Raw genomic sequence first — 61,847 nt, forward strand, 5'->3', positions numbered from 1 at the left:
ATTACTCAAAAGTTTATTGGGCTTGAGCGGAGGGGCACTGCAAGCTCTCCATCTAACAATGTATCTCGATATACATTTATTACATCCTTACATTAATGCAAATGATATTTGGGATGGGACGCATACTACCACATGCATAATTTGCCATATTTTTAAAGTCAACACAAAGGGATAAATGATAGAGGGTCAAATGGTTTAATTGATAGTTCAACGAAAAAAGTTATTAGTCAAATTAACGAATATGAATATAAATATAATGATCGAAATGTAACAAATTTTGATGTTCAATGACCGACTTGTAACAATAATTTAACATCAATGACCAACTTGAAACAAAAATAAAGTTTAATCATCAACAAGAAGCGTCGTTAAAATACAATAATATCAAGTGTTTGAATTGGTTAGATTAGACAGAATTAGAAAGACTTACAAGATAAACATTACATAATTATTCAAAAGTCCAACTCAACCTAGGGGTACGAAATGGGGAGAGTCACTTGAAGGCTCGCGCCCAAGGCAAGCCGTGAATGCGAGTCGGGTAGCAAAACATTCATTGAGCCACTCTTCGGCTCGCATGAATTGGCATGCCATGGGACGAATTGAGCCATTTAAGCAAGTCAGCTCATACTCGACTCATTCCAAACATGCACGAGTCGACTCACATGGTGGACAAGTCCAACCATCCATTTAACACTCCTAACTCAATCCAACTTATTACTTTACAAAGTGGAACTAAGGGTCCGTTTGATTGCAAATATAAAATTTGGGTGGAAAGAAAATGAATTATAGATAATTGAATTGCCTAAAAATTATTTTATAGGAAATTATCAATTATTGTATTTGATTGATATAATTTTTCACATAGAAAATGTTAAAATAAATGTGTTTTTTAGTGTTTGTTTGACTTTATTTTATATGAAAATTATCAATTAAAGGGATAAAATTTACTGGTATTGCGGATAAAATTTATTTCCATTGCCAAAAAAAAGTCAAGAAAATCATCTATCTTTTGATGTTCGTCTGGCTTTGTTGAAATTTTCAATTAAAGGAAAAAAAAATTTACAATTAGGGATAGAATTTGTTTTCATTGTAAAAATAAAATAAAAAAATCAGCAGATCAGCCTAGACCTTGAAAATCAAGAAAATGTCCACTTTTTAAGAAAACCAATTCCATGGAAAAAATATACTATCAAACTGTTAAAAAGCAAAAGTTGGAATTTGAATTTCATTTTTCATGAAAAATAATGGCCAATCAAACGTGGCCTAATATCCAAAAAAACAAAAAATGAGAGTAATAAATAGGGTAAGAAAAAGTTGAATGTTTGATTGCAATAGTACACAGTTCTTTCCGTAGAAAAACGGTTTGGTAACTGGTATACAGTTATTACACGTTCCATTAATGCATACTTGCAATTATAGAGGACCACAATAAATGCCATATGGGACCTCCATTGATTTGCACTGGCTAGAGCATCAATTACAAACCTGAGTTATACAGTTGGATGGTTGATATAGTCATCCAACTGACGTACAATATCTTAAATAACATAAGATTTTTATCTTTCACAATCTAGTGAATTGTTGAGTGACAACATGGAGTGTGGTAAATTCGATAAGTATATCCTTACAATTATGTCGACTCGTTTATTTTGTGTTCAGTATTAGACGCTAAATATACAAGGTTTTTATCTTTCACAATCTTGTTCACTAGCTTGTTTATAGAGTAGTAAAATTGTGAATGAATTTTCATCTTGCACAATCTTGTCCATTACTGTCTTGTCCCGTATAACAAGTCGACCATGTCATTTTTTATTTTTATAACGGGAAAACCCGCAATCACTACCCTTTTGGTGTGCACTGAGTAAATTTTCGGGTTGACGCAATAGCTTGCAAATCATACCAGTCTGGTAAACCACACTAGGCAAGTCCGGTGCGACAGACTCGACCGAAAAAGTGTTGGTAGGTGGAATCGAACTCGTGATCAAAGGTCTCCGTGCTCACCCACTCCACCAACTCGACCACCCTATGAGGGGCAAGTCGATCATGTCATTTTTGCTTTGTCCGTGGCTGGATTTCATGGATTCTCAATGACATACTTTGCTTTTGGTGACCAACTTCTCTTGAAAGGGGATTGGGTGAAAATAGTGTCATTTGATCAACTGCTCTTTGCAAGTAGTAAAATATTTGAAATTTGTTTGTTTCTTTTTGGTTTCTTTTGACGGTGGATTGTGCAATTTGATTATTTTGTCTAGTGTGATGAAAAATTTAAACGAAGTGCCTTAACAAGAAGTGTCAAAAAATTTTAGGCTGTCCACATCTGATTATTTGAAATGGCCCGTGCCTTCAATGCAAAGGAGAAAAGCAGAATCATCTGAATAGAAGTTATGATAGATGAAGTGAAAGCCAAAAACTTTTATTTTCTAAGATAGTGTTACAGATAACAACAGATAGGCAATGACTTTATGGTCTGGAAAATAACTTTTATTTTCATTACAAAATAGGAATCACCCAAGCCTAATACTGTAACTCATGAAGATACATTTGATATGAAATTGAAGTGTTGAATGTTAATGTTAGTATGATTGATGCAGGACGAATTAAAAAAATAAAAAGAATAAGCAAGAAAGAGGGAAGAACCGAAGAGAATGGGAGGAGAAACCGGAGAAGAAGCAGAAATTGATGGGGGAGAGGGGAAGGGAGAGGAAGGAGAAGCCATAGGCAACAAACCACCAAAATATTCTTCAATTCATCAAAACTAATGAAATTACATCGCAATTAGGTTTAAATAGTAAAGACTAAAATCCTAAGTAGAATGGACTTGGGCCAACACAAGCCCAATTACATAAATAAAGTCTAAAATATAAATAAAGTCCAATTAAAAATAAATAAAAAGTAGATGTCCTCATCAATGATTCTTAATTTCAAAGAATCTGAGCTGAACAAACAGAAGATGTCATTTCCATTGTTCTTGGGTCATTGTTCTCTAAGCATACGCCATGAGGATCTTCTCTGATTAGCAGGGCGAGAACGTTGAGTGAACTCCATGTTTTTATCACATTGTTGCTTGAAGCCCCAAGGGTGACAGCAAAGACTGCATCAAATCCACCTGCACCAGGCACACCAGCCAACAGAACTCCTTCCATGCTCATCGTGGTGTCCAGAAGCTGGGTTTGTGATTCCGGCTCTATCTGCAAATGGCAGTCACGGTACAGAAAATGGTAAGGGAGGTAGCACAGGAAACTAATAAACAGAACTTTTTAGTGCATGTTTGGTATGCAATGTGGAAAGAACTATGCAGTATAATGAACAAGATTTTTTTTCTTCCTTAATATTGTTTAGTGCTATCTAATTTTCTCTACTAAACACGCCCTTGTGATTATCGTTGTAAAGTATTATATCATTAGAAAGATGTGGCTGTGATTTACAATTACAAATCTTGTATTTTTCTAAGGGAAGGCCCTATGGGATTGGACCCAGGGGAATAATTCAAACCTTGCACAATTCACATACCTGCCCTCTCTCTTACAATGAGTGGGGATTGGAACGAGGAGGACGTTGAGAAACAAAATGCAGGCAAACTCGTAGAATAAGGATTATGGTTTAATAGATATAAGCTTTAACATTTTGCCCCCACGAAACCAGGAAACAGCATCATGACTCCCAAAAGGCATTAAATTGAAGTATCAGTTTCTTCTTCCACAGAAAACAGCTATTAAGTAGAATTAGTTGTCTTAAATTATCAACGGATGGACAGGTTCACCACAGAACATCAGATTTCAATTTTTTTACAAAAATATTCAACACATAAGTGCAGAAGTTTCAAACGGGTCAAATCTATGCACCAATGCAAAAGGACAATTAACTTAAACCAGAGAAAAATAGAGACATGGGCACCCAAAAAAAGTTCCACTTGAATAAAAGAGAACTTACAGGAATTCCAGCAGCTTCTCCCATCTTGCGCATGCTATAGCGGATCACAAGCATCGCATCTCTAGCTCCCAACAATGCTCTAACAACTTCTACTTGGCTTGGCTCACTGGCCCTCTCATTCCACTGTTAATCACCAAAAGTACCACTTAAAAATCCAAAATATACATGAGGATATTTGTGCCAAAATCAGAATGAAAAGGTCAAAAGTTTTGCAGTGTGAGTGTGAGTGTGCGTGCGCTTGAGTGCACATGCGTGCGTGCGTGCGAGTGTGTGTGTGTGAGAGAGAGAGAGAGAGAGATAAGAACAGTGAGAGATTTCATGTGATAAGCCCATCATCATAACTTGATTAGCTAATTCACAAGGGATGTAGTTCTATAGTTCATTGCATTAGATACGCTTATGAGATGCAAATTCACACCCTACAAAAGTTTCTGGGTTGAGACATCCAAAAATTGTCAAGTGGTGCGGAATAATATCCAAGCAGCAGTTGAGATGGGCTGTCTTAAGCCCAGGTGCATAATCTCTGTTACTGGGAAATTAGTGTGCTTTAACCTTCAGACAACATTTTCAGATGTGTCTAGTTAGAAAAGTGCTGATAGAAATTAAGAACCTTTCATTTGCAAGGGGTATGCCCCTATTGGATGCATTTTATACTAAGGGATATGCCCCCATTATGTTCTACAGTGTTTCTTAGTTTCTGTTAAGAAAATCTGAATGCTTAGTTAAATACTTGCCCAACCAAAGAAAAGAAAGGAATAAATAAAAAAGAAGGAAAAATAATCCTATCAAAATTTTCAGTTTGCTAGTATTAGTTGTTTCAAAGTATTGTTCAATTCTACATGACTAGCAATCTTCTATTTGCACAAATTCCCTGTACTCAATCTTGACTCTTCCTGTATCCTTTAAAAGACAGAGATTCTCTAACATTATCCTTCAAATAAATAAAAAATCCAAATAAGTTGAGCTTTCCTGGATGCTGTATCTAATAAGGATCATATCAGATACTACTAGAGGATTTCAAGCATTGTAGGTTTAATTAGCAAGATACTTATATATGTAGGTAGATGAAGAATCAAGAAGAAAGTTCTGTTACAATATCTCATTGATCATAGATGTTTTTATAGCAAGTGTTCCTTGAGGGTTTTGTTTACATAGCAGAAAATGTACATTACATAAACACATACCTAAGTAGCAAGTGTTCCCAGAATAGCTAACAAATAAAGAAGTGTAGAAATTACTATAGCAGCTTCTGCCTCATAGCTTTCATAAATGAACTTATGATACCTTCTCGGGGGTAAGATTGCTGCAGCTATTGATGACATTTGTATAAACATCACTAATTTTCTCTGCTAATTTACATAAGGTGTTGAGGTGCATTTCAAGTGCAGAATTTGCTTCTGACAACTTCTTCCATGTTTCTAGAGAATTTTCAGGATCAGATTTTTGCCACTTCTTTACAGCACCAACCATTGATGGCGTTGATGACCCTCCAGTCCCCGGTTCACCAAGTAACTGCATGTATATCATGATTAATTGAACGCACCTTTAAATGAGAAAATGAACAAAGATTAAAAAAATGCATACTTCAGTTCCTTGTAGTACGAGCAAGTGTTTGTGTTTTCCAACTATTAAAATATGATGTAAGACGTGGCGTTTGGAGGGGCACTTCATCACATTCAGGGTAATTGGGGGACACAAGATCAATAAAATTTGGAAGTTAAAAAACTTTAGTACTATTTGGTGCAAAAGTTCCACTTTTAAGCTGATCACTTCTAAATAACTTTCAGTCCTATCTTATCCCAGTTGGGGCAGAAGGGACGTTCCTGCAGAAGGCTCATAATCCTAGCTAACTCTAAGTATGGATATGGAATGAGCCAACTGCATTCACCACCTAACTGATGCAAAAACAAGAAGCATACCTGGTCATTAAATTACGGGATGTTTATTTTCATATTGTGTCCGTGTCCAGTGTCAATTTCCTATATAGATTAGGCTTTTGGAGATGTACGGAGGACATTACTGTTTCTAGATCCACAGCCACCCATGTTATTTTTTAATCCGATTGAATAATTATTTTGACTCTATTCCTGTTCTTCTCTTTGCCCCCATTTGACCTCCTGTATGCAAGTACATTCACTTTACTCTTACGGAATCACAGCGACTAATTCTATGGACTTTCTGCAGGTGTTCCAATATTCCAATTTCCTATCTTGATTCTATTACACTGGACTATTCTTTTTTCCCTGCTTCCGTCCATTAAATTGCGGGATGTCCAATTCGTTTTATGTGTGATGTCCAACTTCATCTCTCTAGCTTATTCTTTTGCGGATAATTAAGAAGCGCATTATTGAGGCTAGATCCACTGTTGGATAATAGTTCAGAGCTATGGCTCACAACACATGACTAAATTTGTTTAAAGAAAATTTTACAGGAAATCGGGTTTGAGCATTCTCAGGGAACAGAGGGTCAGAGGTAACATGGAAAACTGGTAGTATCCTACGTATCCTTTAACCCTGTGTTCTGAGAGGATGAAGCATATTGAATTGATTATCAATTGAACAAGAAATCTGGTTTGAGCATTCTTAGGGAACAGAGGGTCAGAGATAACATGGAAAACTGGCAGTATCCCACGTATCCTTTAATCCTGTGTTCTGAGAGGATGAAGCATATTGAATTGATTATCAGTTGAAAAAGAAAACATTTTATATAGATAACTTATTGATCCTATGTTAAGTAGGAAGATGAACAAGCTTATATATTTATCTTGGCTTTGGGTGGCTCAAGAGGTTCATTAAAATGTATAACGAGTTGAAAGCATATAATATCATTAAAATATATAACGAGTTGAAAGCATATAATATACATGCTTCAAGTTTGAGGGAGAATAATATAGCCTGCTTCATATTTATTTACAATACTAGGTCAAAGGGGGTATTGTAAGACCAACAAGTTCTTCCAAATCAATTATTATATAATTATATCGGATGCAGGTAATATTTAAATGATATAAACGTGGCCCTATCTTTCAGTTTAAGTTTTCAGATCAAGTAGTTCAACATGGTATCAAAGCAGGCAAAGATCATGGGTTCAAGTCTTGCTGCCACCCATTTAAATTAAATTATCCTCTTGTTAGGTCTTCATGGGAAAAAAAATCTCACACGTGAGGGGGCATTTTGAAGAAAATATTTACATGATATAAAGTGTCATATCTAATAGCTTACACTTTTAAGTCAAGTGGTTCACATTTAATGCAACCAACTATACATATCTAACTAAAAGGAGGAAGTGCATATAGTAATTGCGACTGCTGACCTTTAACATAGCATGACACAACATTTCATCACGAAGGTTCATCACTGTTACTTGTTACAAAAATCAAAACTTTCTACAAAAGAATATCCCAACCAGCAAATAGAAATATATGATCAGAGATCAAATCTTGAAGTCAATGTTCAGGTAGTTTATATAAGTGGTAGCAACAAAGGTCATGGTTGATGACAGACGTTCATATTTGTGCTTCATGTGCATACCAAAAAATGAAACTGATAGACATAGAAATGGTATTATACTACAAATATAAAAGTAACTTGTAAAACAAAAATAATTGTGAGCATCTCAAACCAGACATTTTAAAATAGCATTACATGGCATGTTTGCGGGACTTACAAGAGTCATCATGGGAGGCAGTGAAAATTTAGTTCTCTCATGATTCCAGTTGGCTTTTAGGACATTGTTGATGGCCTCTTCCATTATCATCCCTCCCTGAAACAATGATAAAAACAAGAGCTAAGAAAGTTCATGAATTTTTTTGGATTTCATTTTACAGTCGAGTATGTTATTATCATGACTAAATGGACTCCAGCTTTATCTCAGTGAAAAATCTGAACATGAATAGGCACCCCTTTATCTATCAATAAGCCGTAGCCCCTGAATGCATGATACCATCACTAGTTATTCCCTACGGGGGTGGTATGATAAAAAAAAAACTAACAATGACCCTTTTGGAATAAGCTTGAATTGATATCAGCAAAGAAACGACATAATGCGTTTGCAAAATTAAATCCAATTGGCATTTTTTTAAGTGCCCTTTGTCAGGACTCAACAAAATGATCTTCCTTGTCATGTGCTGTATAGAATCCATAACAAAAATAAATTAAAACTGTTTTACGAGTCAGGATGCTAATGAAGAAACTGTTTATCAATTGCTAGCATTATTTTTCAAATGCGGTCATTTCATGTGAAATTAACCTTTTTTGTGAAAGCCAAAAGTGGCTCTTTGATGGACCACAGATATGATGCATCTTAGTACAACAATGGGCATGACCCAATTTCATAATCTTCCCCTTGAGGTACTGGTCACTTGACTTTTCTTTTTCAATCGTAGTCGTCAAATTCAAAGATTTTTTCTCCCTCACACTGGTTAACTACAATCCATCACACCCTAGCAATTTGTATTATGCTTATTCAACTCAATGGTCTGTTGATTCTCACTCTTATCACTTCTTTTTAATTGCTCAGAAAATGTCAGCATTACAGCATAGGTAAAGATACAAAGCACTTAGTGCAGTTGCACAAATGTTGAAGTCTTCTTCGGTGGAATCAACCACCGAATTATAGAAAAAACCTGTGAACTCTTAGTCTTTCCATGTGATTGGGAGTCCTTTTCATCTCCTTGACCGCGTCAAACACTACTAACTTGTTAGGCTCTCATAAAGTATAACCTTATAATCTTTGCACAGCCAACTTCCGGGTAATGATTGTTATCTATTCAACTGACCTTTGGGTACCCTAAAAGTTATCAAGTGAGAAAATCTCATTTTCGAATTAACATCAAACCATAAGTCATCCCAAAATTGAAAATAAAGTTACTTCTTCATCCCAATGTCCAGATCTAGAACTTCCAAATATATTTCCAATTCAAGATAGAGGATGTATTTATTATTTTATTCTAGCAAGTGCATAACCAGTGAGATAGACAGGAAGCTGCAGTAGGATACCTGAGCTGACGAAATCACTTCCGAAGAAAACCGAACATACCGCTGACTGCCGTAAACGGCAGAACTAACATCAAAACCACTGCCAACTTTACCCTGTGCAATACAGTGAGCAGTTTGAGAAATCACATGCACAATATCCAGTTCCCTAGCATCTTTATCTTCTGCAAGTTGACCTTTAGCCGAGGAAAGGTTGACAACTCCAAGGTAATGAAGTAAAGCAGCAACAACTGCAGTTGTCATGGCAGCTGAAGATCCCAAGCCAGTTTTTGCAACTTCAGGCTTACTGTTTTGTCCACTGGATTCTTCTGCATTGAAGGTAATTGAAGCAAAGAGTGGAAGGGAAGCCAATGATTCTGGTGTCAATGGAAGTCCACGTGCTTCAATCTGTAAAACAGAGTCGTTATATTCTCATGATACATCATCTAGAAATAATGTGAATCCGCTAACGTACAGGTCAAAGTGTCTGTATGCAAGTCTTCATAAGTATATAAACATCAAGATGTGTGTGAGACACATGCACATATGTACACCTATCAAATATGGATTTTATGGGAATGATTTTTCAAGCTTATAAGTTGGTCAAACATATTTTTATCCACACATCCAATAAGACCCAATGCGTATAATCTAAAAAAAAGCTTTAACAAACATTCACTAGCATGGAGACAGCTCCTAAAACCTGAATAGCATAACTAGACAAGTAAGTGAAAATCTCAATATACATCTATATGTACATATATCATGTTCGGATCATATTTAGCATGCATACAAGCATATGACTATGAAAAAGAATCTTGTTCTTCTCTCATAACAAGTAACTTGAATATTATGAAACTTCTGCCGACATTTACTTTTCTTTTTTGTGCAATCCTTCCAATACTAGAATACTTCACCATCAGACCAATACGTTGTCCTTAGTAACAGAATAATTGCAACAGTTCAAAGTCCATTTTCCTGTTTGGAAATTACCCAGTATATATCACAATCTTAGAAAATAACATTCTGAAGTAGAGAAAAACACACCTGTAACTTAAATACAATATTAAATTGTGTAGTTACTTGTCCACATAAAGTGGAGAGGAACACAATGCATCAAAATTAACCCTCCAACACTCCAAATTAAGGGAAAAAGAAAAATGAGAACTGAAAGGTGGCATATCCAATATTGTGCTGAATTTGGTTATGCAAGGTGACGAGTCAGTATGTGAAACGAGGAAAATGTCATTTTGCTAAAGAGTAACGTTCCGGACAATTACATCAACATCAATAGAGTCAGTGTGATAAGTTGGTGCGATATATGGCATACACAGAAGTATACTGCTTTTTGCACCATTTTTCCAATTGTAGTTTCCTCTTTTTGTGTGCTGCAGAGCTCAGGTTGTGCAAAATATGTTTTCACAAATGATTTCTCAGGGTCTAAGGCCACATCACGAAGCCATCTTGCCAAAATAGTCTGTAGTGCTAGAAAAAGAAATAGAGGAAACAGATATCCGCAGATATATGATAATTGTTACTCTGCAACAAGGTGACATTTTTTGTACGCAATTTTTGCCCAAGTTCAAATACGATTAAAGGCCACTCTTAACCCATCCATTGAAAAACAAGATGCAAGCAAACTTCACTTCATATCAAACTGTTTAGAATTAGAAATATGGAAGGATTAGAAATCACGAGAAAAACTAGAAAGGTGAAATAGCAAAACTGCCTATTATTACAGTTGAAATTTCAAACTTTGAAAAGAACGAGTGATTGTCCCACACATATTTGTGTGGAAGATAAGTATGCTAAACCATATTCATTTGCCTATTAAGAAAGCAAAGAAATCTACAAACAAGCTCAGAAGGATATAAAAAATGAACCATGATCGAGAGAGTTGTAAGGGAGAATGGTGATTGATGAGAAAATTCCTGTGGATCTTTTCATAATAAAGTGCTGCAATATATTTTGGCCAACTACAGCCCCTGTCCAGTAATATGTACGAGATCTTGCACAAGGAGAAGTAAAATCTATATTTGCCTAACTTTTGGAATATTCAAAGCAACGTGTAACTAAACATAAACTAAGGAGGCTGACAAAATTGAAAGAGCAGATAAAATTTTCCAGTGCGCATCTGCGGATAAAATAATTTTTTTAGAAGAATACAACAGAGGTTTAATACCTGATTCCGATATGAATAAAATTCGTTGCAACCTAATATTGTAATGTCAAGACCTGCATGACTAATCCAGTTCAGACATTAGAATTTTTTAAATTTGTTTATTTACAGAGAGAATTATAGACACATGAAATATCAGACATTACCTTGCATAAGAAGTTTTTGCAATGTATCCTGCTTATTTTTGTCAAATGTAGAATATGCTGCTGCTGTTGAGTATTGCGCTGCATATTCTACAAATGGATTCCTCGATGCACTGAAATCAGATACCAGCATCAGAACTTCACATCAAAAACTAATTGCAAAATGTATTTTTTTATATTCATTTGATTAAAAGAATGTTAAGCTGTTAGCATAATTTGAGTATGTTTGATGCTCAATTACAAGCTTGATCAGAGAAGTGAAGCTCGTGAGGAAGGAAGATAATGTATGTACAAATTTGTTCTTACCTTGAAGAAACACACTCGAGAGTTAAATGCTTAAGTGACATTCTGTACATAGTTTCTCTTTCCATTTGAGGGGAAGTTAGTTTCACATCTGCCCATGCCTGAAATGTGATGAAGAAATCTGTCACATAATACACTATGAAAGGATATAATTATCTCGTAAAGATTCATCAAGAGAATATCAAGCACCGAAGTATCTCGGATATTTAATCAAATCAACAGAAAGTGATCTCTGATCATATTCACTTAAACTTCTACGAAAACATATTTAAGGATCAAACAAATAATTTGCCCTACTAAACCTTGTAGTATCTTGCACTTAAGTTTGAACTTCTTTCACTCCTTAAAAATATAATGGCAAGGCTTCTGATTTGTTCATGAGACCCCCAAAAATAACAAAGATGGATAAAGGAGTATATACTCAAATTAGTTCAAAGTTATTTTTCTAGATTCCACAGGAAGCCATAAGTTCAAACATAGCTAGTAATACAAAAATTTGCTTGAAAGCGACGAGCTGACATGCATTGTTAAAATAAGATATGTGTTCACACGAGAGGGAGGGCATCATAAATAAATTTCACTTACCCAAATACACAAGTAAACCTTAGCACACATTACTCCTTAAGCAATTAAAGAAAACAAAACTGCATCAGTAAATAAATCCAGCCATCATATCCTCCATATAATCATGACAATATCCAAAAATTCATTCAGCTCAATACAAAAATGATTATTCGACAAATTTCCAGCCTAAGACAGCCCTGTATAACAATGCAAGAGGAAAAATATCATCCCATCGCAACATGACCAGAATCCGACACTGGTCCTATTTTCGCAATCAACTCTGGTTGGTTTTATGAATTTCCACTTGATGTCAAATCAAAAAGAGAACGTTCCAAAAATTTTATTAATTAAATAGAGATGTAGATAAAAAAACAAAAGAAATATTTCAAACGAATCCAAATTTTATTCATAAAAGGAAAGATAAATATGTGTGTATTAAGCCATACGCACCCATGCCCAACTTTCAGGTTTGATTTCCTCGTAAAGTGGCTTCACAATTGCATAAAATCGAGCATTTGTACTAAGTACAATTCCAGCATTAGGCCTCTCCAAAACAAGATAACCCCCAGTCATCAAAACCTTTCCAGGAGCAGAAGTAACCCTAACAACCATCAAAAGTAATTATTTAGCATAAATTTCCCACTGTCCAGCAATGTCATAGATTTGGAAATAGAAACAAAACAAAAAATTAACTTACACAGCCATTTCTCTATGATTTTAAATCTGATGCTGCTGCAATAATGCGTTCAAGTTCAACTGAATAGAACTGAAATTAAATGTCAATAGATATCACTGTGAATAAAAACTCATGTCGATTTATAAATTCAACTGAACTGGAATAACTGTACAAACTGTGAATCGATCAGACAGATAAATGATAATAAAATCTGGTACATATTGAATGGAACTGAATTTGCAGAATACAAACAATCTTAAGCAAAAACAGTCGTGTTTGTATATATATGTAGGTATAGATTAGAGAGAGAGAGAGAGGGGGTTTTACCAGGCTGATGATGCATATGATTCGCATAGTTGAATCCAAGAGAAGGCGACAACAACAATGCACCAGGTGAGTGGGTAGGCGAGTCAGTCAGTCTTTCTTTCCGTGCGAATTTGACCTTCAGACTTCAAACTTGTACCACTACGGCCGGTCCCATTTCACTTGCAAAATTGCAATTGATGGCAACAAAGGAAGAGTTAGAGATCCGTTCAAAATAGACCGTTTAATTTGTTGTTCATCCAAATTATGCATTGACACGTTATTTTAAATTTATATTTTTTTATTTTATATTAATATTTTTTTTTTATCAGCGTCACTTGTGCTTTAAAATAGGTATAAATGATGTGTCAATAAATTATTGATAGATAGCAAATTGGAGACAATTTTGGACAACAAATCTCAAACTCACAGATGAATACTTGGTCATTGTTTGGTGAATTTAAAAGTTGATAAAAATTTAGAATCATACATTTCTAAGAATTCATAAATTATATCAATTGTTTAATAATGTATTTCATCAATTTCTATTAAATTCTAACATGGCTTATTGTTCATTTTGTATGCTTAAAAAAATTTATAAAAATTGATGTTAAAGTCAAAAATTAAACTTAATCAATAATTATTATTAATCATGTATCTAAATTCACAACTTTTTTTTTAATTTTTCAATCACATTTTTAATCAAAATTAGCTAAGTTTTTTTTTTTTTTTTTTTTTTTAAAGCTTTATCAAACAACTTCTTGTAAACATGTTTGGTCGTGATTTAAAGGATATTTTAATGATTTTTTAGGCACCATGTGAACTCACTTTAAGTATAACTAGTTAAAGTTGGACGTGCATTGCATGTTGTTCTAATATGCTTTATAAGTAATGTAAAAGTAATATTTGATGCTAATTTGTTGGAGGATTTGATGAGTCTCAAATGAATTAAAGAAGATAAAATTTAGCATAGAAATTTAAGAGAAAAAATTGTACTTAAATTATACTCTCAAAACTCAATTTCTATGATTCAAATTGTTTGTAATGATGAAATACAATAAATGAGCAATTTTTTTATATTACATTTGATAATAAAAAATAATTGACAATAAAACACCAAGGTAATTGTTCCTTCACATACAGTTAACCCACCTTGTACAAACCACCAACAGAACTAAGCAGCTCATATAATCACAAGCCCAATCCCAATAGATAAAACGATCCAACAGGCCCAACACTACCAAAATAGACATACTGTACACCATAATCTATCATAACCGACTCACCTACAGTGCTACAGTTGATGTTCCATCTCTACCACGTCTACAAGCCTCGGCACTCGAACTTGCCACTAATCACTTATTCATCCAACTCCATTTATATATTCCATAAAATTTGAAACCAACCAACAAATAACTCACCTCACTCACTCACTCACCACAACCCAAATTGCCAATCACTCCTCATAGCATCGGCTCCACAAAATCACTACTGTCTTGAGTTTCCACCAAATTTTCTCATCTTCGCTGCTGTCTTCACTCACAATCACTGCCTACCGTAATCTTTTTATATCGATCACTGCTACTACCAATTCCATGTTGGTTACCCATACTCAATTGCTCAAACCACCACGGTCAACGTCCCACCCATTCTCTTCTACAAACTACAGCTTCAAAATTGCGACTTTAAACTCGCAAACTCAAATGCCCAAGCTCTTAGCATTGGCAGCCTCTTCACACCACTACAACTGCTGGCACCTCACCTCTTCTCTTCCCCAATTTCTCTACAAATGAAGCAGACACATGTTTGGACTGATTTTTTACGTAAGACAGATGTAGGGAAGTAGTTTTCGATTTGGTCTCTGCCCTAGCTTGTGTTTTGGTATTGAGCAATGATTTATGTACAATGAATTTGACAACATTGTTGACAACATATCAGACAACATTGTTGACAACATGCCACATGTGACATGTTGTCAACAATGTTGTCAAATTCATTGTACATGAATTATTGCTCCCCAATAATTAATCTATTTGTATAATGATCTTGCACAACATTGTTGACAATGATGAATGTAGCAAAAAATTGTCGATTTAAAAGATGGGTTGTTATTTAAATTGTCCAACGACAACATGTCATGTAGCATGTTGTTAAATTCATTGTACATGAATCATTGCTCCCCAACAATTAATCTATTTGTACAATAATTTTGCACAACATTGTTGACAATTATGGATATGGCAAAAAATTGTTGATTTCAAATGAGCAATGATTCATGTACAATGAATATGACAACATGTCACATGACATATTGTCATTGGACAGTTTAAATAACAACCCATATTTTAAATCAACACTATTTTGCCACGTCCATCATTGTCAACAATGTTGTGCAAAATCATTGTACAAATAGATTAATTGATAGAGGAAAATATTAAAATAAGCATACTTAGAGGGAAAAAGGGTTTGGGTCAAACCCATTATACAAGCCCAACTAAAACCAATAAAGTATAAATAAAGATAGCCTAAAAGTAGGAGCTCAAAGTAGGTGATGTTCTCATTAACTCTTCTGAGATAGGAGAAGAAATCGACTCTACGAGTGGACAAATCATGAATGGTTGTAGTCAAGTTCCCAATCATTCGCAAAAGTGACTGAACTCATGCTACAGGGTACGATCTTTCTTAAGAAACACATATTGAAATTCCATTATTGATAGCAATGAAAACCATAGTTATTTCCAAGCATATGATCAACTAAGGGGGAAAATCTCTTTCTAATCAAGTACAAATACTGGACTCTAAATAATAAATATTTATGCAACTTATCTTTAAAATCTTCATTTAATTGCAGAAGACCTACTCGTAGAGAAAAATGATGCAACATCAAAAGCTCAAATGAGCCACGATTAGGAAAGTGAGATGGTCAGTCAAATTAAAATCTTTATGTGATTGATCCAAAAACTTTTTCTTCACGTTCTTAGGAAAACGGACTAGAGGAACGTGCAATAAAGTACAGTAATTTTCAATAGACCCTGATTTATATTGCACATGGAAAGCAAGTTCAAAAAATTCATGATTGAAAATGATTTGACCTTTTAATTTGGCATGAAATTTAGGAACATTGTCAACAGCATGTCGATAATTAGTGAACAACATCCTAATGTCAATAGGAAGATGGTGCAATCGAGTAATGGTCTTAGAGAACAATGTGGCAACCCATGGAATCACATGTAATTGAGGAAGATCTAAAACAAAGTCAACATAAAAGTCATGTAACGTAGTAGGCACAAGATCTAGGATATTTGAAATGTATGACTTGGATAGCATTATTTTGGGTAATTTCTCAATTATGTCAACGTTAAGCGTATCGATTGCAGATGTGGTCACGATAGAGGACACAATACACAGTTTGCAACTCTCAACTTCTATAAAAATGGAGAAAAGAACTACACTATAATCATCTAAACAAACCCCTAAATTTTTTATAGCTTGTGAAAATTAATGTTTGATCATGTCAACACACTTTTCAAGAAGTCTTTCCACCACATTAAACGCAATATAGCAATAGAATGAACCTCATTATGTTTATTTTGAATACTATCCAAAAGAAGGATAATCAAATCTAGATGAATATTGTCACTTTCTTCCAATGTAAGGGTCATGAAAGTCTCTATGGATGTGAAGATATTTTCTAAATGAGTACTTTTTAGAGCTACAATAAAATATTGGAACATGTCAATTATCAGCTGTTCACAATCTAGGTCCAACATGATAAAGAAGTACTCCACATTAGCCATAGTATCTAGTATCCTAACCTCCGTAGCATACGAGTTGATGGATGTGCCTATGAAAGATGCTAATGATGGTATGATCACGGAAAATATATCTTGCATTATTTCATCATAAAAGAGAAAGGAATCATGTGCTATAATCCGAAATATTCCACTAAGGCAAGAAACAATAATTACTTGTATAGCAAAATTAGGATGTCTTAATAGCTTATTTGAAACAAATGCTGTGTTAAGTGTATTAATAGATGTGAGCATTGAAACAGCATGCAATTCGTCCACTTGTGAAAAGCAAATATTTAGAGTGTTCAAGCAACGATAGGAGCTCATTAAAAGACAATGAAGATTGAAGAAGTTTTCTTCCATCTGTTAACAAGTGGACTCCTAATATTTGATATCCACGCCATAACAATTTTTTTTAGTGGACAAGCTAAAACACTAAAAAGAAAAACACTTATTCAATATAATAAAATTGTTACTTTATAAGACTCAAAAGAGTCAAACACTTCTCCAATCACAATTTTCAAATTGACATGACTATAGTGGCAAAAGCTGTCAATCAACATAAATAAAAGATCACCTATAAATAGTGTTAGAAATTTCTCTTCTTTTATTTTTTCACTTTTCTGCTTCTTTATTTTATCTCCTCTTTTCTTTTCTTTTCTTTCTTTTTTCTTTTTAATAAAAAATCAGTTACCTACTAAATAAATAACAAAATTGGGGTACAAACTGAGGCCAGACACAAGCTAGGGCACAGACCAAATAAAGAACAAAGCCAGGGCACAAACTAATGCACAATGACAACATGTCATGTGGCATATATTGTAAACAATGTTGTCAAATTCATTGTCCATGAATCATTGCTCCCCAACAATTAATCTACTTGTATAATGATTTTGCACAACATTGTTGATAATGATGGATGTAGCAAAAAAGTGTTGATTTAAAAGATGAGTTGTTATTTAAATTGTCCAATGATAACATGTCATGTGACATGTTGTCCAATTCATTGTGCCTGAATCATTGCTCCCCAACAATTAATCTATTTATACAAGAGTAATGATTCATGTACAATAAATTTGACAACATTACTGACAACATGCCACATGACATGTTGTCATTGAACAGTTTAAATAACAACCCATATTTTAAATCAACACTTTTTGCTACATCCATCATGGTCAACAATGTTGTGCAAAATCATTGTACAAATAAATTAATTGATTTAAAAGATGAGTTGTTATTTAAACTGTCCAATGACAACATGTCATGTGGCATATTGTCAAATTCATTATCTATGAATCATTGCTCTTCCTCTATATACGTCTAGTGATGTAAACTTGAAAGCTCATACAAGGATGAATTAAATGAATTGTGCTTGGCTTGTTGCTTAAGCTTTCTCCTTTCCCTTGATATCTTCTTCTTCGGGTTTCTCCCTCGTTCTCTCTAGTTCTCTCCCCTTTCTTGCTACCTTCTTCCCTGCTTCTTCTTCTTGGTGGTTATCTCTTCCTCTCTTGCTTATCTTCTTCTCTACTGCTGCTTATAAGTTCTCTGCTTGAATACCAACTATATTCTACATCATGGCGTCTATAATATAAATACCAAATAATTACAATTAGACTATCACTTACAAAGTTTTATAATTTGGAGAGTCAAACCCAATCTCTATAATTAAATGCATTTAAATTATTGCAATATTTTAATGTAGGAAAATAATAAAATAATTTGGAGAAAAACTAGTTAAAATAAAAGGTAGAGAAAAATAATAAATATTTTTTGGGAATAGTAAAATTAAGTGCTAAATATAAAGAATTTGTTGGAATATTTAAATTTTGAATTTAAATATTTCAATCCTCTTAATTATATTTCGAGTGGAGTGTATTAACCTAACTTGTAAGGCTATTTGGTTTAAGAAGAGATGAGAGATAAACACGCAACGATGCCTTTCATGGCAAAATCACTTTCTTCATTAGTGTGTGTTTAATTAGTAAATCTTTTCCCTTGAGGTGCTTTCATTCTCATTACAAGACATCTTTTCTTTTCTAGTTAACAACACACAGGCAACAACTCTTTCAAAATCGACAATAGATATTTCCTGTAGTCTTACAAAAAATTTCGATTATATCTTCGTATTTGTATTTTTCTCCCTATTCTAAAAATTATTTTTCTCCCTATTCTAAAAATTTCGATTATATCTTCGTATTTTGAAATTTTAAAATGGAGCTTGAGGCTCAAGTTATTGTATGTGTATTATTATGTTAAGAAGCTCCTCACCAAGAAAATAATTTGATGATTTCTCCATTTTGAATTGTACGCGATAGACTCTTCCAACATTGTAAAAATAAATAAAATTCATGATAACTATATTCTAATTAATATTTAGTGTTCAATGAATAAAGATTAAAAACACAATTCAAATAATTTTTGATATTAGTTATTACTTTGTAGCTAAAAATTAATTTCTTATTTTTTTAATTTCAATTAATTACGAAACTTAAAATTTTGTTAATAACATATTTATTCGAATCTATAGGGGAAGGATTTATTTATTTATTTATTATTACGATTATTAGTATTTTAGTCTAATTATGCTGTTGTTTGAGCCTCATTTTAGGGAAATAATATATTTTGAAGTAGTAGATTGATTGAGAATGTGTAACTTCGCAAAATTTATATACCTAGATTTGGAAATATTATCATTTAATTTCCTCTTAAAACCATAAAAGCTAAAACTAATTATAAATTTCTCTTTAACATAAAAATATTAGCAACCTTTAATTAAAGAATAAATTTTAGAAAACTTTTATATATAATAAAAATATAAGATGGATCAAATTAAAGGTTAAACTTATTTCAATTTGAGTCAACATTAACGGCTTGTTCGGTAGTGATTATGAGAATTGATTTTTTGACCGTTAGAGAAAAAAGTGGGTCCCACCTATAAGTGTAAAGTAAAAAATGATGGCTGAAATAATGAAATAACAGTAAAACAATTTATTTTTTGGGATGAAAAATTGCTAACAAACGGGGGCTAAAAATGAAACGTAACTTTTAATTATAGCAGTAAACAAAGAGAGCTTATTTTTCGAGGAGTCGGCATGGTTATAATGCATTCCATTTCCATTAGTCTCATCTTAACCCATGCAACAAAGCTATGTCATTCAAGACTTGAAATATAAAGTGAAGGAAGAGAAAATTAATATGTGCACGAACTTTACCTCTACTCAATTCATGACTGAATTTAAAATTTAAAGTTTTAGATATGGACTTTTGAATATTTGTATTAGTATAAAATGATAGAGAAGAAAAGTATGCGAGGAAGAGAGAATCATTAAAATATTTATCTACTTGACATGGTTAAGTTTCGAAAATTAAATGAATCGAAATTCAGTAATATTGTTTGGATATCATTGTGCACATATTAATATGATAGAGAGAGAAATAAATAAATAAAGAAAATTTAGTTAATATTAAGTAGCATTACTTTTCTTGGGGGGGTTTCCTCATTTTTTGAAAGAAACTGAACTGAAAAGACTTAAAATTTGTTCTTCCCATGTTTGGCTCTTTGATTATATTTAACTTTAAGAAAGAGAACAAAATGTTTCAGGTCGGATAATTTATTAAATACCCAAATGCAAATTCCAAAAAAGGTTATCATTGCTTTTCACTTGCTGCAATTGATACACATGAGCACTTAATTTGATGTTTGTGATTGACAGATTTTGATGAATACTGTAGTACCAGAGGCTTCCATGTTTAAACCTGAATTTTGTCCTCAAGGTTTATTCTCCCACCATTGGTTATTTCTTAATTTTTGTATTTTTATTTATTTGAAAGTTCTTATAGAAGTTAAGTTTGCCAATCTTGTACAACAACATTCCGAAAATTGTTCCTTGTACTCCTGCTTCTCCCCCTTTGCATATATTTACAATATATGAAACCACCATTTATTTACTTTGATCTTTTTTTGTACAAACCACCAACAGAACTAAGCAGCTCATATAATCACAAGCCCAATCCCAATAGATAAAACGATCCAACAGGCCCAGCACTACCAAAATAGACATACTGTACACCATAATCTATCATAACCGACTCACCTACAGTGCTACAGTTGATGTTCCATATCTACCACGTCTACAAGCCTCAGCACTCGAACTTGCCACTAATCACTTATTCATCCAACTCCATTTATATATTCCATAAAATTTGAAACCAACCAACAAATAACTCACCTCACTCACTCACCACAACCCAAATTGCCAATCACTCCTCATAGCATCGGCTCCACAAAATCACTACTGTCTTGAGTTTCCACCAAATTTTCTCATCTTCGCTGCTGTCTTCACTCACAATCACTGCCTACCGTAATCTTTTTATATCGATCACTGCTACTACCAATTCCATGTTGGTTACCCATACTCAATTGCTCAAACCACCACGGTCAACGTCCCACCCATTCTCTTCTACAAACTACAGCTTCAAAATTGCGACTTTAAACTCGCAAACTCAAATGCCCAAGCTCTTAGCATTGGCAGCCTCTTCACACCACTACAACTGCTGGCACCTCACCTCTTCTCTTCCCCAATTTCTCTACAAATGAAGCAGACACATGTTTGGACTGATTTTTTACGTAAGACAGATGTAGGGAAGTAGTTTTCGATTTGGTCTCTGCCCTAGCTTGTGTTTTGGTATTGAGCAATGATTTATGTACAATGAATTTGACAACATTGTTAACAACATATCAGACAACATTGTTGACAACATGCCACATGTGACATGTTGTCAACAATGTTGTCAAATTCATTGTACATGAATTATTGCTCCCCAATAATTAATCTATTTGTATAATGATTTTGCACAGTATTGTTGACAATGATGAATGTGGCAAAAAACTGTCGATTTAAAAGATGGGTTGTTATTTAAATTGTCCAACGACAACATGTCATGTAGCATGTTGTTAAATTCATTGTACATGAATCATTGCTCCCCAACAATTAATCTATTTGTACAATAATTTTGCACAACATTGTTGACAATTATGGATATGGCAAAAAATTGTTGATTTCAAATGAGCAATGATTCATGTACAATGAATATGACAACATGTCACATGACATATTGTCATTGGACAGTTTAAATAACAACCCATATTTTAAATCAACACTATTTTGCCACGTCCATCATTGTCAACAATGTTGTGCAAAATCATTGTACAAATAGATTAATTGATAGAGGAAAATATTAAAATAAGCATACTTAGAGGGAAAAAGGGTTTGGGTCAAACCCATTATACAAGCCCAACTAAAACCAATAAAGTATAAATAAAGATAGCCTAAAAGTAGGAGCTCAAAGTAGGTGATGTTCTCATTAACTCTTCTGAGATAGGAGAAGAAATCGACTCTACGAGTGGACAAATCATGAATGGTTGTAGTCAAGTTCCCAATCATTCGCAAAAGTGACTGAACTCATGCTACAGGGTACGATCTTTCTTAAGAAACACATATTGAAATTCCATTATTGATAGCAATGAAAACCACAGTTATTTCCAAGCATATGATCGACTAAGGGGGAAAATCTCTTTCTAATCAAGTACAAATACTGGACTCTAAATAATAAATATTTATGCAACTTATCTTTAAAATCTTCATTTAATTGCAGAAGACCTACTCGTAGAGAAAAATGATGCAACATCAAAAGCTCAAATGAGCCACGATTAGGAAAGTGAGATGGTCAGTCAAATTAAAATCTTTATGTGATTGATCCAAAAACTTTTTCTTCACGTTCTTAGGAAAACGGACTAGAGGAACGTGCAATAAAGTACAGTAATTTTCAATAGACCCTGATTTATATTGCACATGGAAAGCAAGTTCAAAAAATTCATGATTGAAAATGATTTGACCTTTTAATTTGGCATGAAATTTAGGAACATTGTCAACAGCATGTCGATAATTAGTGAACAACATCCTAATGTCAATAGGAAGATGGTGCAATCGAGTAATGGTCTTAGAGAACAATGTGGCAACCCATGGAATCACATGTAATTGAGGAAGATCTAAAACAAAGTCAACATAAAAGTCATGTAACGTAGTAGGCACAAGATCTAGGATATTTGAAATGTATGACTTGGATAGCATTATTTTGGGTAATTTCTCAATTATGTCAACGTTAAGCGTATCGATTGCAGATGTGGTCACGATAGAGGACACAATACACAGTTTGCAACTCTCAACTTCTATAAAAATGGAGAAAAGAACTACACTATAATCATCTAAACAAACCCCTAAATTTTTTATAGCTTGTGAAAATTAATGTTTGATCATGTCAACACACTTTTCAAGAAGTCTTTCCACCACATTAAACGCAATACAGCAATAGAATGAACCTCATTATGTTTATTTTGAATACTATCCAAAAGAAGGATAATCAAATCTAGATGAATATTGTCACTTTCTTCCAATGTAAGGGTCATGAAAGTCTCTATGGATGTGAAGATATTTTCTAAATGAGTACTTTTTAGAGCTACAATAAAATATTGGAACATGTCAATTATCAGCTGTTCACAATCTAGGTCCAACATGATAAAGAAGTACTCCACATTAGCCATAGTATCTAGTATCCTAACCTCCGTAGCATACGAGTTGATGGATGTGCCTATGAAAGATGCTAATGATGGTATGATCACGGAAAATATATCTTGCATTATTTCATCATAAAAGAGAAAGGAATCATGTGCTATAATCCGAAATATTCCACTAAGGCAAGAAACAATAATTACTTGTATAGCAAAATTAGGATGTCTTAATAGCTTATTTGAAACAAATGCTGTGTTAAGTGTATTAATAGATGTGAGCATTGAAACAGCATGCAATTCGTCCACTTGTGAAAAGCAAATATTTAGAGTGTTCAAGCAAGGATAGGAGCTCATTAAAAGACAATGAAGATTGAAGAAGTTTTCTTCCATCTGTTAACAAGTGGACTCCTAATGTTTGATATCCACGCCATAACAATTTTTTTTAGTGGACAAGCTAAAACACTAAAAAGAAAAACACTTATTCAATATAATAAAATTGTTACTTTATAAGACTCAAAAGAGTCAAACACTTCTCCAATCACAATTTTCAAATTGACATGACTATAGTGGCAAAAGCTGTCAATCAACATAAATAAAAGATCACCTATAAATAGTGTTAGAAATTTCTCTTCTTTTATTTTTTCACTTTTCTGCTTCTTTATTTTATCTCCTCTTTTCTTTTCTTTTCTTTCTTTTTTCTTTTTAATAAAAAATCAGTTACCTACTAAATAAATAACAAAATTGGGGTACAAACTGAGGCCAGACACAAGCTAGGGCACAGACCAAATAAAGAACAAAGCCAGGGCACAAACTAATGCACAATGACAACATGTCATGTGGCATATGTTGTCAACAATGTTGTCAAATTCATTGTACATGAATCATTGCTCCCCAAAAATTAATCTACTTGTATAATGATTTTGCACAACATTGTTGATAATGATGGATGTAGCAAAAAAGTGTTGATTTAAAAGATGAGTTGTTATTTAAATTGTCCAATGATAACATGTCATGTGACATGTTGTCCAATTCATTGTGCCTGAATCATTGCTCCCCAACAATTAATCTATTTATACAAGAGTAATGATTCATGTACAATAAATTTGACAACATTACTGACAACATGCCACATGACATGTTGTCATTGAACAGTTTAAATAACAACCCATATTTTAAATCAACACTTTTTGCTACATCCATCATGGTCAACAATGTTGTGCAAAATCATTGTACAAATAAATTAATTGATTTAAAAGATGAGTTGTTATTTAAACTGTCCAATGACAACATGTCATGTGGCATATTGTCAAATTCATTATCTATGAATCATTGCTCTTCCTCTATATACGTCTAGTGATGTAAACTTGAAAGCTCATACAAGGATGAATTAAATGAATTGTGCTTGGCTTGTTGCTTAAGCTTTCTCCTTTCCCTTGATATCTTCTTCTTCGGGTTTCTCCCTCGTTCTCTCTAGTTCTCTCCCCTTTCTTGCTACCTTCTTCCCTGCTTCTTCTTCTTGGTGGTTATCTCTTCCTCTCTTGCTTATCTTCTTCTCTACTGCTGCTTATAAGTTCTCTGCTTGAATACCAACTATATTCTACATCATGGCGTCTATAATATAAATACCAAATAATTACAATTAGACTATCACTTACAAAGTTTTATAATTTGGAGAGTCAAACCCAATCTCTATAATTAAATGCATTTAAATTATTGCAATATTTTAATGTAGGAAAATAATAAAATAATTTGGAGAAAAACTAGTTAAAATAAAAGGTAGAGAAAAATAATAAATATTTTTTGGGAATAGTAAAATTAAGTGCTAAATATAAAGAATTTGTTGGAATATTTAAATTTTGAATTTAAATATTTCAATCCTCTTAATTATATTTCGAGTGGAGTGTATTAACCTAACTTGTAAGGCTATTTGGTTTAAGAAGAGATGAGAGATAAACACGCAACGATGCCTTTCATGGCAAAATCACTTTCTTCATTAGTGTGTGTTTAATTAGTAAATCTTTTCCCTTGAGGTGCTTTCATTCTCATTACAAGACATCTTTTCTTTTCTAGTTAACAACACACAGGCAACAACTCTTTCAAAATCGACAATAGATATTTCCTGTAGTCTTACAAAAAATTTCGATTATATCTTCGTATTTGTATTTTTCTCCCTATTCTAAAAATTATTTTTCTCCCTATTCTAAAAATTTCGATTATATCTTCGTATTTTGAAATTTTAAAATGGAGCTTGAGGCTCAAGTTATTGTATGTGTATTATTATGTTAAGAAGCTCCTCACCAAGAAAATAATTTGATGATTTCTCCATTTTGAATTGTACGCGATAGACTCTTCCAACATTGTAAAAATAAATAAAATTCATGATAACTATATTCTAATTAATATTTAGTGTTCAATGAATAAAGATTAAAAACACAATTCAAATAATTTTTGATATTAGTTATTACTTTGTAGCTAAAAATTAATTTCTTATTTTTTTAATTTCAATTAATTACGAAACTTAAAATTTTGTTAATAACATATTTATTCGAATCTATAGGGGAAGGATTTATTTATTTATTTATTATTACGATTATTAGTATTTTAGTCTAATTATGCTGTTGTTTGAGCCTCATTTTAGGGAAATAATATATTTTGAAGTAGTAGATTGATTGAGAATGTGTAACTTCGCAAAATTTATATACCTAGATTTGGAAATATTATCATTTAATTTCCTCTTAAAACCATAAAAGCTAAAACTAATTATAAATTTCTCTTTAACATAAAAATATTAGCAACCTTTAATTAAAGAATAAATTTTAGAAAACTTTTATATATAATAAAAATATAAGATGGATCAAATTAAAGGTTAAACTTATTTCAATTTGAGTCAACATTAACGGCTTGTTCGGTAGTGATTATGAGAATTGATTTTTTGACCGTTAGAGAAAAAAGTGGGTCCCACCTATAAGTGTAAAGTAAAAAATGATGGCTGAAATAATGAAATAACAGTAAAACAATTTATTTTTTGGGATGAAAAATTGCTAACAAACGGGGGCTAAAAATGAAACGTAACTTTTAATTATAGCAGTAAACAAAGAGAGCTTATTTTTCGAGGAGTCGGCATGGTTATAATGCATTCCATTTCCATTAGTCTCATCTTAACCCATGCAACAAAGCTATGTCATTCAAGACTTGAAATATAAAGTGAAGGAAGAGAAAATTAATATGTGCACGAACTTTACCTCTACTCAATTCATGACTGAATTTAAAATTTAAAGTTTTAGATATGGACTTTTGAATATTTGTATTAGTATAAAATGATAGAGAAGAAAAGTATGCGAGGAAGAGAGAATCATTAAAATATTTATCTACTTGACATGGTTAAGTTTCGAAAATTAAATGAATCGAAATTCAGTAATATTGTTTGGATATCATTGTGCACATATTAATATGATTTTTCATTTCTTTAAAAATTTAAGATTGATGACATGAGCTGACTTGGCGTATTGTCTAGCCAATCAGAATGCAGTGAACATTTATTTTTGGAATCCGATCGAGTCCTACCGATAATACTACAAATGATTAACATTAATATTATTAGTGAACTTTGAACATTAGTCATGTCCACCGATCCCCACGCTTCATTTCTCATTCACATCTTTTATGGTATAGACATACACCTCATGATAAAAACATTCAGGATACATATCTTTTTAAAACAGTAATTGACTCATGACATTTAAAAGCTTTTATTCCTTGAAACTCATGTATGCTTATGGATGTATTGACGTGTATAAATATATCATGAGAAGCATTAATAACATAAAATGTAATAATCAAATATCAAGATCACATAATAACAAATTTAGGCAACACATTTACATTTAATAATGTAGCGCACATATGCAGACAATGGGAGATTTATTTACTTGGAGTTCTAGGAATTTATTTTTCTTGAATAGCAAGTGGAGATGTTCCTAACCTTCCTTGAAGTCAATGTGCCAAACTCCTATTTCATTATCATTTATTTAGTAACTTCGACAAATTTACAATGTAAATATAATCTAAAGCATCGCTCTATTAATTAACTGATTTATATTATTGTTGTAAAAACCTATGTGTAAATAGATTGTTAATATTCCTATAAATTTTAAAGTTAAAATCACTCATCATTTAAATAGGTACTAATTTGTTAAATAACTATAAAAATAATAGCTCAACGACTGTTAAAATAATAAATCCCTATATAAAACCATTAAAATAGGAAATCTATTTTCCTACAAATTTTATTTAACTACACACAATCAGTGCATACGAATACAAAATTATAGACACATACCTATACGTACATATAGGTATATCTATGTATAGACAAATATACATACAAAAAAAAACATATATATACACATATAACTATGCATACAGCTTGTATTAAATAAGTACACATATAATGTGCATACACTCGTTTATACATATACATAAAACATATACATACATAGTCAATGGCACACTCATTTCATATATAAAGTGAATTAAAAACACTATTTTTAATACTAGTCAATTAAAATGTCATGATTGCTTTTGAATTCAAAATTAAACAATTGAGTAAAATAATAATTAAAATTTCATACCTTATCCCTAGTCTCATTTTCCATAATGTAAAATACCAATTCAGTAAAGAATGTGATGGAGCCGATTTTTACATGGAAGGCGATGAAGAAAAATAGGTAAACTCTTATTTTCTAACTTAATGACAATTAATTGGCATAATTTATGGAAACATATTTTAACACTCCTTATTTATCTTATTAACTTATTTGAATATTTTAATTAGTTTATTGATTAAAAACCCATTTTGTTGTTCAAATATTATTTTTATATTAAATTATTCAAAAAAGCACTAATTGAAAAAGAGGAAATACATCTAAGTTCAATACAAAAACAAAATGAGTTAAAATCACATAACAAACCCAATGCATTATTTAATTTGATCATAATAAACTTAAGTTAATAGGCGCATTGATCGTTCAAGGCATCTGGAACACATTTCATTGTAAAAACAATATAATTAGTCACAATGACTATAGTTATATTAATTAAAAAATAAATTAAAAACATTAATAATAATCTAGATAGACATGATAAATATGAAAAACAAGCATGTGATGCTACAAAATCCTACCCCTTAAAAATAAATTTCGAGGCTAGAAATTTATTTAAAGGGGTAAATGCATGTACCTGGCATGTATCTCATAGAAGTCCATAAACAGAGCCTTTACCTTTATTTCTTTCCAATCTCGTCATTTTTTCATTTTTTTTATAAGGTAAATTCATACAAATTTTGCTAATCTAAAGCAGAAGACACAAGATTCTTATATATATATAATCTTAAGTTTGTGTGGTGTAACAATTTCTTTAAGGTGGTAAACTGAGAATATCAACTATTGATGCATCTTAATACTCTTGAATAAGTGAGGCTTGCTCAATGAGGAGACTTGTCCTTAGTAACAAAAACTTATTTTAACAAATGACGAGTCCTTGTGGCTATATAATAGAGATGGAAAGTTTGACTAATAGATACACGAGTGGCTATGTTGTTATAGGGTCCATATTATCCTAGTGATATTGTTCGATCGTGAATTAAGAAAGTCAACTGCATCATCTACTTCTCCTTTTGACATAATTAAAGGCATCTCTACTATAATGCATTACAACATTACTAGATTTATGTTGCTACTACATCAATTACATATCAATCAACGAAAATCACTTCCAGCAAAATAAAAAATAAGCCTTGCTGGATGATTGTGAGATGACCTCTTATGGCGAGATTCGTAAATTTTTCTTTAATAAAATTTTAGTTAACATTCTTTTTTAAGAGTCTACGAAATCAATCTTACAACTCTTGGCTCTAATACCAAACTATAACACTCTCAAATCTAGATACATATATTCAAAAGTATTATCATTTAATTTCATCTTATAATCATAAATGCGAAAAACTCATTATAAATTTTTCTTTAACATAGAAGTATTAATGACTTTCATTTAAGGAAATGATTTTAGAAAACTTTTATATTTAATAAAAATATAAGATTAACAACTTAAATGTTAAACTTATTTAAACTTTAGTCAATATTAAATGTACTAGTACTAGTCCGTCTCACCATAAGTAGTCGTCTCGAATCATTCTGTCTTCATTATTTAAAAGTAGGGAGGGATAATGTGGAATGAGCATTGAACATTTATTATTTGGCTCACTTGGTATATCGTCTAACTAATCAGAATGTAGTAAACATTTATTATTTGGAATCCTGTCGAGTCCTATAGGTAGTACCGCAAACGATTAACATTAACATTATCATTAAACTTTGAACATTGAATATTGGTCGGGTGTACAAATCCCCCCACGCCCAATTCTCATTCATGCATTTCATGACATAGATATATATCTCGTCATAAAAACATTCGAGATACATATCTTTCTAAAAGATTAATTGACTTATGACATTGGAAAGCTTTTATTCCATGAAATTCATGTATGCTTATTGATGCATTGAGGTACATAAATATATCAATGTAATAATCAAATATCGAGATCACATAATAATAAATTCAAGGAACACATTAATACATTTAATAACGCAGTATGCACATGCAGACAATAAGAGGTTTACTTACTTGAAATTCCTAAAAATTTACTTTTCTTGAATGGCAAGTGAAGATGTTCTTAGCCACCCATGAAATCAATGTGCCAAAATCCTATATCATTACCATTTATTAAGTAACTTTGATAAATTTACAATTTAAATGTAACCTGAAGCATTGCTCTATTCATTAACTGATTTATTATTATTGTTGTAAAAACAATAATCTACATGTAAATAGGATTGTTACTGTTCCTATAAATTTTAAAATTAAAATCACTCATCATTCTAATATTTAGTAACTATAAAAATAATATATCAATAATTGTTAAGATAATAAAATCCTATATAACACCATTAAAATAAGAAATATATTTTCCTACAAATTTTATTTAACTGCACACAATCAGTGCACACGAATACAAATTTATAGACACGTGCCTATATATGCACATACACATATACTGGCGCATATCCATTTGGCCCTTATTAAATTTATATTTATTTTTAGTTTTTCTATTTTCAACTATATAATCTTCCATAAAATAATTTTATACGTAAATCGAAATTTTTTTCTTTCTTTTCAACCATTCATTTTCCAAAAAATATTATTTTACCCATTACAATTTGAAATAATGGGGGCCAAACAGTGCATACACTCATCCATGCATATACATACTAACAAACAGCATAAATATACGCAGTCAATGGCACACTCATTTCATATATAAAATGAAACAAAAATATTATTTTAATACTAATCAATTAAAATGTCATGATTTCTTTTGAATTCAAAATGAAACAATTGAGTAAAATAATAATTAAAATTTCATTCCTTACCACTATTCTCATTTTCCATAATGCAAAATACCGCTTCATTCATGAATGTGATGGAGCTGATTTTTACATGAGAGGCGGTGAAGAAAAATAGGTAAAGTCTTATTTTCTAACTTAATAACAATTAATTGGCATAATTTATGGAAATAAATTTTAACACTCTTTATTTATCTTATTGATTTATTTAAATCCTTTAATTATTTTATTGATTAAAAACCCATTTTGCTGTTCAAATATTTGAAAGAGGAAATGCAAATAAGTTCATTACAAAAACAAGACGAGTTAAAATCACATAATAAAGCCAAATTGTTATATAATTTAATCATATTAAACTTAAGTTAATAGACACATTGATTGTTCAGGACGTTAGAACACACTTCATTGTAAAAATAATATAATTAGTCACGATGAATATAGTTATATTAATTAAGAAATAAATTAAACATTAATAATAATCTAGATAGACATGATAAATATTAAAAACAAGTATGTGGTGTTATAGAATGTGTGGTTAAAAATTAAGAAAATATTTTGAATTTATGCATAATATTATTTTATTAGAAAATGTATTATTGAAGATAAATTTTGAAAAAATGAATTTTTTGAAAATTGGAACTCAAACAAGGCCTAAATATTTCTAATAGAAAAATTGTGAGCATATGTTCCTTTTTGGTAATAGTATAAATATTAGTATGTAAAATGTAAATTTGAAAAATACGATACGTAAACTGTAATACCTCCTACAGAGATTGTATTTTGTAAATTTCCCCCTTTCGACAATGTTGATTTGGATATATTAAAAGCAATCCATTAATAGCATGTTTGATAACCTTGAAGTGTAATTTAATTGGAAATCTTATTAAGCATGCTATAATCTCTCCCATATTTCAAATAATCTTATCTTTGCACGCATTCAATAATTTCCTTGTGTAAACCATTAGTTCTTTAAATTAAGAAACATCTTAAAAATTTATGCAATAACCTTTTTCACGACTTCGAATTATTATTAAATAATGTATTGATCAAATGATCTACTTTCATCTTTTGGAGAAACACAAAAATTAATCGCACAATCTTTCGTCATATTTGAATATCCCATGGGCAACATAAAAGTCTTTCGATGATTATAGGGTGAAAAATAAAGTGAAATTGGAAATTCACCAATAATAAACATACCATCATCTATGTATCTCTTCTCTTTTTGTTTGATCATTAGAGGGACTTTAAGTAAAAATTAAGTAACCTTCTAGGGATGCAAAAATAAAAGTTAAAGTAAGGTTTGCTATTTGGATTAAGGATGTCAGTACCAAGAAAAAACGAATAGTGACTGAAATCACCTGAGGGATCATAAATGAGGGACTATTGTGCAAAATCCTTATTCTTTTATACTGTAACGAAACATCCGATCATGAAATGCGAAAAACAACTCCCCATCTCAGCCGTTGATCCGGTTCACTGCTCCATCAAATCCCCCCAATCATCAGCCTACTTGATATATGCTCGGCCAACAACTCTGATACTGTCTCTCTCTCTGTAAATCCTAGGGACGACAAACCATGTCGACGATCTAGCAAACAAAGCCCTAAAATTTTCTCTCTCAATCTTCTCCCAATTTCCCCTACTTCTCTTTAACGTATAAATAACTTACATAATTTTTGCCTGAAATTGAGTTTTACCAATTATATATACACTTTTCTTTATAGATATATCTTTTTGGGTCTACGTTCATCTGGGTTTTCTTTATAGCCAAAGAAAAAGGGCGTTTTGAGCTGAATTGACTCACTGAGTTCAGATTCAACGAGTCAAGCTGGTTGTTTTCTGGTAAACTATATTTTAAATTCATCAAGTTCACCCCTTTTCTCGTTTTAAGCTCCATTTTGGCACTTTATGGAATATTTACGAATATCTTAGGCTTTGAGTAGCTAAAATTTATTTATTAATTTTTTTTTTTAAAGGTAAGCGAATGAATGACTTTTTCTGTGTATGTGTACACTTATGCGAGTATAGAGCATAATTTTTGTATTTTAGTTTATGTTTTGTTGGCACCTATTGTGTAATGATGGATTGTTCAAAGTGAGTTGATAATTTTAAATTTGCTTAAGAGTTTGAGTAATTGGATTATCAGATATTCTGAACAGTCTTCATGTTAATCTTATCAAATGAAGAATTATCACTAGAATGTCCTTAGGCCCCCAGTATATATATATATATTGTGTGTGTGTGTGTGAGAGAGAGAGAGATATAGACTCGCTTGTATAATATTATATCTTAGCATTTCCTAGAGTTGAAAAAGATTTTATTTTTTTTGTATTTAAATCATATCTTTAATGGACGCATTTTCAAGTTGAACTTTTTAAACAAGGTTGTCTTTTTCTCCAAGTTAATATACATGTAAATCTCTGTATATTTATTTGAACTTTAAATTGGTGATTCTATTTAAATTTTTGAAAATAAGGCTGTAATGTGTCTGTAACAGCATGGTTTTGATATTTGAGGAGGTCGCATAGTTGAAACCATGGGCAGTAGCGAGATGGACAAATCCTCCAAGGAAGGGAAGGAAGCGAAGGAGCCCAAAACTCCTACTTCACAGGTAATATGATACACTCCTTTTTCATGCACGTGAGTTGTAGGCTTGTAGCAATAGCAAAAAATGGAAATTTTCAATTACTTATTTTTGTTACTTTTTGATGGGAATTTCCAGGAGCAGCCTTCAATTACAGGCACAAGCACGGTTACTGGCGACTGGCCTGGCTTTCAGGTTAAAGTTTCTAAAAGATAGCAACTTGGACTTCATGCCTCCTTTCTCAACATTATTATAGGGTGTTGGTTATGGTTGTGCAGGCATATTCTCCTATGCCTCCACATGGATTCTTGGCGTCCAGTCCTCAGGCACATCCCTATATGTGGGGAATTCAGGTATATTTTCCCATTTATGTTTGGTATTGACTTATTAGATGTTACATGCCAACTACCACATACAATCATCATTAAACTACCGGGAGTTTCTGCTCAACAAAGGAAATATTAATGTACTAACTAAAAAGCTGAAAAAGGAAAAATAAAAATAGAAACGAAGTAAGTTCAATTCAGTCGATCAACTTGACTACTTTCTTTTACTGAGCTTTCTCAGTTGTCTACGTGGATCGTATGTCTTGCTTGGTTGCTTGTAAACCATGGCTTATACATTTCTGGAAAGTATGTCCCTACACATTGTTCAACAGTTTCGTAACCGTTACTGTTGTTTTGTTGACCTGTTGTGGGAAATCTTTGCCATCTATTTGGGATTGGTTTTGATTGAGTATTCAAATCATATAATTGTTCATATTGGAAAGCCCGTGAAGTAGGAGAATCCAAATCATATAATTGTTCTTATTGAAAAGCCTGTGATTTAGGACACTTTGGAAAGTTCAGATTGTTGTGGGTTTTACATCAACTCGATGATACTTTTTCGGAACTAGTGCTTGATAACTACTTTCTTTTAGGAGTTATTTTGCCTGTACCCTTTAGACTGATGATTCTAGTTGTTCATTAATTTTTGTTTGAAATTCTTATCTTACAGCAATTTATGCCACCCTATGGTACTCCACCACATCCATATGTCGCTATGTATCCTCATGGGGGCATATATGCACATCCAACTATGCCTCCGGTATTTTCTTGTTGATCTTCTTGTTTTAGTTTCATTTAAAATCATATTCCTCTACTCGAAGGGCTCTAACTTTTTGGTGTTCTTCTGTAAACTTGATTAGGGGTCTTATCCTTTCAGTCCTTTTGCCATGTCTCCAACTAGTATTGCTGAAGCTTCTGTGAGTTGTCTTCACACTTTTATTTCCTTTTTTTTTTTTTTGGTAGAATGTGCACGATTTCTAATGCTGCTATTGATTGTGCATTTCCATAAATTAATTGGGCAATATCTTAAATTTAATAATAGGGTAGTGCACCTGGAAACATGGAGGTAGATGGCAAGTCATCTGAGGGGAAGGAAAAACTTCCTATCAAAAGATCCAAGGGAAGTTTGGGCTCTTTGAACATGATTACTGGGAAGAACAGTGAACCCGGTAAAACATCAGGACCATCTGCAAATGGTGTCTATTCAAAAAGGTATAGTAAATCTGTGAACAAAGGGAATTGTCATAAATAAGTTCCACTATTTGGTGTTAAAATGTGCCTGCAAATTATTGTTGTGTTTACTTATTTGGATGTGGAATTGTTGTTTGTTTTTACTTATATATGTGTTGATTGTAAGTGCACATCTTTTTTTGCTAGAACTTATAGAAATATTTATCTGTATCCTCATTTTTTTTTTTGGGGGTTGGGGGGAGGCATTTGACTACTCTCCCTTTGGTATGCCTTCTGTCTCTCTTTCTCTTGTCTTCTCCCCCTTTCTCGGGCTTGTTATTTTTCCATTCCAAATTATGGTAATGACAACAATACGTTGAATTATGTGATCTCTTTAATGCTAATGCCTAAAATGGGTGGGAATATGATGGTGTGAATGATTTCAGTTCGTTATTAACTAAATTTTCGTATATGCAATTTGCAGTGCTGACAGTGCCAGTGAAGGTTCAAGTGAAGGAAGCGATGCAAATTCTCAAAATGTAAGAATTACAAACTTACTGGGTTATCTCGAATTTTTATCAGACTAATGTTGTGTGATGGTCATCTGCTTACATGTACGTCTTTAAAGTTGAGGTGAAGTCTCAGGATAAGCCTTTGATATTGAGGCATTAGTTGCATCTACTGTAGATAACCCTGCCTTTCTTATACATTCTTTTAACTGAATGCTGTTTTTTTGGCATCACCACCTAAGAAAGGAACATCTGCATACCATGTAGCATACTAGTCCTTTATAACTTCTTTTCAAAGATGACTGGTTTTTCCTTTACCAGTGTAAAGCATTTAAAACTTATCCAAGTATAATTATCCAGAAGGGTAAAAGAACGTGCTCATAGATTTTTCATGTAAATTCTGTACTCTTTTAGCTAACAATACTATATGGTTAATAGATGAAAAGGGAATTTTAAAGCTTACCATCGAAGTTTCCTTGTTAATCTTCCTAAAATCGAGGTGTATGGTTCAGGAAAAGTGTTTCTGAATGACATTGGCAATTCTTTTACTCATATGAGGAAGTTGTTTAGCATTTATCCAAGTGAGCACAATATAAAATCAAGTGATTTAATTTCTTCTGATATTTGTTCTGTTCTGCTCTACAGGAGTCACAAATGAAGTCAGGAGGCCAGCAAGATTCCGGTGCAGTTTAAAGAATGTTTACTTCCAATGCAACCGTTTAATCTTGGCTTCGCGTTTTACTTATAAACCTTGTTATTATATCTTTGCTACAGGCGAAGCATCTCAGAATGGCAGTGGTACACATGGCTCTCATAATGGAGGGCCAAATACACCCCATTCAACGGTGAATCAACCTATGCATATCATGCCAGTGTCTGGCAGTGCAGGTGGTGTTCCTGGCCCCACCACTAACCTTAACATTGGTATGGACTACTGGGCTGCAGCTCCACCATCCGCTATTCCTCCAATGCGTGGTAAGGTGTCTTCTGCTCCAGTGACCGGAGGAATGGTCACTGCTGGATCACGGGACAATGTCCAATCCCAGATTTGGATACAGGTTTTCTTCTCTTCCCTTTATTTAAATGATAATTTTTATTCTCCTTTCCCTTTTGGGGTTTTCATGAATTTGTCGTGGTTAACATATTAAAGAATTGGGGTCTTGGGATTTTAAGTTTCTTGTCCATATGTAGGTTAATTACACAATGAATTCACTCAGGAAAAGGGTGCCTTGACAATTAATTACAATGATAACCTTGCACGACATCACAGTTAAATTTGTTTTAATTTTACAATCAAAATAGCTTATCTGATTGTTAATGTTAATTTTAAATTTGTAACTGAATACATCACTATATTTTTTCCTTTGCTGTTAACGTGTGTGATTGAATTGATATGCTTTTGAAGCCGGGGTTTGGAAGTTGGATATAGAATGTTTCAAAAACTATACCTACTTATCTAGCTTTTTGTTATTTCCACTGTATACTCCACTTTTAGGGACTGGCTGATTACTGCAAACTTAAATCTACATGTCTTTGCATTGAAATGTCATTTTATAACAGGAAGATGCGATTAACCATGTATTTTGATGTCTCATGGGATGAGGCATATGCTGATTTGGTCATTTATTTTGAAGTCTCATTAGACTAGGACGAGGCAGGCCCGCCATTGTTATTAAATACTTCAATCCAATTTAGATAATGTTTAAAAGAAAACATAAAACATAAACTGCTTCACATTGTAGATAGAAGGCCCTTGGCATCTAACTATTTTCCAAGTTTTGAAATAGAAAACGTTGACTAGATATCTTTTTACTTCTTCTTCTGCCCCTCTCGATATTTTAATACCTGAAAATTAGAACAATTACAAAGAAACTCTAATACCGAAACGGTACAATTGAGTTACATTTTCATAGACCAGCTAATTTTTCCAATATTTGGTAATATTTTATTATTATTATTATTACTATTATTATTCTTATTCTTCCTTTTTTGGACTTCTACTTGCATGTAATAAGCATAATGTTGAAGCTTGAGGTTTATTTTTTATTTATTTATTCATTTTTTAAATCTATGAGCTAGTGGGCAGACCAAGCCTGAATTTAGGAGTGAAATAAACCTCATAGCTGGGACTTTGCCAGGTACTTGACTTCTTAGCATTTTCTGGAGGCTCCTAAGAAACTGCCATGGCTTTACTTAGAAATTATCTATCTATTATTTTTCCTTTTATCTGATCTTGTACTTAAACTCTTTGAAAGGAGAGCTGGTAAACCGGTAGTATTTAATCAGTTTGAGGAGGATTAAAATGCAGGACCCAGTATTGTGCTGTATACAAACTTGGTTATTTCTATAGAGCTGAAGGCAAGTCTCTGAATGGTGGGTGGAAGTTGCTTTAGTGAGCCAGTGGTGTGACTAACCATTTCGGCGTAGTGTAAATAGAGCGAGAAAGTAATTTCTTAAGCCTACATCTTCAGTCTTGTCTTCTGGGCCCTGTTTTAGGCCTGAGGCATACCTTATGGAACATGTTATATTAAAAGGAACAAGGTTTTCAGATTTCTAACTTTATGGGTCTGGCGTATAAATTCTTCGTACTTTGGGGAATTCCAGGATGAATAAGATGTTACATGAGGTTTTTAAAATCACAAGGTGCTTCGGGTTTTTAGGTTTCTGTAAATTTTTCTTCATTGAGAACCAGTTGCAGCAATGGAGTTCAGGATTTTTATTTCTCCAGCTGTTTAACACTACTAAATTTATCAAATATGTCTCGTTTAGGGTGTCTAATTTGAAGACTGGGAAGTGATAAATGGACTTGATGTCTCGGTTCCTTATACAGTGTGATTTTTTTATTCATTTTTGTTTGTCATCTTTCAGACACTGTACTGGTAAACGTTGGGAAGAATCTAATGAACACATAGAAAAAATGCGAAGCAAGCAAAACCAGCAATAATCGAATCCAACGGGAGCAAGACCAGTGGCAATTATAATATTGCAAGGGTGGGTGGTCCCTGCAAAATAATCGATGCCAGTAGACTGTTTTGCAATTGCTTATTGTTAACACTGATGTGTGATTGGATGAGCACTCTCTTTGACAGAATAATTTATCTGGCTTCCTAATCCATCTCCTTCACAAATTATAACCCCGAACACCTTTATCTTTCCTTGAGTTCAGGATGAAAGAGAGCTCAAAAGACAGAGAAGAAAACAGTCAAACAGAGAATCAGCTCGTCGATCGAGATTGCGAAAACAGGTCAGACAGTTATTTCCCACTTTAAAGTTGCTTTGCCTGTAAAGATTTCATCCCTGAAACTTTTTGTTTCCATACGTGGGACTCAGGCAGAATGTGATGAACTGGCCCAGCGCGCTCATTATTATTAGAGAACGAAAATGACAAAATATCCTTAACCATTATCTTTAAAAAATGAAAAATAAGGACAAAATGAACATTGCACCATTTGGTGCAAAAAATGCAGTAATGAATAGTGTTGCACCAAATATTGTGCAACACTTTTCATGTTGCACCATTGTGCCCAAAATTTGGTGCAATAGTTGGAGGAAATTTGCACCAAATCTTGGTGCAATGATGCATCCATTGGAGATGTCCTCATAACTTCGGTCGAGAATTTTGGAATATTTGAGATCCTAATAAAATAAATGTTGATCCTTAGATTGATTTAAATTATTTGTTAAATTTTTTTGTCAAAAGTCGAAATGTTTAATCTTAACCATTATAGACATGTGACCTCTTACACATTGTTCTAGACGGAAAAGAGTATATTGGACTCCTAGTCATCCTTACATAGACATCTCATCAATTACATCGCAATGATTCAAGTGTTAGATTACAATTGTCCTAAGCTGCCAGGCTTCAGACCTTAATTGTCTCGGATACTAGATGCATGTCTGACATAGTTATTGTATAGGTTTCCGTTGATTACCTTGGGCACGAGAAGTGGAGGGTATGTATGGAGTTACGTCGCTTAGAGAAAGATGGGTGTTTGAGGCGACTGTAGATATCTCCATCACCTCTATTGTAAAGAGTGGAGTTGTTCCAATGAAAAAGCCCTTCAACATTTTAAGGAATTTATGTGCACACGACTACTTAACAGTTGAATTTAGCAAAATTGGACGGCAATGTTGTATTTCGCAACATTCTTTTTTTAGAGTGTATTATGCGAAAATAAAAGTTAAAATTGTTCTTATGTAAAACATGTAAATTTTAGGACTGTTTTGCGCCAATTGACTCTAGGGGGGAACATGATTCGGTTTGGCCAATTTGAAACAAATTTTCAAACCAAACCATTTAAAGTGATTTGGAATTTTTTTCAAACCAAATCGAACCACTTTGATTTTTAAACCTAACCAATCTAAACTATTTTTTTAGGTTTGATTCAATTCAAAACCACGTTTAATAAAGAAAAAATTAATATATATATCTAATAAGTTAAATAGTAAATATTAGTCTAAAATTTTAGGTTAGAACATAAATTGTATCTGTAAAAAAATTACAAATCTTGGTTATATAATTATAATCATTATAATGCAACAACATGATATAAATATTTTGAATTCTTAGTCGATACAATGGCGTTCATCCGCAATTACGATACACGATTCATTTTCTTCATAAATATAAAAATATAGTACATGAATTCATTGATTATAGTTAAATGATATAAAATAATTAATAAAAAAAACGAATAAAAAAATTCAAATACAATAGTACCTAGTTACTATGACTTTTTGTGAATTATTCAAGACTTCTACTTCATCCAAATATTGCCGCCCAACAATTATTAGAACAAAATAATATAATTACAAATAAAAATATAGAAAACAATTACCAACAAATAAAAGAATTTTGGTAATCTGACTTGAATTTAGGCAAAATTTGAAAAAAATATTAGAAGGAAATGAAATGTGTAAGTTTGAATTAAAATCTAGATTTTATTATCTACTCAATTGTAATGGAGGATCAATGAATATGATTAAATAACAATTTACCCAATTTAAAAGTATTACATTCACAGTTGTGACGACTGATGGGTATTTGGATATGATTAATTAATTAATTGAAGTATATAATTGTCGAATTGAGTTTAATTGAATTATGTCTAACATAGATGTAACCTTTTAACTAAAATGTGTTAAGTTTTAATTTGGTTAAAATAAAATTTAGACTAATTTATTTTCAATATTTTTAAACGGTTTGATGGTTTGAAACGATTTGTAAAGATTGAAATATAATTAAATGTTGACGGATCCACATGAGACCAAACCAACGATTTCAGGAAAGCATTTTCAGTTCGATTTTACAATTTGACAATTTTATTGTTCAGTTCTTATTGCCTCTATTCTTAGGGAATAGTATATAATTTCTCAATGTATCTAATTTTCAACTATTAAGAGAACTTTGGTTATCATAAATGGGAGAATGCACATATGACGTTGATTATATTTTTATCAAGAGTAATGTTATTTACAGTCGCTATCTGTCTTAGTTGCCTTACGTAGCATACATGTGACGATTAGTTATTTAATGCTTTAATGTCGTAATTTTTTTATTGTCTTATGTATCAAATCATTAATAGTCACATGTATGTTACGTAGTGCGACTGCGTAGTAAACGATTGCAAACAATATTATTCTTTTATCAAAATTACGATTTTGATAAAAATCGTAATTTTAATAGATTTAGATAAAAATTTGATGAAATGTGTGATTGAAAGGTTATGAGACTTAACCCCCTTTTGAATCTCATTACATTAAATTTTATCAAGTTTCATTTTTTCTCTAGCTTAATTTTAACAACACAATTTTTTATAAAATAATATTATACGTTAATCGAAAATTTTCCCTTCTTTTTCAACCACTCATTTAAAAAAATAAAATAAAAATTATTTCACTTATTTTCATTTCCAAAAAATGGGGGTGAAATATTTTATTAAAATTTTAAATTCAGAAACATGATATTTTATACCACGTAATTCAAACAAAAATTCAACAACTACGACTATTTGACTAAAACCATGATTTTATTTTATTAAAATAGAAGAGCCGAGAATTGCCACGTAATCATCCCTTACAAAAGAGGAACCAACACTCACAGAAAGGAAACGAATAAAATAAAAAAGTCAAATACAATACTGAGAAAGAGAGGGACCGATTATGCAAATTTCCGGCTTTTATTCCGAATTATCAGTTGTTCTTCCGTCGGCCGGCGCCTATAGGTCACGGGAATTCAAGCATTTCCACTCACTCTCCGACCCCAAGTGCAGTAATAGGATCCCAAGGGTAAGCATTTTCATCTATATATATTTGTATTCTGGAAACTACAATTTTTTTTTTCTTTGAGTCAATTGTTTTAAGTTGTGTGTAATAGACTTATAGTGGAAATTAGATAGAATAGCTTCTGGTGTTCGACTTATATAGTATTGAGTAAATGAGAGATGCATAACGAAGTTGTTTCCATCATGTATGGATTTCGAATAGTTTAATTGAACTGAGTAAAAAGAGATTATTTAAAGTTTAAATCTGACTTTTCGTTGTCATAATTAAAAATCCGAAGGTGTTTTTTGTTTATGCAAAATAATGCAATTGATGGTCAAAAAGTTTCCCATTTTTATTCTGATAGTTTATTTTTATTTTTTGTTTGGGGGTAAGGTGTCTAGCTATCCCGTTAAATTTTTCTTCTGTCAAAACTGTTCAAGAAGGGATTGTGGCCAGATAAATGTAATTTTAAAGTATCAAAGGCAACCACCATTGTCTATGAGTAGGGAGGTCCCAGAGAATTTTGTGAAGTTGATAGAAAAAATGGTACCAAATATGCATTGCCTATTGCAGTTGAAGACGTAGAAACAATGAGGTCCAACTCTGATATTACCACTGACGAAATGAACAATAGCATAAATAAAAGTGAATGACTGCAAAACAAATGGATAGGAATAATGGTGTTCTCCAAATCCTTACGAGATTCAATTTTGGGAGTAAGGGCGAGACTCTTGAATAATAAGCACCTCGCCATTGTTATTAGCGGATTAGCTCCATCAATATTTCATTTCATTACCCCTCGAGTAGAGATTGTAATTTTGCAGAAGCCTATGAACTCTTGCCAAGTCCTATGCATATAATGCAACTATTTAGCTATCCACTGTAGCACAGATGTTTTTGCTTCCAACCTATATTAGCATACAACTCTCACAAACACAATATTAGTTGAAACTTGAACATAAAACTGACTTATTTTCATTTTTGTTTTCTTAGCCACCTGTTATAGTACTTTCAATGTTTGGCTATTAGATGAATATATAAGCATTAATTCACGTGATATTGGAGTAGGTGGAAGGTCTTGAGTTCAGTCACTTCATTTCTGTTCTATTTAAGATGTAATTAACTTGTATAACAGTGAACATGTGGAAGATGTCAGTAGCTAAACTATGTCCTTTGGAAACAACTAGAACTTTTAGACGATTATTAAGAGAAAGTTTTCTGGACAGATCACGTGGATTGTCATGCCCTGCTGCTGAATGTAGAAATGATTTGACATGCAAACACCAGAGTGCTTGAGATTTGCAACCTTTCTTTAAGATTTTCAACGACATGCCAATATTTTTGCTATTTTATTTCGTTGAACTGTTCTTCATTTTCTGCTCTGAAGTTAGACAAGGCTTGTATGATTTTTTTACACAAGCTTTACTTCTGCACTAAATTTCTCAAACATATTAAAGCATAACAAAATCAAATGTGGCAGATAATATCAGACCTAATTGATAAATCTTCGACATAAATTTTTATATCACTTATCGTTTTATTCATCTTCATAAACATTTGTGTTTTTAATAATGCTCAGTTTTCCAGTTACACTGAAACTTTATTTCATAGGCCACACATGGTGAAGATAAATATGAAAAACTATTTGCATGTTTTGGAGTGTTGGGGAATGGTTTGATAGGAGCACACCCTGTTCTAATCCTCACTCAACTATTATTCAGTATATGTGCCCAAAGAATGTTAGTTTACTCTCCAGTTGATCTATTGATGTTATCCATATAGTCATTAAAGATTATGGGCATGGCTCACCTTGTGAGTTGTAGTGGCTTAGTATTGACTTATGAGCTTCACTTTTTAGTTTGTGCCATATTCAAAATGCTGGTGTTATATGTATCTTCGGCCTAAAACCTCTTCGGATTTCTTTCCTAACAGTTTATCTTACTTTCTAGGGCTGTCAATTTTGTGCTCCCAAGCTAGTTGTTGGGTCGGATAAGTTAAGGAGGAGAAGCTTTACTGTCAGAGCATCCGGGAATTCTGGGGGTGATTTAGTTCCAATAGCTCCTCTTCAGTTGGAATCCCCAGTTGGGCAGCTTTTGGCCCAAATATTGCTAACTCATCCACATCTGCTCCCAACAACTATTGACCAACAGCTTGAGACCCTCCAGAGTGAGAGAGATGCCAAAAGAGAGAAAACACCCCCTGGATCTCAAGATCTTCTCCTTTATAAGTAAGTAGTAATTCTATATGCTGTTATTTGTTAGATGTGTCAGTCAGGTTCATATATTTGAATGGTTTGGACTTATGACACATCCACATAATTGATTTTAAATGCCTTTTTTCGTATGATCAAACTGGCTTCAAATTTGAATTTAAAGCTAAACTCTGGTGAGGTTAGCTATTCAAGTCCCACATAAACGGCTGAGACATTTTTATAATTAATTTTAGGCTTGGTGGAACAACATTGATTGCTTCAATGGTTTAGTTGACTTTAAACTAATTTTGTAAAATGAGTTGGTGTGGGGGTTGAATTTGGACACAATCAATTTATCTAACTTAGTACCCTCTTTGTTCAGACACAATAAAAGAGGAAAAAGGTTTCATCTCTTTTTTTTTTTTTTTTTTTTTAAAATTTAAAGGTTTTTTTTTTTTTTTTTTTTTTTGTCGTTTTAATCATATGAAACAATCATGTAGGAGGATAGAATATGGAGCTCCAGCCCCTACCAGTCTTGTTAGCAGACTTATATTGGCAAAGACGCATGACATTCTTTCTATTGTTCACAAGTACAGAGGTGGACAGAATATTGCCAATAAACATTATTGGGCTAAAGGTCTACTCTTCTCACTTTTACCATCAAATTTTTTTCCCTATTTTGATTATGTAATAAAACATATAACTAGATAAGATATTGATCTACAATTTCTGTTAATATGATGGAGTGATGGTTATAATAATATCTATATATTGTAATTAAAATAATATCTGTAATGATTGACATTAAAAATCAAAGCTCCATGATGCGTAAATTATTAGAATAAAAAAGTTTGCCTAGTGAGCTAAGGAATATGGTGACCTCCCACAAGTTGGTCTCGTTAAAGATGAGATTTAAATGATAAACATGTATGATATACATGTGACCCTCTCTAATAGCTTAAGCTTTTAGATCAATTGATTAGGTTCAAGTCTTATCGCTCCCAATTTATTAAAAACTTGTACAGGTGTAAGGCTTTGATGGTAAAAAATGAATTATGCCTACACTTGGGGTGCATTGCAGATAAGATTTAAATGATACATGTGGCCTCCTCTAACAGCTCAAGTTTTTGGATCCATTGGTTCAACAGTTCTTGCTAGCTTTGGAAGAAGGGTTTTTTGAGAGGAAAACTAAAATAAAATTAGACACAGAGCCTTACGACACTATTAGACTATAAATGCTGGCAGAATGAACATTACAGTCCGTAAAGACTCGTGAACGGACAAGGTTCTTTTAGTTTGTTGTTCATTGTTGCATTAATCACTGTTGTGCTACTCTCACTCAGTCTATAATTGCTGGCAGAATAGACTTTATGGTCCTTAAAAACTCTGTAGATGGGCTCACACAAGACATAGCTGAAAGTAAAGCAAGGAGAGGATATGTGGATTTAGTTTCCCCTTTTGCATCTTCAATGTTAAATTATCGTAAACAGTTTGAATACGTGCCAACATTTCATTTTTGGCATAACTATTTATGCTTAATATGCTTTGGTAATCCAATTTTATTTTCCATGTATCTGAGTACAAAAATTCAACAAAATGATATATGAAACTTTTAGGCAAAAACAACATAACAAGGTAGTTTTCTGCGTTGTCAATATATTTAAAGTAAGGTTTAAATTGTATTCTTTGTACTTCTCACTTGTTCCAGATATATATAAGTTTGAGCATTACCATTTAAAACGTTTCTTATTTTAATTCCTGTCTTGGTTTGGTGTGTGTAATTGATTGTTAAGAGTATTAGTTAGTTTTCAAGACTATCTATCTTCTTTCTTCTTTTAACATTTTAAAACTGGTGAATATCCTATAGTTGACTTTAACATATTATGCAATAGGACTCTGATTCTAGATTTCATTTTGCTCTTAAAATTACAGCCCGGAATACATCCCTTGCCATTACCAGCTTAGGCCCTAGGCGTTGAACTTTCTTTTAGTGGGCTTAGTCTTCAGATGGTTTTTCATTGGTTGTGTGATTTTTCTCGTTCGTTTACTTGTTGAGAGTTGAGACTGTCGGGAACAGTAGTGGCAGATGCATCTGATTGCACTTTCTGGGATTGCATTGTCATTATCCTTTGAAGCCAGTGTTAAACCGAATGCTTATTAAAATTTAGCATCTTCTATTCCAATTGTACTTTAAAGGAAATAATCTGAACAAAAGCTGGATTGAATTGGACCTGCATAGCCAATATATTTGTCAACTTCTTGAGATAATGTGCTAACAACTTTTGTCTGATTATGAGCTAATTTCTGAGGTTGAGAAACTAGAAATTACGCTTGTGTTAAGAGACGGCGACTCAGTAGGTTTGGAATGCAGAGGTGCAAAATTTTTAGGTGCTAATGTAATAAATTTAATGGGATCATAATATTGGATTCTTGAGATGAATTTTCTTTTCCGAGTTTCTCTCCTCTCAAGAGAGCGAATTTTGCTGATTTCCTTGTTGCAATAGATTTACCCCTGTTTGATCCCCATTTTTGGGGGTAAAATGTATTATGGAATAGTGGTTTTTTGGAATATGTGTGGTTAATAAGTAAGGAATTTTTTTTGAAATACGTGTATAATTATTTTATGGGAGAATGTGTGGTTGAAAATGAGATTTGAAAAAATGGTACTTAAACAGGGGCTTAATGGAATAAAATGAAATGCAAAGAATTAGCCATATTCCGTGAGCATGTAGGAGCCTCCAGACAGGTAACATCTGTTGAAAGAACCTGCCAATCCTTAATTTTCCTTTTTCTTTTTCAGAAGGATAGCTGAAGTGAAAGAAAAAGAAAGGCGAAAGATATTGGAGGAGATCATATATTGCTTGATTGTACAAAGATTTGTAGACAATGGCATTTCGATGATCCCAAAGATATCTTCAACGTCTGATCCTGCTGGAAGGGTGGATTTTTGGCCAAATCAAGAACAGAAGCTGGAGTCCGTGCACTCTCCCGAGGCATTTGAGATGATTCTTAGCCACCTGTCTCTTGTCCTCGGCGAGCGTACGGTGGGACCCCTCGATACTATTGTTCAGATCAGCAAAGTAAAACTCGGAAAGCTATATGCTGCTTCTATTATGTATGGATATTTCCTCAGAAGAGTCGATGAAAGGTATCAACTTGAGAGAACGATGAATACCCTTCCAGAAGGTTTCAATGAAAACTTGGCACGATTTGAAGAGCCTGTACCGGAAAAGCAGCAATGGGATCCAGATTCTTTGATACGAATCTATCCCGATGATGGTGATGGAGGAGGTCTAACAGATTCCACCACCGAGGGTAAATCATACAGATTGAGATCCTATGTAATGTATTTGGATACAGAAACGCTTCAAAGATACGCGACCATAAGATCTAAAGAAGCGATTTCTTTGATTGAAAAGCAGACACAGGCATTGTTCGGGCGGCCTGATATTAGGGTCACAGGAGATGGCTCCCTCGATACGTCAAATGATGTAGTTGTTTCTGTTACGTTCGCTGGACTGACCATGCTGGTACTGGAAGCAGTTGCATTTGGTTCATTTTTATGGGATGCTGAAAGCTATGTAGAGTCCAAGTACCATTTTATTAACAGCTAGAGGTATTTTTCTTCTTTATGACCCGTCTGGATAAGTAAATAACGTTTCATCTTTGTAAATTACCGTGCATATCAATAACCTTTCAAAGTACATTGAAAATTAATCATTATTTCAACAGTTTTTGTCTTGGGCAAAGTACATTTAATTTTTTAGCCCTGCTTTTTGGCAAGGCTCAAGCCAGGCCAAAAAACACGGCGGCCCCCTGTTTTTTGGCCTGGCCAAACAGGGTTTTTGTTAATTTTTTTCCTTGTGCGAGCGAAAAGGGACTTGATAATAATAATAATAATAATAAAGGGTTTCCCATTCTATAGGAATTAAGAATGGCAAAATTCATTAATCACTAGTCAATAGGTTTTTCACTCATGCTTTTCTTCCTTCATGGTTCTATATTTTGGTGTCATAGGGACGGAGGAATTACACCAATCCATCATGAACTTGGTGGAAAGTCCATCCCAAGATAATTGCCCTCCTATCTTGACTTCATTAGATAGAGAAGATCACCAAGATTTCGTGATTCGCTGTCGAACTTATTCCAATTCCACATGGAAGAAATGAAAGATCATTTAATCATCATGAAAATATATATGCCATCTTTTAACAAAGACTTGTGTTTCTCTAAATTTCTCTTTAACAAAATATTGGAGATCAAAGCTCTTGACGTATACTCAAAGAAAGGAAAGAACGAATAATTAACTATTTCTACTCCCCAAGTTTCTGAATTACAACAAATGTATCTTTCCCTAAGAAGATTTAACGGAGACAAACAGAAAAGAATTGGAAAATCAATTCTCTATGCTCAAGTTGCAAGGTAGCCAAGTAAACAAGAAGGGTACCAGTTGAGCCATGTCATGGAAACTGGAAGGATCCTCCGATTTCATTATTGCCGGCCGGTGGGTTGATCGCAACCCAAAGAAGGGAAATAGTAATGGCAATAAGTCCAGACCAAACAAATACAATTGTTGGTGTCCTTCCTCGTCTTCCCATAAGTCCTTTTGCAAAGGGATATAGATGTGCCAACACCCAGAAGCTAAAGAATACCCCTCCGAGCAAACGGCTCCACTGAGGAATGGCACTATATATTGTCCGGCTAAAACCAACTGCTATCGCGATCAAGTTAGTCATCATGATAGTAATTGGCGGTATCATCAAGGAGGACCATTTTAAGATGTAGAGATCGGCATATTCATCATCATTATCATCACCGGCAGATTTTGATGTCAAGGTAAATGAGATCTCTATCCCGGCAATCACCTTCAGTAGCCCTTGGAGTACAGCAGCAAGATGAGCACTCGTGCCTCCAATCAACCAGAATTGCTCGTTTCGCCACCACTCTTCCAACTCAATGCCCGACCATTTGATCTCGAGCACGGCCAACATGCAAAGGGTCAAAGTGATGACCAGGAGGTAGGTGAGGAACGCCACATTCAGAGTCTGGACAATAAATTGACCAGAAAAGAGCGACAGCGCAGGGAGGAAGCAGTAAACAATGAGAAACACGGAAGTGAAAGGATAGATACCCACGTTAAGGTAGGCAATTCTCTGCAGAAGCTTCATCTTGGGACTCGCCAGTAACGCATTATTACGTGAGAAGAAGATCTCCACAGAACCAGTGGCCCATCGAAGGACCTGGTGAAGCCTGTCAGTTAGATTAATTGGTGCAGTGCCACGGAAAGCATCCCTTTTAGTGACACAATATATAGATCTCCAACCACGATTGTGCATTCTATAACCAGTTACCACATCTTCCGTCACGGATCCGTAAATCCACCCAACCCGATTGCCCCACTCAGTTTTATCTTCGTACCAACATGAGATGACGCTAATTGCTTCAGCAACAGTAGATGCGTCGAGGAGTTCCCTAGGTATGGTTAGAGCACCGGGAGGTCTTCCATTCTTCACTGCAGGGTGATCTGCTAGTGGTCTGCCTTGGAATTCTGCCACTGGAATAGAATCAATAAGGAAATTCGAGTTCCCAAATCTTTTAGAATAGACAGAAGGATTCATTTCCTCGTCATCAGAATCTCCCATTCTAAGTGCTCTATGCTCATCAGGTGCAGAAGAAATGGAAACGCCTTTCTGTGGACGAGGAAAGCAACAGCTGCAGCAACCTGAGTGGTAATCTTTAGACCGTGGCGGATCAAAACCATAAAGAGCCGTCCGGCGAAAAAGGCACCCGGTGCCCACATAAACTGGACCCTGAAGCCCATCTAGAGCCCGCATATTGACATCAAAGAAAACAGTGTTGTGATTTGCATAGCGGTCGGATGGATCTATTCCCTCGAATCTCTGAGGAAACTGGACATAACAAATGCGGTCCCCACCTCGGTCCATCATAAAACACATGCCTTCTCTTATTGCCTCGGAGTTGTAAATGTAGTGATCACAATCGAGGTTAAGTATGAAAGGGCCATTGGACATGATGGCTGAGGCTCGAACCAGTGCATTCATTGCCCCAGCCTTCTTATTGTGATCATACCCAGGGCGTTTTTCACGAGAAACATAGACAAGCATAGGAAGCCGAATATCAACTTCGGCAAAATCAAGTGGACTACTGTCAACAGTTGTTCCCTGTAGAGGTTCATCACTTGGAGGTTTTAACATTACCTGCAGAGCAAGATTTCTGGTCAGCTAATTGAACACTCAATGGCATATTATTTGTTTGCACTTTCAAAGATACAACAAAAGAGATAATGTGCTTTCAAACTGGCCCATGACCAATCTATGGGGCCAAAGTTGCACCATAAAGCATCATTTATACATATTTATATGATTAGCATATAATGAGCCTTTCCAAGAAATTTTTTTAGATGGCCTTGGTTAAAACTTGGAAAGATGCCGAACTGCAGATAATGGCACTAAAGGTTGTCCTAATCAAGTGTTCTGCAACCACTCCATTCATAGAATAATTTGATTCTAATTGTCTAATAAGCAAGCACAAGAATTGGCACAACATAGATTGTACTAAAACGTACAAATTGAAGCTGAAACCAAATGATAGGCACAGTACGTGCCAGTGATAAATGGTGCATTGTTATATACTGTAAGTTGAATTTACAACCAGAGACATTAAATGACTAGAGGAGAGTCCAAGGACTTGAATACTGAATCAATGGTAGGAGAAAGCACTTCAGTCGTCCAAAACAGCAGGAGATAACCAGAAAGCATGAATCAATGGCTGTCAAAGGCTAAACTCCTCTAAATACTAACCGAAGCGATAAGCACAACCTAGTAAGAGAAGAGGTACATTTTCTATCACAAGGGCAAAAAAGATCCAGGTTAAGTTACTAAATTCAGAGCTAATAGTTAATCATTAAAGACCAGTGGCCAGTGGACAACTGACTGTGCCAAAAGCAAGAGAAAATCCATGTCAGTTCTTTGTTTCAAGAACATACCTGAATGATTCCTGCATGGTCACCCCTAGAGTGCTCAGGAGCAGAAACAACCCAAGTGCCAGGCCAGTGGGTTCCATCAGCCATCCATGTGGCTTTACAGACTTTCACCGATTCCATTGGTTCATCCCCAGCAGTCTCTCTCTGAAGCTTTATGGCCTTTATTTCTTCACGTGCATTATAGGCGTCAGAACGACGACGAATTGAGTCAGGAAGCCCATTGATCCGAACCTTGAACTCATCATATTCACGTTTAACCCTTCTACGATCCTTGACAAAGTCTGGGCGCACCTTATTCTTAAAGGGATCCTTTTTCAGGCTGAAGTAAGATTCTGGGTTTCTTGGTTCAATCTCATGTTTTCGACAGAATGGTACCCACAAGTTTGCAAAACTTGCAGCTTCTGCCATGGCCTCAAATGTCAGAAGAGCACCTCCATCATCAGAAACATAACAAGAAAGCTTATCAACTGGGTAATCAGCAGCAAGAATAGAAAGAATAGTGTTTGCAGTAACAAGTGGTGGTTCTTTTTCAGGATCAGCTGTAGAAACAAATATATCTACTCCTGGAAAATCAGATTTCCCGGTTGGATTTGCGGGACTGGGTGTTTCAAACTTTTCTTTCAACACATTAAGATCGGTTGCACGATTAACAGGGCACAACTTCGGAAGTTGGTCAAGCAGCCAAGAGAATGCAAACCAAATCTCACAGATAACTGACATCAACCATAGCCATCTTGCATCCTCATTGGGGTTGCTAATCCTCCATTCAAGAAATAGTCCGAGAACGGCCATACGGACTAAGATTAAGAGTCTGAAAGATAAATATTTATGAGACAAAAAATGTAATTTAAAATGTATTCAAGAAGATAGTTCAATCGTAGCTTAGAAGCAGAGGAAAAATTAATATTGAAAGACTGAAAAATGTAACATTTGCTGGGAAAAATATAAATGGATGCCAGCAGCTTTCATCAACCTTAAAAACAACAGCCACTGTTGTTATTTTACCCTTAAAGAGTGCAACTAGTTACAAACTCATAGGGGTTAATTACTTTATTCAACCAATACTAGGACATTTAAACAAAATGCTAGTTTCATATAAACAAAAGAAAGCTTTCCGAATAGTATGTCCGATTTAAGCCTCATCAATTATGCACACAAAATGATCAGCAACAGATTACACAGAGCATGGCATCAGTATACATTTTCATGTCATACATATCAAAAGGGGGCAAACATCAGTTCATTAATAATGCTACCAGGGGCAGCCCTCGGATTAGGCAATATAGGCAGCTGCCTAAGGCCCCCAAAAATAAGGCACAATTTTTATATTTCTTCTGATTTTGAAAGTAGGCCCATATATTTTTGTAATGTAATTTTGGGTGAAGTCATTAATAGCCAAAGTAATTACTTACGCCCATAAAATAGTCTCAAAATCTTCTTTCAATCAAAACACAATAACCGCAGCTCTGCCTTCGAAACAAATCACAATTCATGCAGCTCTGCCTTCGAAACAAATCACAATTCACGCATTCCCTCAACTATTAAGAATGTATCTTCAACCATTTCTAAATTTTTTTATTTTTAATCATTGCAAGTAATTTTTTTCAACTATTTATAAAAGGACCATATAAAGTGTGGCATAAGGGCCAGGAATGCTACACGAGCCATATCATAGGAAGCTTTGAGCATGTTTGGTAGGGATTAAAAGTCAATTAAAATCAAATTTTTGATCGTTATTTCACTGTTGCAGCAGTCATTTTTGAATTCTTCTCTCATATGTGGGACCCACTTTATCTCTAACGGTCAAAAAATCAATTAACAAAATCCCTACTAAACAAGCACTTTATGAAATCCAAAAATCAAGGGGTTGTTTGACAAAGCTTTTATAAAAGTTTTAGTAAATTTTGAAAAAAGTTGAAGAAATATGTGATTGAAAAGTTGAAAAATTTTGGGAGTGTAATTAAATATGCAATTAAAATTGAAGTTTAACCAGTTGAAAAGTTAAAAAGGTTTTATCAAACAAGCTGTAGGTTCCAAAGATTAAGATGGTTGGTAGACTTTCTAGACATTAGCAAAAAAGACATCACTAACCTTCCTAATTCTACATCTTTTTTTCAAAATCATTATTTTCCTTAACATAATTACTGCTTAATGGCATTTACTTCGTTATACATGCTAAATCCATGCAACCTAGTAAGCCTATAGAAAAGCTAGAACGGGAAACAAACAGAAAAAGAGATTCTTCATTTTTTAAAGCATCTTGATCATGATAGAGAGTATCTTTAAATTTAAAGAGTAAAATACACTCCAACAAACTTTTTATATTTTTCTCTTTACTTTACTTATTCCAACAATCATTTATTGTTTTTCCTTCATTTTTCAATTATAATATAATTTTTAAATGTCAATAGCTAAAATGTTTCAATATAATATTTATAAATAGAAATAGCGGAGAATTGAAACTTCCATTTAAATGCAATTTTGATAAAATACAAATAGAGATTGAGTTTGACTCTCCTCTATTTTTATAAAGTTTAATTAAAGAGTCTCTTAGATATAATCCAAAGGTTAGGCTCTTTAGAATAATGAGCATCTCGCTTTTAAAGAGTCGCTTGACGATGTTGTTACTGGCCAATCTAGGTACAAGAATGTTCACGGAAAAGTGTGACCAATATAATTTCTGGGATTTCAAACAAAGTAGAAACATAAAAGAAAGAATCATAGGAAAAAGTAATGAGAACAGTAATAAATATGAATTTACCTATATGGACTGAGTATCGCAGCTGATATCTTCAATTTGCGAGTGAGTGGCCTCCATGGCTTGTTGAGAAGTTCAGGAGGCTCACTAGATTCCTCATTTGCTAACCCTCCATCATTTGGCCATATAGCATTGCCATACCCATACGTTCCCTTGGTCTCAAACAACCATCTGTTATGATCAAAATCCACCCCTGTTTGGCTCCTCTTCAGCCCCGATTGACTCCTTATTAGTGTTGACCGGTTGGTTGATTTCATCAATGACAACCTCCTCTCCATCTTTGACATCCCAACATTTGATGGAAGAGGCAAAGGCTGACCAGGCTCCACATCATTTGCAGCCAAATCCGTATTCTTAAAAGGCTCTTTACAACCTGGACAGATCCCATCACCAGTTCTCACAGCATCAACATAACAATCCCTACATATCTTAAAATCACATTCACAAGGGAGAATATCTTCACCCCTCTCATCACTCATGACTTTTCCATCACAACCAGGGACTGCACATAAAGACCCTTTTGCACCAGCCATCTGCGGATGGCTGGTTTCAGACTCGATAACCTTGTCCATCAAGTGGGCCCGGGTGACACTGTTATACCCACCAGTAAACAAAGAACTTGATACATACTGCTCTTCTACCCTCTGGGACATTGAAGGATCCATGGGCTGATTATCCGGTGTTGGTGGTATTTGCACCGTGTAGTTTGAGAATTCGATACCACTAATCTCACTATCAAGGCTATCCCTCGACAAATTGACATAACGACCTGAAGATGTTCTCCTTGCGAAGGTCACACCTGGAAGAATTGAACCCCTCCCAGGTTGTGTTTCTGAAGCTCTGTATGATTTTGAAGCCATTCTACCAAAATTTGCACCAGCAAGTTATATACTTGTCAACATAACCTGAAACTTCATAGAGAAAGGCATATTCTGATGGATCAAAACCATTTTTTTTCCAGTAAAGACACTCATTTTCTCTGCTTTCAGAAAAAGCCAATAAAGAGCTGCTTTTGAGGTTGATGTCAAAATTACAATCCTTTTCCCACCAAAACACAGATGTGTAGTTTTTAAAAATCAAAACACAAAAAAAATACCTACAATCGAGAACAGGAATGAAGGTTAATATTGTAATCTAACATTTCCTGAAAGAACCCAACCTTCAAAGAAAGTAAAGGAAGCCCAGGAGGGTTAAGTTTCAGCATTTTTTCGTAAAATTCCCTAGAAATCCAACACCCTAAAGGAGAAGTTCATACCAGATAGACAACAAGAGACTTCTTCAAACACAAAACTTACATCATAAACATTTGAAGAATTGAATATTTGCATAAATGGTCATTGGACTACACTACTTATAACATTAAAAATAGAATTAACAAAGGGAAAACAAATAGACAGTCTCCGGCCCTCCATAGCCAAGTCGCGTAAGAAACATTCAAAAAAATACAATATTTTTCAAATACGTGTAATTTTTCATTCAGATCAATATGTACCAAGCAATGATATATACAAAAATGACGCTCAAATACAACAAATTTCTAACTTTTAAAAACCTTTCATGGTCCACATACAATGTCAATCATGACCAAGTCCTTTTTTTTTTTTTTTCAAACTTAAAATATTGAAACTAAGACGAATTCTACTAACCCTCTCCCTCACTATTTTCAAATTTTCAAAAGTTGCTGTCATTTAACAAATTGACAAAAAGAGCAGAAAATTTAATACCGTAGATAGACCAACTCTACTCAACAAACCAAGAAAAAGAGAAAAAGTAAATGGACTACTTTTCACACATCCCAATGCAGTCAAGACGGCTTTTCTTATTCTCTCCCACAATCTATAAAACTCATATACAAATCTTTACATAAAATTCTTAACAATTAACTGGGTAAAAATGAAAGATCTAACAGAACTTGGCAAATCTTGGTTTGATAAACCTTGCTTACTGTGTGTTGAAGTAAATGTACGTCCGTGAAGACTTGAAGAAAACCAAGAAGAGCTGTTTAACAATGGGAATTATATTGCTGCCGAAGTTGCTGCAATTTGATTTTAATTTTGTTGGGGGGAAATGTAAGCCATAAGGGTTGGGGCCGAGAGAAAAGGATAGGAGAAGACAACGAAATTATGAAAGAGTACACTTTTCGAGGATTTAGCGTGCACTGTCGGAAGCATTTTTTTTTGTACAGTAAAAAATTTTAATTTTCTTTTAAAGATTATTATCACCACTATTTGTAATATATTTTCACTGTAATGAAGTTCTTAGCTCCTCTGTGGTTTGAATATATCTTTCTACAAACTTATTTTTAATTACATACTTTTTAAATAACAAATTTTTTCCAATTTTTTAACCATATATTCTAAAATAAATAATAATAATTACAAAAATTAGCCCCTGTTTGACAGAATTTTTGTAAAAAAAATGAATTTTTGAAAAGTAAATTTTCGAGGAACGTGTAATTAAAAAGTAATAAAAATTTTGGGTTTATGTGGAATACTTTATTATGGATATGTTATTGAGAATGAGTATAAGGGGGGAAGAAAAAGAAATTTTGGAAAAATTATTATCAAATACGGGCTTATTCCACCCCCCCCCCCCCCCCCCAAAAAAAAAGAAAAAAAAAAAAATCGCAAGCTTTATTAATATTTACTCTTATATTTTTCAATTTTGTTCATATTTTTATTTTCAATATTCTATTAATTAGTGTCTTTCATGACAGTTTCGATATAAACAATCTATTAGATAGCGTAAACAAACTTTTTTGTCTCTTGTATTTTTAAATAAATAAAATAAACTACAAATTAGAGAATAAAATTAACAAAAATGTTTTTTCATCATTTCAAAGCACTTTAAAAAATAATTAAATAAAAGGTTTCATTAGAGACAAAATGAGTAGATTAATTAAAGTTTAAGTGTAATAATTTACTGAAAAAATTGGGATATAAGTGTAAAAATGAACAAAAATGAAGGACCTTTATTACAATTAAAACATAGTCAAAATAACAAAAAATTATGGTACGAATATAATTATCCTAAGCAGATGAACCAAAAATGTAATATAATTTTAAGTATTTTCACTGAATAAAATTTATAACTACATTTTGAGCTTTTTCAAGCCTTAGAAATAACTCGATATGCATATCTAAAAGACTTTTGGAGTTCAAGGAATTATTTCTAGATGTAAATTGAAAAACAACATAGACTACTGAGAGTTGATAATTCAAAGAGATGGATCACTCTTGTACGTTGTCAACTCAGATTATGAGAAATTTTAACCCAGTGAATTGATGTTTAGGTACTCTTTCCATTCTCGTTTGAAAATTATGCATGCTAGGTAGTTTGATAAACATGTATGTATAACCTAATCAACAACTTTCACTTCAATGCCTCAAATTTACTCACATATTCTTGCCAATTTTATGAATGTAACTCTTATTCGTGAATTTCATCTTACGATCATAAAAATGAACAAAATCAATAATAACTTGAATTATTATTAATAAAAAAATCTTATTTAGAGGTCAAAATATGTGTTGAATTACTTTTTAATTCCCCCATTCATAAGTGGATTATATTCTATTATTTCGTCTATAACTGAAGAGAAATTGATTAATAATAGAATAATTAGCGTATAACATCTCTACCAACTTTTTTGATATTTTCACCTTTAATTACACATTTAATTGCGCAAAGCATCATTTCCATCAATTTTCATCCAATTTCTTAATAAAAAAAATCTGTAAAATGATGAATATACTCTCATATTTAAATAAAACAAAAAGAAAAGAAAAATAAAGAACTAAGCAATCATAATCTCAAAATACTTTAAATAGTTCAAATGAATTCCAAATAAATATTTAAAAATTATCTTTCTTTATCTCTCTCCTTCCTTCACCTCCACCAAAAAAATAAAAAAATAAAAATACAATGTTCAAATTCCTCTTAAACTAATTCTATTCAAATCCGTTCAATTTTTGCACAAAAAAGGTGACCCCCTCAACCGTCTGATTTGCCGCCCAACAAAGTGATCTTGTTGATTTTTATTTTATCGTTCTTCGAAAACCAATATTTTTACAGGAGCTAAGAGTCGCCCAAGGTCATCCCTAATGGAACAAAGATTAGATGCTTGTGATACTACTTCAATGAGAGCCAGTTGAAGACAGACTAAAAACATAGTGTTCAAGGTTGCTCATCATGAAGGAAACTAAATAGATATGAAGTTTTTTATATGAGACTCAATACAAAATAAAATTATGATATATCAACAAGATTTCACTGTGTCAGAAACCATAGAGAAATATACCAGCAGCTCCAGAAGATGACTCCTCATTTTGAAGCCGTGACGGGGCCTGAGCCTTGACTACATTTGGGCTCTAATCCAATGGCCGTCAGGTCTCAGTTGACATATCCAAATTGCTTCCATTATCAGCAGTCTCCAACAATGATTTCTCCTCCTCCCCGCAAAAACCCCCTCACTGCGCCACCAAAACCATGACCGCATGGCTTTGTCAAGTTATTGAAACCTAAAGGAACCCCCATTTTCTTTGCTGTTAAAACTAAAGAAACTATCTTGCGGCAATGGCTCCGGCCACGTCTTTATCTTGTTCTGTTGGATTTTTGTTGTACAGAACATATTTTCCATAAATGACTTGCTAAACTAGATGAACTATTGCAAAACAGTAAAAACAGAATATTATTTCCAGAAAATTAATTGCATAGAATAAAAACAAAAGCATAAAGAAGTCCAGAATTCGGAATGAGGATGATCGAGGCGAGAACTAGGCTCTCTGTCCTTAAGACGTTTTTTACCCCGTCACACGGTGCTTACGGTATGTGGTAAAGCCTCTCCCAAGATACAACGATCAGATACTTGCAGAAGCAGCACTTCGACTGCAAGGCAACGAACCAGAACAGAAGTACTCTCTGTAAACTATTGTAGAAAAGAAGAGTATGCATGCAGAAAAAAATTTCGTGATGTTTCTGTGTGTTGTTTAAATTGAAAACCTGAGGACCATTCAAATAGAGGAAATAGTTGACGGTTGAGCAGTTTCCATCCACCACTCACGCCCACTTAATGCACAGTTTTAGCAAACTGATGGGTCAGTTAATAAACTATCAAAGGGAGGGAATTAATTGAATTTAAAAAAAAATAAAAAATAATTTTTTTTTAAATTAATATTAACACAAGCCCACACCCACACCCACACCCACGCCCCGATCAGCTGGTCGGACCGACAGCGGCGACAGCGCGCGCGTGTGGCCTTTGGATTAGTCTAGACATTGTCTAAGACTCCCCCATTTCAAAGACTATTGGTACCCCTTGGGGCACAAACCCATATCCAAACTTGAAATTTATTAAGTGGTTCAAGGTTGTGTTTGCAACCTATGTGGGATTGGAATATTTTTTCAATTCTTTCCCATTTATTCCTCTTATTTATTGTCCAACTTTCAACCATAATTTCTCATTCATATTGAAGTGGTTTTTCACAATTAAATATTTTACACTCATCTGCTCGGAACGTAAAATTTAATTGAACATTAATTTCGATACATCGAACATCGGGTCCCACTTAAAATTGTGGTCAAAATTGACCCAATTGACCCACCACTTCCAACAATCCCCCACATGAATGAAAATTATCATGACTATGCAATGCAGACACGAACAGAGAGTACAAGCGAAAGACTTATTACATCAGGAGAGGTAGCTTTTGGCTTTGAACCTGCCTTAGTGGAATACTATCGAGCTTACTTGGCTAATCAGTGAACTGATGTCTTGAACTGTTCAGCCGTTGGTATAAACCAAGGCAATAGTATCCACACAATAACCTTTCTATTCTATTCTTAGGTTCTCATAGTTGTGTTCATTTTGGCCCTGAACAATTCTTGGGATTCATAAGTGCTTTAGAGAATTTTAAGCCCCAAATTCTCATGGGAGTGGCCCCATTTCACACTTATATAGGTGATCTCCTATTAAGAGTATTCTACTATACCCCACTTGGTTTATCCAAGCTATAGGAATCATTAAAAGTTACAACTTAGCCTTTTACTTTCTGTAGACAGCACTTTCTATAAAGGGATGGTTAAGTGCTTAACTGAGTCTTAATAACTTAGTTGTCCCATTGAACCAAGATCTTGGGATCTCCAGTCAACAAGGTTGGGTTACCATCATTAAGACTCATGCATGTTCGGCTTTAAACCCATTCCCTTTGATAGATAATATACTTGATCTCTTGGTAGACCTCTTGTAAGCGGATCCGTGAGATTCTCCTTTGATTTCATATAATCAATGGAGATAATACCATTTGAGATCAACTACTTTATGGTATTGTGTCTACAACGTATATGTCTAGACTTACCATTATACATGCAATTTTGTGCCCTTGCAATAGCAGACTGATTGTCACAGTGAATATTAATTGCAGGCACCGGCTTAGGCCAACACGGGATATCCTCTAAGAAGTTACGAAGTCATTCTGCTTCTTCTCCAGCTTTATCTAATGCAATAAACTCCGATTCCATTGTTGATCGAGCTATGCAAGTTTGCTTTGAGGATTTTCAAGACACTGCCGCACCACCAAGTGTAAATATATAACCACTTATGGATTTAGAATCTTTCATATCATATATCCAATTTGCATTACAATATCCTTCTAATACTGCTAGATATCTCATATAATGTAATCCAAAATTTAAGGTATGTTTTAAGTATGGAAGTACCCTATTCAATGCTTTCCAGTGATCATTGCTTGGATTACATGTGAACCTACTCAATTTATTAACTGCGAACTCAATGTCAGGACATGTGCAGTTCATTAAATACATCAGACTTCCAATAACCTGAGAATATCGTAATTGATGTACAGGTTCACTTCTTTTTTTGCTAAGTGTAGACTCGTGTCTACTGGAGTTTTGACTGGACTTTCATCAAAGACTCCAAATCTCTTTAGCACAGACTCAATATAATGAGATTGTGAAAGAACGAGGCCATCTGGCGTTTTAGAAATTTTAATTCCAAGAATTACATCTGCTACACCCATGTCCTTCATGTCAAAATGTTTTGTTAGAATTTTCTTAGTGGAGACAATGATATCATGATTGCTACCCAGAATTAGCATATCATCCACATATAAACATATTAAGACATATGCTGTCGGTGTACTCTTATTATACACACATTTATCACACTCGTTAATTTTAAAACCATTTGACGGCATTGTTTTGTCAAACTTTTGGTGCCACTGCTTTGGCGCCTGTTTTAGTCCATATAAAGATTTAACGAGTTTGCAAACCTTTTTCTCTTGTCCATGAGCGACAAATTCTTCAGGTTGCTCCATGTATATTTCTTCTTCCAACTCACCATTTAGAAAAGTTGTTTTAACATCCATTTGATGAATTTCGAGATTATGTATCGCAGCAATTGCAATAAGGATTCTTATTGAAGTAATCCTCGTTACTAGTGAGTAAGTATCAAAGAAATCAAGACCTTCCTTTTGTCTATATCCTTTTGCTACCAAACGAGCTTTGTATTTATCAATAGATCCATCCGATTTTAACTTTTTCTTGAAAATCCACTTGCAACCTAGAGGTTTATTTCCAGGTAGGAGATCAACCAACTCCCAAGTATGATTTTGCATTATCGATTCAATTTCACTATTGATAGCTTCTTTCCAAAAAGGAGCCTCTGGTGTTGACATTGCTTCACTGAATGTTTTTTGTTCATTTTTGATCATATACATTATAAATTCTGAACCGAAGGACGTAGACTTCCTATCCCTTTTACTGCGTTTGAGTTCTTCTTCATTTTCATCATCATTTGTAGTATCGTAAGTTCGTTTGTTGAACTTACATCACTTTTGTCTTTACGAGGAAAGACATCTTCGAAGAAACTTGCATTCCTTGATTCAATTATTGTATCTTCATGTATATCCGTAATCTCGGATTTATGCACAAGAAAGCGATATGCACTACTGTTATGAGCATATCCAATAAATATGCAATCTACAGTTTTTGGTCCTATTTTTATTTGTTTAGGTTTTGGCACTTCTACCTTTGCCAAACAGCCCCACACTTTCAAGTATTTATATGAAAGTTTATGACCTTTCCATAATTCGTAAGGTGTTTCATCCTTTACTTTGTGTGGTATTTT

The 61,847-nt window shown here is 33.5% G+C and overlaps 3 protein-coding genes across 12 annotated transcripts; 1 reads left to right on the forward strand and 2 right to left on the reverse strand.

Moving 5' to 3' along the window:
• Nucleotides 1-2,676: 2,676 nt before the first annotated feature.
• LOC111382925 (phosphomevalonate kinase, peroxisomal-like) lies at nucleotides 2,677-13,260 on the reverse strand. 2 transcript variants are annotated; one of them, XM_023006964.1, is made up of 11 exons: nucleotides 13,096-13,260; nucleotides 12,790-12,848; nucleotides 12,543-12,693; nucleotides 11,532-11,629; nucleotides 11,229-11,338; nucleotides 11,086-11,138; nucleotides 8,928-9,311; nucleotides 7,597-7,692; nucleotides 5,215-5,442; nucleotides 3,931-4,053; nucleotides 2,677-3,188 (listed from the first exon to the last, which is right to left on the reverse strand). In XM_023006964.1, exons 2-11 carry the CDS (start codon nucleotides 12,795-12,797, stop codon nucleotides 2,922-2,924), a joined length of 1,518 nt encoding a protein of 505 aa, XP_022862732.1. In that variant the 5' UTR covers nucleotides 12,798-12,848; nucleotides 13,096-13,260; the 3' UTR covers nucleotides 2,677-2,921. The 2 variants fall into 2 exon arrangements, with proteins under 2 accessions (XP_022862732.1, XP_022862731.1); XM_023006963.1 differs by having other exon boundaries at nucleotides 12,790-12,858.
• Nucleotides 13,261-32,363: 19,103 nt separating this feature from the next.
• LOC111382929 (bZIP transcription factor 16-like) lies at nucleotides 32,364-47,653 on the forward strand. Of its 2 annotated transcripts, none has more exons than XM_023006970.1 (14): nucleotides 32,364-32,738; nucleotides 33,416-33,507; nucleotides 33,619-33,675; nucleotides 33,759-33,833; nucleotides 34,477-34,566; nucleotides 34,667-34,723; nucleotides 34,849-35,018; nucleotides 35,461-35,515; nucleotides 36,131-36,167; nucleotides 36,260-36,543; nucleotides 38,652-38,729; nucleotides 38,816-38,844; nucleotides 46,071-46,078; nucleotides 46,755-47,653. In XM_023006970.1, exons 2-14 carry the CDS (start codon nucleotides 33,433-33,435, stop codon nucleotides 47,552-47,554), a joined length of 1,815 nt encoding a protein of 604 aa, XP_022862738.1. In that variant the 5' UTR covers nucleotides 32,364-32,738; nucleotides 33,416-33,432; the 3' UTR covers nucleotides 47,555-47,653. The 2 variants fall into 2 exon arrangements, with proteins under 2 accessions (XP_022862738.1, XP_022862737.1); XM_023006969.1 differs by having other exon boundaries at nucleotides 32,365-32,738; nucleotides 33,394-33,507.
• A 511-nt stretch (nucleotides 47,654-48,164) lies between these two features.
• Nucleotides 48,165-55,823, reverse strand: LOC111382923 (cellulose synthase-like protein D2). 8 transcript variants are annotated; one of them, XM_023006961.1, is made up of 4 exons: nucleotides 55,647-55,823; nucleotides 53,705-54,606; nucleotides 50,947-51,754; nucleotides 48,165-50,158 (listed from the first exon to the last, which is right to left on the reverse strand). In XM_023006961.1, the coding sequence occupies exons 2-4, from the start codon at nucleotides 54,559-54,561 to the stop codon at nucleotides 48,401-48,403; spliced, it is 3,423 nt and encodes a 1,140-aa protein (XP_022862729.1). In that variant the 5' UTR covers nucleotides 54,562-54,606; nucleotides 55,647-55,823; the 3' UTR covers nucleotides 48,165-48,400. The 8 variants fall into 8 exon arrangements, with proteins under 8 accessions (XP_022862729.1, XP_022862725.1, XP_022862724.1 ...); XM_023006957.1 differs by having other exon boundaries at nucleotides 53,705-54,612; XM_023006956.1 differs by having other exon boundaries at nucleotides 55,638-55,823.
• Nucleotides 55,824-61,847: the final 6,024 nt, after the last annotated feature.

This window comes from Olea europaea, unplaced genomic scaffold, assembly GCF_002742605.1.
Source record: "Olea europaea var. sylvestris unplaced genomic scaffold, O_europaea_v1 scaffold2586, whole genome shotgun sequence".
Classification (NCBI taxonomy): Eukaryota; Viridiplantae; Streptophyta; class Magnoliopsida; order Lamiales; family Oleaceae; genus Olea; species Olea europaea.

Excerpts from the sequence above, each read along its gene's own strand:
- LOC111382925 (XM_023006964.1), bottom strand. Across the intron at positions 11,339-11,531 it reads CTCGAGTGTGTTTCTTCAAG|TGCATCGAGGAATCCATTTG; the intron begins GTAAGAACAAAT and ends ATCTGATTTCAG. Across the intron at positions 4,054-5,214 it reads GCAATCTTACCCCCGAGAAG|TGGAATGAGAGGGCCAGTGA; the intron begins GTATCATAAGTT and ends GGTGATTAACAG.
- LOC111382929 (XM_023006970.1), top strand. The coding sequence starts at position 33,433 with ATGGGCAGTAGCGAGATGGACAAATCCTCCAAGGAAGGGAAGGAAGCG. Across the intron at positions 33,508-33,618 it reads CCAAAACTCCTACTTCACAG|GAGCAGCCTTCAATTACAGG; the intron begins GTAATATGATAC and ends GGGAATTTCCAG. Across the intron at positions 35,019-35,460 it reads AATGGTGTCTATTCAAAAAG|TGCTGACAGTGCCAGTGAAG; the intron begins GTATAGTAAATC and ends TGCAATTTGCAG.
- LOC111382923 (XM_023006961.1), bottom strand. The coding sequence starts at position 54,561 with ATGGCTTCAAAATCATACAGAGCTTCAGAAACACAACCTGGGAGGGGT. Across the intron at positions 51,755-53,704 it reads GCGATACTCAGTCCATATAG|ACTCTTAATCTTAGTCCGTA; the intron begins GTAAATTCATAT and ends TTTATCTTTCAG. Across the intron at positions 50,159-50,946 it reads ACCATGCAGGAATCATTCAG|GTAATGTTAAAACCTCCAAG; the intron begins GTATGTTCTTGA and ends CTTGCTCTGCAG.